General features: G+C 31.0%; 2 protein-coding genes and 1 long non-coding RNA gene across 6 annotated transcripts; all 3 read left to right on the plus strand.

Moving 5' to 3' along the window:
• Positions 1-6,427: 6,427 nt before the first annotated feature.
• Positions 6,428-7,798, plus strand: LOC132925606 (uncharacterized). Its single transcript, XM_060989988.1, has one exon. The coding sequence runs from the start codon at positions 6,428-6,430 to the stop codon at positions 7,796-7,798; it is 1,371 nt and encodes a 456-aa protein (XP_060845971.1).
• Positions 7,799-27,363: 19,565 nt separating this feature from the next.
• LOC132918378 (uncharacterized) lies at positions 27,364-29,318 on the plus strand. Of its 4 annotated transcripts, none has more exons than XR_009660480.1 (3): positions 27,364-27,453; positions 28,443-28,705; positions 28,993-29,318. It is a non-coding gene; the product is annotated as an uncharacterized LOC132918378 (long non-coding RNA). The 4 variants fall into 4 exon arrangements; XR_009660478.1 differs by having other exon boundaries at positions 27,378-27,453; positions 27,587-28,705; XR_009660479.1 differs by lacking the exon at positions 27,364-27,453 and adding an exon at positions 27,460-27,751.
• An 18,166-nt stretch (positions 29,319-47,484) lies between these two features.
• LOC132918258 (nuclear receptor ROR-alpha B-like) lies at positions 47,485-60,674 on the plus strand. Its single transcript, XM_060979396.1, has 3 exons — positions 47,485-47,793; positions 56,214-56,291; positions 58,328-60,674. The coding sequence occupies exons 2-3, from the start codon at positions 56,214-56,216 to the stop codon at positions 58,997-58,999; spliced, it is 750 nt and encodes a 249-aa protein (XP_060835379.1). The 5' UTR covers positions 47,485-47,793; the 3' UTR covers positions 59,000-60,674.
• Positions 60,675-65,765: the final 5,091 nt, after the last annotated feature.

A 65,765-nucleotide genomic window follows, 5' to 3' on the forward strand; every position in this document is an offset into this window, starting at 1 on the left:
ACATCCTGTACACAGCGCGAAAGACCTCAATATTTACAAGTTACATATTATTTTCAACTATATATTTTTAATCCATTTTTCTTCTGAATAAATAATATAATATACATATTATATGGTAATAACTAATAAGTATAGTCCAATACGTGATCTACTAAAAATAGTTTTGTCCAATATAATACAATCTACACTCCATACAATTTAATACCACGATTTATTATAATCTTATGTAATAAATTTACCATAGGTAATAGTCTCAATTCCTGATCAAAAACTACGAATAGGCTTTTGTTATATTAAATCACAATAATAAAAATAAAAACAATTTACAAACAAAAGTCAAGGAAGGTAGTCAATGCTCAAAACTACAAATCATTCAAATACACGGGTTGTTTATGTTAACTATAATCAATAAATGAATATTTGTGATTTAGTCTATTTACATTCATTTATGTTCTTCAATAGTTTTGAAATAGCAATAATACTTTAAGCAAACTATAAAAACCTTATACATATGATAATAGATTTAATATTTACACCATTACAGAATCTCACGAATATTTATATTTTGTAGATCATATAACATTGGACTACTACCGTCGGGTTGTTCATAATGTATTACGTCATGTGAATACTTATAAAATGTATTTACAAATGCACACATATTATAAGCACCTATAGGTACCTTCGTCACCGCTAAATGTGGCTCAGACGATCTGTGGTCATGTCGACGACTGTCGATTGACAAACGATTTCGAAACTATTCCCGTCGAAACAATATAATATTTTATTAGGCATATAGATACACTATATAATTTATGACCCAAATCATCGTCGTCGTCGTCGTCGTACTCGTCGTCGTTACTGTTGTACAAATCGGCACCGGCGCGGCGTGGCGCAGAGGTGTGCATTATATTATTATTATATTGTTGTATTATAATATTTCTCGTTGATCCCGAAACGTCGTCGATTTCTACGATATTATTATTATTATGCGTACGCATGTATAAATATAACACAACTCGGTCGCCGGCGTCACGCCGAGTGAAACCTCCGCCACGGGAGCGCACCGCACCGGTGTACGCCGCCGTCTAGGAGAGCGCATAATATAACGCAATATTATTGTTTTCGCGCGCGCGACCGCGTGTATAGTTTAAGCACCAGTATATACCTGTATTATAAATATATACATATATATACACATATAGATATATATATGAACCAATATACCAACCTACGTACCTCCATCTACCTACCTATATAACTTTTATATACATATAAATATATTATTATTATTATATCGACGGCGCGTTCTTCGATTAGTCTGCGCGCGCCGCGGGAATCTATCGCGCATATCCCCTCGGATGAATGAACGCCGCCTGCACGACAATACAATATAGAGGTGCCTGTACGCGTATATAATAATATAATATAATAATATATAATAACATTGTAATTTGCTTTTATTATTATCGTATATTTCCGTCGGGCCTCGCTGTCGCGCGCGCGATAAACAACAATAATTCACCGTTAAACCGCGAGTTTTTTTTTTCTTTTCGTCTTTCGGTTTCGCGCACCCAACCCGTGCAACGAAAAATAATCAAAACGACGGTCTACCGCTGTTAAGTGTAATTTACGCGCGCCCGCCCGTGTATACAGTTATATATTAACGCGCGCACACAATATTAATATTACATCCCATCGAGATCGACGTCGTCGTCGTTGCCGAGACGATAACATACATTATAATAATGTTATTATTAATGACAGTCTTGCGCGTCGCCGAAACGGTCGTGACGCGTGTATTTAACGGCTCAGCTTCAAAGTTACCTACCTGTGGCAGACGCCTCAGATTACACAATCTTCCGAAACAATATCGTATACTGTCAACAACGTCGTCGGCCTATATTTTTTTTTCTGTTTATTATTTTTCTTCAATATAACTCCTATTCTATTATAATTAACACGGTTATATAATTTAATAGATTATATTATTGTGTTAGACATAAAATTATACAATTTGTATAAATTACAAGTGTACAAACACGAAGTTGGGGTACAGATATGTTACTACTTATCTGTAAGTTGCTGTACAAACATTATTGCAGGAATTAAGAACTAGGTTAATAAAACATTTATGTAATATAATATGTGACAACAATTATCATTAAGTCTTAGTCAGTATGTTTTAGTAGACTAAAAACAATTATGCGGCAAAATATAAAACTAGGTTAAGCTATAATATTATATAAGAGTAGGCGTGGACAAGAGTTGGTTTTCAGCAGTGATCGCCTGATGTGGTCACCGTATAATACCGTACAGCATCAATAAAGTGCTTATATTTTAATTATGTGTGTTTTCGATGTATTAATATACGGAAGTATTGACACATAAATAACAATATATTATAGGCCAGTGTTTTCCAACCTTTTCGTAATAAACGATATCATTATTTTAATGCAAATAAATAAATACAATATCGGCATAAAGTATAAATACCTCAAAAACATAATTTTATTATTTAACTAGCAATTTATATCCTGCCTTCACCCAAGAAAAATCGATAAATATAAAATACAAAGTTATATATATATATATATATATATATATATATATATCAGTCTTAGTATATTTCAGTTCATGGGCATTATCGACGTCGATGTACCTTGACTTTAAGAACCTAACTTAATCAAGATGGGCAACTGCACTTGTAGCGATTAGATATAAGCAACACTTGATATATTTTCGAACGTGATCCAAAGTACTCTCTAAATTTTTTAAATTATATAACTAAGAACAATCTGAAACTTTCGTCAGTATCGGACAGATATATTTTTGAGTTTAAAAGCAATTAAGAACATTGTATTTTTTATACACATCCGAATAACGAACAATAAATTAAATATTATTTAATTTTTTTAAGGAAAAATCTAATTTTCTAAAGTATTACAGTGGCTATAAGATATACTCAAAAATTCGTCCGTTCAACTAAAATACGTTTTAGTTATATGTATACAAGGCCACTCGGTTATAAAATATAAATAATAAGTTTAAGATACGACTCGGCTATTAAGTTTGTAGTAGTACACAGGTGCATTTTTATTATTTTGGGGGGAATGAATGACGTGCAAATTTTGGAATAGGAAATTGTATGCAAGTCATGCAAATTCCTCGCTAATTAATGGCATAGCTTAAATGGATTTTCAATGATGTAAGAGGGAGTCGGGGGTTTTTCAAACGCATGTCGTCCATGAACAGACCTAATACCATGATATTAGACGGCTAGTGATCCCAGGATTCATTTTTTAACATGAGATTGGATATATTTTTCGTAAATCTTTAAACGAAAATACACAGGGAAATTGTAAGTGATAGCAAATTTATATTGAATGAGCTTTGTGGAAATATATAAAAAGCCATGTTTTATTATAAAATTAACGTTAGATAGATCAATCTGTGTAGCTGACCGTGTATTCCAATAAAAAAAATATAAAATAAAAGATAACAATAACAATATACATTAAACTATTAAACCATTGTTTATTTGTTTAATAAAAAAAAATTTTTCCGTAAACTATGTGAGTAATTTCATTAAATTAAAACTTTTTGAAATATTATGTATAAATATTTAATTGGATCAACTTGTATAATTAAAATTATTATCGATTAGAATATGCTGTGGAATTATTGAATGAGATAATACATAAGAACCAAATATACCATGATGGTTTGAGAATCCTGCAATTGAAAACAAAAACCGTATGGAATGATTGTGATTAAATACACCTGAAAACATAAAACAATTAAAAAATACATTAATCGGTTAAGTTTTAATTAAAAATATGCACGTCTTAAACGTAACTACATGCATGTATTATAGTTGTAGTATAATAGTGAATAGTGATATACCTAATAGGTACTTGCATTTGGTCAGATTTGAGTGGTTTTTGTCTTTGGACAACCGAAACACTGAATTAAAAATAATAATCATTTTATTGCTATATGATTTTTTTCAAATCTTCTACTTAAATTTAACTGTAAATAATTATTAATAATTTCACTCTTGACAGGCTATTTCCGATGACTATTATTATTATTACCGCATCGTACACGCAGTACCTATTTCTCGCGAGGTAGTATTCTACAAAACGCTATTATTTATGTAAATGCGAAGACGCGTTCCCACAAATATGTTTAAAGTAAATGATAACTTAATGGTTTATTGGTATATTGATAAGGAAAACACAACTGGAAACGAAAACTCGGACCACTATCATCTCGAAACTTTCAATGTTGTGACATTTAACTTCATTACAGGGTTATTCAACGTCTTCATCACGTTTTATTAAATAAAAACGTTTTAATTTCCTTATACATATATTTGTAATAATGATAGACATCATCTAAATCGTTTTTAAACATTAAACGTATGATTATACGATATTATAATAGCTTATACGTTGATCGAATTTTTGTTAAGATTAAAAAAATATTGTACGTGCAAAACAAATATGAAAACAGGTCAACGTAATAGTCTTTTCTCTTCTGAAAAGTAAATCTTCTTCTACGGTATAGGTACCCATTATTAATATTACATATAGTAGTAGTAATAATTCCGAGAACAACGTTTTAAGAGATAAAAAAGCGAATACCACGTAGTTCATAATATATACATCTATAATATATACGCATGATCCTGAACGCTGTTTTGTAAGTTCGTAATGTATTAAAAAAATATTTCAGTCATCGTTGAGATCAGTGTTTACCTATTAAAATTTGCATAATACTGCGCGCGTGTACAAATACAATATCTAATAGGTATGCGTATATTATTGAATTTTTCTGACCGTCTCACGTGATTTAAAAATGTGATAGAACCGCGCTTGTCCTTCTATATCATTGGGAAATCGCATGTTGTATTGTACACAATATACTTATTGAGTTTAATAATAATGCCTAATTATATTGTTTGACACAGAATTTCAACAAATTATTTATTTCGCAATCTCGACGCCGCCGTATACAAACATATGCGCGTGGTATATGATGGTCTGCGATAGGAGATGGGTGCACGACTGCACGCTGCAATGTGCGCGCACTTATGATGTTAGGTCTGTGTGCAGCCGCATTCATCATAATCTTATAATAACAACGTGTACGCCGATATACACAAAAATTTGCGGATTTTCATGAGGTCATAGCCGAAGACGCCTTTACGTATTTATACTGTACAACTATAAACATATAACAGCCGATAGGTGCTACAGCGTGATGCTGTTAAATACATGTATGCGCGTATAATACACATTAAATTATTTATTTATATAGTTTATGTACAATAATAATGTTATGTATATTACGTCGAAAAACGGTATTCATTTTTTTTTCACGGTCTTGCACGAAAATGTACACTAACGAAGGGAAAACGGACCGCGTGTCGCGCGCAAACTGGTTTATTATATATATATATATTATTTAAAATAATAAAGAATCAACGCCAACACTATATTATATATATACAATAATACGCGTTTGTGTTTGTGTGTAAGTGTGTATCGAAAAAGAGTGGAAAAAATTATACAATTGCGTGTGTGTGTATGTGTGTATGTTTACGTGAGTTCTAATGGGTCCAGTTTTTTTCTTCATTCTTTTTTATTTTCCTCTCGGCCCTCTACTTCCCCACCCCCGCAGTCCTGACAAATATTTTCCAGGAGGGTTTCTAACAGATATTCCCATTAATATCGCCCGGTCGTGACATCTTGAGCATTATAATACGTTCCCGATACACACGTACGTACACACACACGCACTCACACATTTATAACATATGAGCCAAATAAAAACGTGGTAACTTCATTATCGTGTGTATAGTAGGTGAACGCGCCGGCGTGATTTGTAAGCCTTATAGCTGCACACGCAGCGGGACGCAAATTCAAATTTTATTTTACATTTTTTTTTTAACACCGAGGCAAACGTGCTCAGATTGTTTATTGTTATTTTTTGGTAATTTAACTATAGTACGCGAGGCGAAAAGTGAGCCGCGATCGTCGCGCGCCAAGCGGTCATTTTTTCTGGTTTCAGGGGTTCTACGTTTGTGTGCAATGGAAACAGCTGCCGCGCATTTTAAAAACGGCAGGTGGTAATTTATTGTATAATTCATTGTATTTTGGAGACCAATTTATTTTCCTTTAGCAGTAGGCGCCAGTAGCTGCTGTTGCATACCACAATATTTTGTTAACGTTTGGTTAGTCATTCGACATTCGAGATACGAGTTTACACGTGTTTTTATTCGCTTATTATCTACGTTTGTAATCATATTTCCCGCGTTCTTACGTGGTTGGTTTTTAAAGTGCGCGCTTTTAAAGTTTGAATGTTTGTAATATTTTAATTATTTCTTTAATAATTACTCGTATACAAAAATAGTTTTAAAATGGCATATCAAGACACACATTCTCAAACGAAGAAAGTTATTTTTCATGTTTATAATTATTTCAAAACATTGGCTGGTGACAAAGGTAAGCCAGAAATTAGTAATTTTTTTCGTCAAACTCGTGAAATGACTGCTGAAGCGTGTGGCGTAAGTCTTGCTTGTGTTAAACGAGTTTGTGCTGAAGGGAAAAAATTATCTGTGGGTGAAAATCAACTAGCTGCCGAACCTTCTTCATTTAAGTCTCCAAGGAAAACTTATAAACGTGCCAAACCTATGACCAACTTGGACGATTTTGACAATGAAGTTGTCAGAAGAACAGTTCATAGTTTTTATGATAATGGTCAGTATCCAACTAGTGCAAAAATATTGGGAGCGTTGCATGAAAAAATTAATTATTCGGGTTCACAATGGTCCGTGCGACATATTTTGCGTAGTTTGAATTTCAAATACAAAAAATGTAATGATGGGCGTAAATTTCTAATGGAAAGAAATGATATTGTTTGTTCTCGGGTTAAGTTTTTGAGAAAAATGAACGAGTTTAGACGTAATAACGATACAAGGCCAATTGTTTACTTAGACGAAACATGGGTAAACCAAAATCATACGCGAGGACACATATGGCAAAACTCCGACAACACCGAAGGATTAAAAGTACCTATTGGTAAGGGCGGTCGGCTTATTGTGTGTCATGCTGGGTCACCTTCATTTGGTTTTGTCAAAAATTCAAAACTGGTTTTTCGTTGCAAGTCGGGATCGCAGGCTGACTATCATTCTCAAATGAACGCCACCGTTTTTCAAAAATGGTTTATAGATATGTTGGGCAATTTAGAAGAACCTTGTATAATTGTAATGGACAATGCCACATACCATTCTACCTTAACAGAAGAATATCCTAAGGCAAATACTCGAAAGGCAGATGTACAAAAATGGTTACAAGACAAATCTGTAGACTTTTCTCCAGTAGAGACATTAAGCGAACTACGGGAAAAAGTCAAATTGACGATGCCAAAAGAAAAAAAATATAAATTGGACGAAATTGCACTACAAATGGGCCATGAAGTGGTAAGACTTCCTCCTTACCACTGCCAATATAACCCAATCGAATTAATCTGGGCGCAAGTTAAGGGTAAAGTCGCGGAAAAAAATAACACCTTCAAAATGGCAGATATAGAAGTGTTAGTAAATAGTGCTTTAGATGCAGTCACAACAGAAGATTGGGCAAAATGTGGCGATCACTGCGATAAAATTCAAGAAGACGATTTGGTAAAAGAAGGATTAAGAGATGAAATTTTGGAGCCTATTATAATGACAATTAATCCCGACGACAGTTCTACTGACGAAGACGATGATGAAGACGATATGATTAATTAAAAAAAATGTATTATATGTATTACTTGTGTTATTTGTATTTTATTATGTTTTTTTTTATTATAATTTATTAAAAACATCTACATTACGTCGTTTGAAATTACTTTATAGGCGGGAAAACAGTAGGAATAGGCGGAGTAACCCTGACGAAAAACAGCCGCTTGGCGCGCGACGATCGCGGCTCACTTTTCGCCTCGCGTACTATAACAGCCGAGATATTAATATATACTTGCGTGTATATATAAATTTATAATATTCAAACCTGCGTAATATAATATATAATAATAGTGATTTCCAACCAACGGCGACCGTGAGTGATCTCGTTTTTCTCTGGTCACATTGCTTTTACATATTTGGTCGACGTGGGGACCGAGGAGGATACGATATTACATTAAAATAATATATCGTATTATAAAATAGAAGAGCGCACGGGACGCGTGCAGCACTATAACACGTCGTTACTGGCCATCACGACGTATGCGTGCGCTTGTATGCACTGTATATAACTCTCGCGTCGTCGTCGACACACTGCACGTACATAGTATTATTATCATATTATATAGATGATACTATACTCTATACAAACAACATTATTCGTATCCGGACAATATTACGAAAATGCACGCGTTTGTAGCTTACGTCGTTACTATTGTTATTGTAATGGTAATCGGAAAACGGCTACAATAATGTCACAAATCACAACAAACTTAACCGGTACGTCGCGTGTTTCAATATATTAGTATTTAATATTAAAAAATTACGTATAGGTGATGTATCGTAATCATATGTATCATGGATCATCTGCCCGCTATTATATTATACATACGGTTACAGTAGGTGTTGGGTGTACGCGGTAGGTGATAGTCCACATACATAACAAACTACATTCTTTATCTAAACCAAAATGTTCAATTTTTCACTCTGAGTTTGAAAATAAGTAATTTTAAAATTGCACTTAATCCGATCATTTCATAGATCCTATAAATCGTATAAATAATAATTTTAGTTGACAATTGCAATCGCGAATCGAACGTCGATCGATACTTTGAATATTATACGACGTAACTAATTTAGAAATAAACGTGAACACCATGGAGACCCCTGATTATCTACGGTGAACGTACAATTTTGTATTTTATCCATAATTGACAACGATATTGGTATGTGAAATGATAAAAATACGTGTATCATCTTGTTTAGACTCTAGAGCGTATAATATAACAGCCATACTTTCTTTCATCTCTATGTGATCATTATATAGTCAAGTAATTTACAAATCGTTAAAAGTGAACGTGACTATGGTTTAATTTCATTTAATTTGTAAATTATACATTTTATAAATAAAAAAAATGTATAAATGAGACGTTAATAAGTGGCGTTGTACAACAACACCACAAGTAGTTTCAAGGAGTGATGCACTTCGAACATCATCTATTTTAAGTTCGAGTGCAATATTCAACCATTCCACTATTGTAACTCAAAAGAAACACATGCAATTCGACCTCACCCGCACGGTGTTACCTATCGCGGGATTAGTACTTGTTCACGATAGAGAATGGTTTTCCGTCGACATGGCCTCATGTACAGCACGCAGCGCCCGGGCATGTGATGTGTCCGTGTTTTACTAGTATCGGTATAATATACGCGATTTATATACGCTTCGTAATATATTATGTTATACTTACGTGTATTATAGGCGAGTGTTTGTTGACGTCATAATACGTTATTTGCGCTGATTTATTGCGACCGAACCACTAATAATATACGCGCGCACGCTCGAATACCACCACCGCCGCCGCCGTCCATCCCTCGCGCCTTTTCTGCAGCGCACTGACGTCATTTTTAAGTTTTCTAACCGTCGCTGCCGTCGATAGTCGATGTATCGTTGCGTTATATCGATGACTACAATATCACCGATGCGCATCTACGTGCATGCAAATAATAATAATAATAATAGTAATAATAAAACGAGCGAAAACACGAGATCATCGACGCGATAGGTATAATATAGGTTTACAACAATGATATGTACAATACATAACCCATCGCGCGCAATAAATCGTCTACCAGACTGCAGCACAATAATATATGTATACGCGCGTAAAAGAGAAAAACGGGATTTGTGTCGCGACACGTTTGCGTGTGTGTGTTTTTTTTTCCGAAATTTGTAGAAAGCCACTATACTATAATATTATAATAAAGCCCGCAGTGGTATTACTTCAGCGAGTGAAAATCGGTTTATAATATTTGTACATAATATAATATAATGCAATATATAGGTACCTACGCGTTATAATGTTATATTGTATCGTGCTGCCAGTCGTCAGCGGAAATGCATTAACGCAGTCAACACACGTCCGCATATTTGGATTGAATATGAAATCTATGTATGGTAAATTGAAAATCGTACGTACGCACACACACACACGAATATCTACACGATTGAATCGTTATCCCGAACCGGGAACGCAAACGTCCGTGTATACATAATATCATGTATATATATATATATTATATATATACCACCTATTTACAGTGCGACATTGTATATTATTATAATATACAAGGTTTATTGTCATCGTCCGTCCGTACGACGATGGCCGTACGCGTGTGTGACTTTAACGAAATCCAAAATGAACCGCTGGCGTAAGCTAATTTATGGACACTAGATGCAGGTACCTATCTATATATACGTATTGGAAACAACAGTATTTAGTTTTACAGCGATGTTCCACGTTCTGGCGATAATGAAACAACGATTTTTACATAGCATTATTGGGTGTAACATAAAATAATCGACAAAAACTCAACACGGATTGAACTAATCAAGTTTTTTTTGTTCGTACGATATATATATATATATATATATATATTATATTATATTATATTAGTTGTAAATGCGCGCGTTAAGGTTTTATACTTTTAGTGTAACACATCAAACCTGTTATTAAAGGGTTTAAGGAAATAAACATCGTTAAACAACACATATTTTCATTAAAAAGTATTCCGGTAATTACGATAAAAAGAACATTTATACTTGGAACAGATATGCATATTGCAGGCGTGGGAGTGGTTTTACATCTTTAAAACAACATTTAGAGCCAAACAATCGCAATGCGTGTGTTCACGTATATATGTATTCATAAAAGGAATAGAATTTTTATGACTTGGACTCGGCGACACTTGAATAATAAATACGAAAACGCTCGACTAAGTGTTTTTTTTAGTCAACGTACAAATTTGGTCTGAATAACACAATATTCATTGTAAGTAAGTGTCATCGAACATATCTTGTGTGAATACATGATCTAATTAAATTACTATTCGTTTTTGAAATCTAGTCGTACAAGATAATAAAATTAATTTGATAGTTTTTCTGTTACTTTAAAAGTATAGTATAATTTAATTAGATCAAAAATATTTTTCTCGATATAATTTTCCATTACGATATACGACATAGTTAGCTTGTTAGCTATATTCCTTTGACAGATTTAATTATATTTTACGATTGTTTGAAATTTATAATATAATATACCTTAATATCGTATAAGTATATTATAATCTCTAAAAAATCTGAAAATGTTGTAAATAATAGAACAGGATGAAATATTAGATCTATTCCATGATTTCGAATCGCAAATAATATAAACGAAGTAAAATAATATTTAAGAACCATCAAAAGCACACTTTTTCTTACATCAAAATAAAGAGGAATAGTTTCCTCGTGTTTTATATTAAACTCCATTCAATTTCCATAAAAAAATCAACAAGGTGAAAGTAATTCTTCGAAATTATTAAAATTTAAACACCTACTTGTTAATAAAAATTTTAATACACTAAAATTAAAAACGTTTTAACTATAAATACAATTGTAGAAATATGAATTAAACATGTTTTATAATATTGCATAATTGTAGATATTAACATATTCATTGTAAAGCAATTTTTGTAAATGACGAATATTCATTTATATACATTGTTACTCAATATTCTCTTATCTTAGACTTTTGTATCCTTGGAAAATAAATTATAATTGTATTATTGATAACCTCTAAAACGAATTAATTCAAAATTATTAAGGATCTCCGTATTTTAGGTATTAAAAATATATATATTATTTAATTTAATTTTTATCAATAATCGATATCAATATTATTTTTATTTTCAGCTTTTAACATACAATTTAATACTTATATCAGTTACATCTAATTATTCAAAATTGTCCCGATTTTGTTTAACGTAATGACATACTCGTATAGTGTCATGAACTATTGCTTATGATACATATATTCACATTTCGTACGATAGATTAAAGGCATGCCGTTTTATTCACGCAAAATAAAGAATGCTGTAATCATATTTCTAACGACTATATTATAACGGAATGAATTATATACGATTTAAACATCTGTGTTTTATTATATTTATGCATATAGCTAATATGTGTATTTGTGTGTGTGTGAGTATATTATAATATTCTATCCAATACCACATATTATTTTTCTATTATAATTTGTCCGTCTCCGGTCGTTTTCTGGTTTTCATGTGCGATTGTTTCGCACGGACAATATACAGGAATGAAATTGTTTGAAATAAGTTATTCAAAACGATTCATCCAGAAAATTTTAAACGGGGTTGTAAACTACCTAGTAATATATTCATAAATAATGCACAGTATAATATATTACAAACATAACTTTGCGGAGAACCATTCAAAACCCTTTTTTTTAATTTATAGCCGTTTCTTCTATGTATACGCGCTGCACAGATAAACCCGCATAATATGACAAACATTGGTTCCTTATAATAATTTTTAAAACGCGGCTTAACACTTAATATTCTATTAGATAACGTCCGTTCAATATTTATTACATCGAGTTGCAAAGTCAGTCCGAGAAACACACGTGTGACGTGTACGTGCAGATCTGATTTATGTATCATATTATTAACTGCAACGTAGGTATATTATAACGGTGTGTTGGGGAAAATTATAATATTCCTTTAATAAAACCACCATACTTTTTCATAACGATATTTATATACTGAAGTGTATCGGCATTACATATTAAACTAAAAAAGAATCAATGTTATAGTGGTCTCAAAAATAATATCCGTAATGTGAGAAATAACAATTCCGTACCTTACCGAGTAAAAACGTTTATGATAAGTGTGAATATAAGTATAATATAAAACTATAATTTTTATAATATTATATTTTATAACATGTTGTATCATATAATATAGGCGTATATGTAAATTTCCCAAGATCGGTTTCTAAGAAGAAAAAAATATTTCCTATTGCCTCAGGGATTTTTCTACGCATGAATGGTATTCAATTCAAAATTAAATATCACGTTTGTTACTAATTTTATGTTACTATATAAAAAATTTATACAGGACATAGAACGGTTGAATAGAAATACCTTAGGTACAACAATATAAACATTATATTATTTTACTACGGCTGACCTGAAATAATTTAATATTATAGCCATTATGAATTAAATGAAAACAAAAATACAATTCATACACAATATTAAGACAATAATATGTATTAAAAATAATTAATACTATAATAGAAATGACTTGTGTTCAGCTATTTAAAAATTCTATTTTTACACATTGATTTAGAGACTGTAACCCCATTTTACACGTAATTAATGAATGTATAATAGTTTTAATCGAAATCACTATCAATTGGTTGTCATTGTAAAATATCTATTTAACTAAACATTTATTTAAATAGTTTATAATTTAGTAATCATATATTATTATTGTTTTCGAATAAATAAAATAAACTAAATTATGATTTCATGAACATTGGTGATAAATTGTATTTTAAAACATTTAAAACTAAACTTAAGATTATTATATCATCTAACTTCAAAGTAATTTAAGTCATTTGAACTTAAACCGACTTATTGTATACATATATTATATATGTACTATATGGGTAATCAGGTAGATATACTGTTGATTAAGCATTTTAAATAATCTTGTTTTTTTTTTATTTCAACGCGTAGGTAGAGCAGTTCTTAAGCAAAGGGGAGAAGGTCGTGGGCCCACGCTCTGGACTCACGGGTTTATTAATAATTATAACGTTAATGTTAGGGAAAAACTGAAAAAGAGAGCCTCAGAATAATATTTTGCCCCAAGCCTTAAAATCTTAAAAGCGACCAGATATAATACAAAGAAAAATAAAATCACGAGGACGTCCGTCATCATCGAGCCTGTAAAAACTGCCTAGATCAAATTTTCACCATGGATTGTGGAAATTGATCGAAAGCTACAAATCATGACGTTGATGTATTATCATGTAATATGTAACAAAACGATATATAAGTTGGAGTAATGTCCGTGGTTCTGCAATACCCGTGTTGTGGCGTATCTATATAATATATACATATAGGAAAATAGCAATTTAATGTGTACGCTGCTACATAACAATAGCGACACGCCGCGGCAGAGTGTACATGTCCATGAAAAGAAGATTTAACCCTTTTTGTTTGCTATGAGACTGCCTTCGTACTCTTTCAATCGACTATCTATGCGTATAATAATATATGAATATTAGTAATATATATATAATATGACCATATATTTCGGTGGCATATACGAATACACAATTGCTAATGTATGATACACGTCTATATGAACTACAATATACAACTATAACTACGTATATTATACCATAAACAGTAATAATAATAATAATAATCAAAGGAGGAACATGTGGGTATTGCCAACTATGCGCTACCGACATTAAATTCAAACGAAATGCAATGCAATATAATAATATATCATGTACTATGTCGAGCTAAACATCTATCTGGACCTATATGAATTAGGTGTTGGTGCATGTGATTTAAATATTCAATACATATAATACATTATCTATAATAATAATAATAATAATATACATACTATAAATTGAGCGAATTAATTTTTTCATTGTGAGCCAAAACGATTATTACTTGTAAATATTTTAAATATAATTTAAGTTTTGTTATCGAGATAAATATTATTTTAATTTACCAATTTTTTGTTTTTTTTTTTTACGTTTATTTTTGGTTTATCTATATAATATATAATAACTTGGTGTACGACGGCCGACGGATATGTCGTCCGCGATGCACTCCGAAACTATTCAACCGATTTTGATGAAGTTATGATCAATTTAAGTGATTTGCATAGGTGGTGATGGAAATGGTGCTTGGGGGGCTAAGCCCGCCCAAAAAAAAATCGAAAGCCCTCCCCCAAAATTATTGAACTTTTTCCAAAGTCTTAAATAGGTACTTATTTCACAACAATATTTCAAAATATAGCTCCCCCTCCCTCCCAAAAAAAACAAAAACAAATTCAATCAGATCTCCGCCTATGGTGATTTATTGGTCTTCAATATAAAATAGGATAGTTTTTATCCCGATTAATGACCTCAACATTACCTTTTTATTATGTTTGAGGCTGCAAACAAAGTAAATATTTACTTATCGGTTATCATACACTATATATAGGTATTCAGTATATACACACTATATTTTAAAGTATACAATAGGCTATAGGCCGCAGGATAAATCCTGCATTAGAGATACGAATTTGATATTACAATGTAAGTAGAACTTTTTAAAACATATGCCACAATGTTGACTCGTTGGAAAATTAACATAAGATATATATACAATTTACCTATACAATACATATTATTTTCAATGCAATAATGTTATTAAAAAATGGCTAAAATTACTTCAGAATTAGTATAATATTATATAAACTGTGCAAAAAACAAAATAAAAATAAAATATAATTAAAATTTTAGGTGAATAGTAATAATTACTGAAGACCGCCGTCGGTTCGTAATAAAACTAAAAAAAAATTACCCTGCTCCGTATATTTTATATACACATGTGATATGCGATTATATACATCATCATAATATATATATATATATATATATATATATATATATATATATGCGATATATACCTATACAGCATAGGTATAGGATAGTATATAGGTATGTGTGTATATTAAAATAATGCACCACACACGCGTAATACATACACATATAAAATACGTATCAGTGGGAAAATCTTTCGACCTCGCACACACATACGTACACACAACTAATGGCCCCCACGGCCCTATATACAGTCGCGCGCCACAGCTCTCCTATATAGCGCGTGCATTATAACATTCGTTACGTATTATTGATTCAACTATTATGTATACTATATACATCAAATGTAAGTATATATATATCGCTGCTATACACACACACACACAGACACACGTATAGACCGTGTTATTATAACAATCGATCCCCTCGCGATGTTTGTTTTTATACCATGCACGCGCTTCGTTCATCCGCCGCGCACCAGTGCCGTACGGGTTAGTGGAGTTTTTCGTCTTTTCCACCGTCGTCCGCCGCGCGTTAGCCCATATAATAATACATTAATATACCCTTCTCGCCGTAGGTTTCTCGGCGTACTCACATGTATAGAATTTTATATTATACTATATGTGCGTATTATAATACGCGTGTATAAATTCAGCCGCCGCTCTGCACGAACACGCACCGGGTCACGACTGTGAACCATATTTATTTAACACCTCCGCCCACTAGTCGCGATAAATCAACCCGTTCGATGGATTCGGACGTGCGGTCTACACCACCTATGTGTATATATACATATTATGTATTATAATATGTACCCGGTGCATTATAATATTATATATGCACATAATTGTATATCATGTATATACGCGTATTATATATAGCTGTACATAGGTACATAGCCTAGTATACCATAGTTACCTATGATATATATACATGTGCTGGTGTGTACATAATGTATAGTATATATATTATATATATAGTACGTGGCCAGATCGCGGTATATACCTATACTTCACCGTTGTTTACACTGCGTAATGATATTGTGTATATATATGATATTATGTATACGATGACGCGACCCTATTTATTGCGAAACCAAATATAATATACCGTCGCCCTTCGCCATCGTCTCCCCGATCACACGATTCGCTCCCATCATCGTCGTCGACATCGTATCGGCATCGTATCGGCATCGTCTGTAAGACTACTAAAAGCAGCGCTGTAACATCCGTTTCGTGCCCGACCAAAAGTCTCGACGTCCTCGAATGCTTCGGCGATTTCCCGACACATAATCCCAAACATTACGTAATACGAATGATACGTACGCTCGAATTCGCTAGTGTGTTAATCGTACAACACATGTCGTCTTGCTCATATCATAATATAATTATATAGTTCGATACTTCCACATGAAAACTGATTTTTTCACGCATTACAATATAATACTCGTATTATCCATAGCCTCTCGATAGTCGAATCACTTAATTTCAATTGTTTGATTTTATTTATTTTTATGATTACGTCATTATTACAGCTTTCGTATGATTGTATTCGAGCGCAATATATTATATTGCTATAATTGACGTTTATGGCATAAACAAGTTAAAACAATACTCTGTTCCAGATCGAGATATACTTTATGGCTAGCCGAAAGACAATAATGAATAAGTAATCGTATAAGACAACAGAAAAAAAACCCCTATAAATACCGTAACTATTTTGGTTTATATAGGTACCCATATTAAAATATTATATACACATTAAAGACATGAACCTAACCGAGAATATCGAACTGGTTCCGATCTACCAGTAACTGCACTAGAAAATGGTAGACATCGAAATACAATGGATTTCTAGTTTGATAGTTTGAATGAACGCGAGACAGTCTTAATACTACAATGGTATACTCGAAACCGCGAACGTGGACAGTAGAATAATTGCTATCATATAGATATTTACTTTTTACTAATTTTTTATTTAAGTAATTTATTATTATAATTATTAAAATTACTGTGAATAAGGGTATAATTTGTATCGTAAACTTTATATAATTTTAGCACCCCCAAAATTTAAGGTTTAGTTGTGCCTGTGTGGTGAATACACCGAGAGGAGTTGAGATCTAACAAAAAGGCATATGCAGGCAAACGATTATCCTGGAGCCATATTGCAAAATATATTATTATGCTGTAATAAGAAATGTACCTATCTAAAGATTTATAATTCGAAAATACCAGAAATATTTGGGGATATAGATTTATACCAGCTGGCCTAAATGTAGTAATACGCCCATTCGGATCGCCATACCTATCCAGATGGTCTTTTGAAAAAAGGAATTTTATTAATGAACTACGTGCAGATGTTTTTTAAATAATAATAATAATGTCTGGAAAATCCAACATTAAAGTAAATATATGATACTATATGAAAAATTTAAATCCTTTTCATAAAAAGTTTTTTCTACAATTCTTTAAAAAAAGTAGAATTCGTTAAAACGTTTTATGAATAATTATAGTTCAATAATCACTATAGAAAATTGTTAAAAATCAAAAGATTAATGTATCACTTGCTGCCTCCTTACATTTGCCACTGGCCAATGGACTGTTTCTTACTTTTCATACAATATGAATAGTAAGTAAATTTTTTACAATATACAATACAATTTCAGTAATATCTTATTCACCACGTCTTTCTCAGAATCATTTATTTTATTAAAGCATTACATCAACCATTTAATAACACTTTTCACATCGCAAATAATTCAATCATTATTATTTACTCGCTATTATATTGTGTAGACTAAGGACGATTATGTTGTATGCACCACAAGGTAAACAATTTATTTCACTAGGCATGCTCACCCTTCTTTTTTGAGGGTTCAAAACATTTTTTTAAACATAGCACCGTGGGTAGACCTAAGAAGGCGGCTAAACCACAAAATATTTTTATAGTACCCACAAATTTAAATTAGATTATAAGTCACAAAAAATATTTTCCCCAGAGAGGCAACAAATTTACAAAGAACAAGTATTTTGCAATAATATTGTATCAAATTTAACTATTCTCAACATTGAAAACGATCTCAATTATCATCTGTATAGCCCTATATTATTATATTATTATCCAAATTATCTGTAGTTAATAAACAACGTTGTCCATAGTTACTAAAAAATAAATATTCGATTTCAATAACGAAAAATAGTGACAATCGTCTGATATGCAATACTCAGTACAGGGTTGAAATGTAGAGGCTGTAACTATACGTATGTAGTCATATACTCTTATGAGTGGTAGACGTTTATTAATTTTATTACCGATCCCGAGACATAGATCAGTTGGATGTATATCAGCAATAATATTATATTATATATTATAAACCTTAATATCCACCGTAAATAAACTGTTTTATAGACGATATTTATTTTATAAACCGACAGCGATAGACGGCAACGGTTTTCAGTGATATATTTATGATGACTTTTTAAACATGACGATGAATACCTTTAATAAACCACTATAATACGTATTGGTCGAATCAGATAGGTTCATTATTATATATTGTACTATGTCACGTGGTGTTGGTAAACGACGATTTACACAAATAGTATTATTGTATATGCAGCGTTTAAGAGAGGTATATAGTAATAAACACGCAATAATAAAACTGAGTAAAAAAATCCAGAGACGACGGGCAACTATACATATAATTTAAGTATTTAAGGCATGGACTACTATAATATACTATCTAACATAATACACTTTATTTATATATCAGTACCATATACCTTACATATATACAGAGAGTGAAGCAAACTACACCTGCATGCGACGTTATAATCAAACTTGCATATTTTAATGGGCGATACTCGTTTCCGATTTCCTGCAATGTAATATTAACCCTTTCTGCCCAAAAAAAGATCAAAATTCGTTTTGGTTTAGTTTTCAATTATTTTAGACAATGGTGTATTATGTGTTAAATAACACTACATGCCGTTACTAACAATTTAATTAAAAAATATAAGTTAAATGTATTGATAAGTTATAATTTCAGTAGCGTAGCTATTTAGCAGGAATAGCTCCAACTATCCCTCACTAATATTTCGAGAAAATTTAAAATTAATTGTAGTGTTTTGTGACTGTATTACGTAAAATGTAACCACGACCGTATATGCCATGTATTAAATTAATAATATTTGTATGATGGTTATTGAAAAAGACTATATATAGTAATAATATACCCATCAGTATCAGCATACTAAACTAATGAGAAACCTTAGTAACTAAGATACTTTTTCAATGTACATTTTGAGCTTTTCTTCAAAAGCAAAAATCTTACTGGCCACGTGAGGGATAAGTTTATTTTCTCCTTGCATTTTCAGCTCAGTATGGTGAGTTGTGTAATGATGATTAATATTATAACGTTTTGGAATATTTATGGTTTTACGACAAATTAAATATAAAGCATCGTGTTACTTACCAGAAATACAGAAAAATTCAATGTCCCAACTGTCTTGAAATATTCTGTGTTCATCTTCGATTTTTCGTTTTGCCATGATAGAAAATTAAAATTAACAGCTTATTCACAGAAACTAGAACACACGATACTAGAAGCACAAAATTTTATATTATAACGACAATACGGGATAATTATCGTTTATTGTACATTTGTATTTACGGATAAACTGTTCATACAAGACTACACGGTGGAAATGAATAAACTCATAATCGTAGCCCGTAGGTGCCTACTTATCTGTCCAACTGGTAATTCAATACAAGTTTAAAATAGAAAGATAAAATAAATAAAAACGATAAGATAATAAGTGACGTTCATTTTATTCACTGTTTATAGAATTTTGGATTTTAACAATTTAATTTTAGTGCAAGCTGCACTAAAGTTACTAAAGGGCCGCGTAGTGGAAACCGAGGCCTTAGTTTAACTTCACCTTTAAAATAAACTACTGCCGTTGTTCCGAAAAAAGCAACTGTTCTGCTATCACTTAGATAATTTATATTATTTATATATTTAACTATAAAAAGTGTTATAAAGGATGTATCATCATATTCAAAATATTTTGACTTTTTGAGCTATTTATAGAACATTGATATTTTCAATAATCTTTTTATAAATTTCAATAAAAAAAAATGATGAAAGGGTAAAAATACTATGAAATTTAATACAAATTTCCTAATATTTGGTTCAATTCCCAACTAAAAAATATCAAACATTTATAATCAAAATATTTTTTTAAAAGTTTACTTTTGACAAAATTCGTGTAAATTTCGAAAAATACAAGCTATTTTATAGTTAAGAATACATAAAAAAAAATGTTCTATTTATACCTATGATTTTAAGATTGAAGTCAATTTTACCAGAAAGCTAAATTAATTTTTTATGAGCATTTGAAGTTTTAGTATTTAAGTATTTAAGTGATTGTAATTTATTGACACGGCTAGGGGTGCCCCATATTTTGGTAGTGCATACGTTATTTCATGTTAGGTTAGGTTAAGTGCAGTTTTATTTTATTCTATTTTACTTCATACACACAAAATCTATATAATATGTTAAAATAGAATTTGTTTTTTTTTTATATTCCTGTTCCTGAAAAATTCATAAATAAGTGCACTATGCACTTAATACTTTTTATATGTATAATCGTCAGTATATTTATACGATTAACATTTTTTCCATAAACCCTATTTTGATCAGGCACCTGGACTTTCCACATAGGCAAATGATGATATGTATATTACCGGCGATCCGAGAGACTTAATATTATTGTACGATATTTTACATTCGTTACCGACCACAGCGTAATTTTGTATTGTTATTTTATGCATATTATTACAATTTATAAATATCTGAAATAGAAACGCTACAGTCGATCGTTCCAGGTAAAACGCGCGAGAGACGATTTCAATATTGTAATACACCACAGCGTATATATATACGGTACGCGCACTTAAACACATCTAATAATATTTTGTGTATATACTTTTTTTTTAATACACAAAGATCGTGACCCGGGGGGTGTGGCCGAAGCTACGAAATCTATAACATTTCGATCGTTTGAATAATTTATAATAATCCGTGCGCGTATATAAGATATCTGGTCCACCTTTCACTCAGAGCGATGGTAGTACCCGCGGTGTATAATAGGTATTATATATATATATACCAATCGATACACCTGTGGTGTATATATATATACATATACATATATTGTATTATAATATACAAAGTATACCTACCCATCGCGCTCGATTCGGGGACGTTCCCGCGTGTGTGTTGGCCTCTCGAGGGGGTCATTTATATATACGCGAATGGCCAGCGAGCGCGCGCGCGATTGTACACGCGATATAACATATACGCTCACCGTGCGGTGCAAGCATGCACATCATATTTTACATAAATGTGCATGATATCATGAACCACGAATTATAAAATAAAATAATTTACGAAAACTGAAGTATTTTCCTATTGTATGTGTACAGAGTGATTCAACGCAAGCGTCCTCATACCAATGTTTCCATTTAATAATGAATTAATTCGAATTCTGATTTTTGGAACTTTTAAATAATATATACTTACGACCAAAATCTCAAATTATTGAGATTTTTTTGTACTACTTAACGATTGTCTTATGGCGATACCAACTATTTTGTTTTTTTTTAATAACACAATTCCTTTTTTACCATAAATTATTTAGTGGATTATTTGTATTTGAAAATGTTGATGTACCTACCTAATTCAGTTTTTGAGCAATTTCTCAGTTATTAAAAGGTTAACACTGGAGATAACAGTAATTACTAATTACATATATATATAGTTACAAATATATAAAATAATTGGAATATTAGATCTATATATAGGTACGTAATATTTATTATACTAGACTTAATTTTACAAATTGATATTAACTATTAAAATATTGTAAAAACACCATACAACACGATATCTCCTAAACTAATCCTTAGTACACAAAGTTAAATAACTAAAAGCTATTAATTTGAATAATGATTTTGTTATTCAATTCCTATCTTATAGTTAAATGAAAAAAGGAGTTTTCATTAGAAAAACAGAAGTTTTTATCTCCATAAAACCCGCCTTAAATAGTACAAAAAATTCTCTAGAGTTTTAAAAAATGGTCTTTAAATATATTTCAAAATTCCAAAAATCAGATTTTGCATTATTACAGGTAAAAGGGGGAATGAACATGTTTGCCGATTCACTCTGTATATACCTCTAGGCTCATGGTACATATGGGTATAACAATAACGTTAAACCTGCACACAGTGCGATCCGTATGCGAGTATGTGGATATATACATACATATATGTGTATAAAGTATATATTTATTACGTTATATACAAATACCTATGTAATATATCGATCATTAGTTCCGGGCAGACTTTCAATATTAAAATATTCAAAATCGATTCATTCGCCTTAGTGTACTATACGGGCCTATTGCCTATATTATTATATAATATCACAACGCGATGACGCGCGAGACCACCTCGCCATACTGATCTTCGTAATAATATCGAATTATGAGTATTGCTTATAATATATACCTACGCCTACCTCAAAACTCGTATAAGTTATATGTTATAATATGTATGCGTTATATTCTTCACTATCGGTAATCATAGAACAGTTTGTACGCTTATAATACATAATATTCAGTGGAACCTCTATTTAACTCTATTTGATGGTTCTTTAAAAAAAAAAATTAATTAATTAGTATTTTTGTTAAAAAGAAACATTATTTTTTGTCATTTAAAAAGCTCATTTCTACTGTATTAAATGTATTCAAATAACAATAATAATATATTATATAATACCTAATAAATTAATTTAAGTAAAGAAATACGAAAATGATAGCATATACTTAAATTACAACATTTTTTTAATCAAATTTAACGAGGTATGATTAGGCACACCATCGTAGTATCATACATATACTGTTGTATGTTAGATGAACAATAATTGATGTGTTTACTTTATAAATAACTATAGTTTAAAATGTATTATATATTATATTTATTATTATTATTATTATTATTATATAAATAAATTGATTTGTTAAATAAATAGAAACATTTTGAATGAAAATTTTATGGTCTCGTAAAAAAAAAATCCTTATTTAGATAACTTCGTTAAATAGTTCTGTATAAATTGTGTACCGTGATGTGTGTAATAGTAACTAGTATAGGTACTGCAGTTATTATATAGATAGGCGATAATACGTCTGTCTATTCGAAAGTCTGTGACATCGACTCTAAAATAGTAAATAAAGTCACGTACTTATACAGTGTGTTAGAACAGTAACTCTCAACATTTATATACGTAATATGCCAATAGCACTTACAAGTTCAAAAAAACTTTAAAAAAATCCATGTTTGCAAAAAAAATAAAGTCCCTTTAAAAGATGGTTATGAAAGTTGAGAATAAGAAAACGGGAAGACACAAAACTCGAGATGAAAATCTGTAGAAAATCCACGCACCATGATGGTGTCATTATACGTATATTAATAGTTGCATTCAAAAATCAAATAATAAATTAATATGCTTAATGGGAACTTTGAATACGTGTTAAGTTTGTATAATAATAAAAATATATAACATGATATTGGTACAACTTCAATGAACAGACACCTTATGTATAACCACTGTGCGACGATAGCTCGTAAATTATTACGTAATCTACTATACACGTGTATAATATATAATACATGCTTATTTACTTTATAATTATTAATTGCGTAATGGAATCGTCAAACGATACATCTTTGAAGTAACGAATAACCGCAGTTAGTCATATTATAATCACTAACGCGAATAGGGAGGCTTTTTGGCCTCTGCATCCTCGGGCAATTAACGGGTGATATACGTTTAAGGTATATATAATATATATGTATAAGTAATCCTACTTAATATGTTTCTCCTGATTTTTAACCGCAGGGCTTTATAATAATCATTGTAAAAATTAAAGGAACTTAAGTTTCTACTCCACTCTCAGAATTCTTACTTATTTTCGCCACTACATCATATAATATATATATATATTATATTAAACCTAGGCGTGAAATTAGATGTAGGGATGATTTGATAGAGACTATGGAAACGATAAAAATCTCTCTTATCTCTTGAAGTATTGACAAAACAGCTGACCGCTAGATACTACGATACTATAGTATTCAAAATATTGTTATAGACATATAATCATAACGTTGCAGTAGGTAATATAATGAAAATAATGATATGCATATAGGCAGTACAGTATGGAAAAGACGAAAAGAAACGCCACGCACTATATATTATAATATGCGTTTATGAGTACATATATAACTATACCTACCGCCGCCGCTGCTGTTCGAAGAAGAAAGGAAAAAAGCTAATCGAAATGCTATACATACATAATATTGTAATGTGTATAATGTGTATATATATATGTATTTTATTAAGACCAAAAGTCACGAACCAATTTTCTAAACGATTTCATCGAACGGTTTCTCTACGATATATATTATTTTATATATTGTGTGTGTGTGTGTGTGTACATATAAACGACATGTGAAGATGGACAAAAAAAAAAAACTCAGTTACATATAATGTACACACACAAGCGCATAAATACATTGCAGTTGTATACTGGTGCGGTGTGATGCCTTTTACGGTCTATGGGATAGTTACAAAAAACAACGACGACGACGACGACGACGACAACGGCAGTGGCAATATATACTTACTTACACAGAACACTGTATATACACACGTTGTATATATTTGTACCAGCGTAGAGAATTCGTGTAGACACGGAACTGGAGCAAGGATCGTCGGTTGCGGCTTGTTTTCACGAGGAGCCGCGTGCGTCGATATATATATATATATAGGTATACAAATACGATTTGTGCAAAAGGCAGACGATACGCGCAGTTGCACGACATATGTCCTTCACGAGTAACGGCGGGGGCAAATAATACACGGAGCCAATTTCGTGACCGTTTCTCGTGTAGCACGCCGCAAATTATATATATATATACATATACTGTGCTCTCCGTGTTCGCTAGTCCGCTCCCAGCGCGTATATTGCAGAGCGCGCGCGCGCGGGCACACACATATATATATATATAGTTAAGTTTTTATGTATATTATTTATATATACACACTCGTACTTACAATCTGTACATACATACATACATATATATATATATATATATTTATACGCGCGTTACGATCCGATGTATATATGATTATTTTTTTACAATTATTATTGTCGTCGTCGACGTTGTTCCTTTTGCTTTTTTACATTATTATCCATATAAAATGTGCAGCAGACGGGCCTCTGTACAGTATTATGTAGGTATCGCGCCGCTCCTCCCTCGCTGGTCCGTCGGAGGAATTCCGATATAACGACATGTATCCAGCTAATTTCCAAACGATCCTATACAAAATATATATGTATAATATTCCGCACACTGAATAATATAATACACATATATGTGTATGTGTGTGTATGTGTGTGTGTGTGTAGGACCCGAGAGGATATACTGTTTATAACGAGAACGCGGCGGTCGACCCGCGCTAACTGCTGCAACGATGACTGTGTACAAATATTGTGAGATTTTTTTTTAACGGCACACACGACATATACAAACGCCTATTGATTTGTCGCCAACGATTGTTATAAAATATATTTTGTGGATCGGGTTGGAAAAACTGTAAATTGGGCCCCTGTCAGCGGCGCGGTGTCGATCGACGCGATGATGATTTATAACGACGTGCGCCGTCGCGTCGAGTGAGAACCGCGTAAACGCTGCACGCGATCAGCTCTCCATTATACATTATTATATTATACATCATACTTATTAGACGTCCGATTGTTTTCGGACGAAAAACCAATCGTCATCGCTGTACCACAATATAACAACATATATATTTGATCACACAACACTTTATTCATTTATATTATTTAGTATTACGCGTGTAATATGTGCCCCATGCCTCCACAGAGCAGTGGGAATTTATAAATATATATATAATATACCTACATAGATATACGAATGCTTGCGGGTAAATCGCAACGGTGGCAACGGCTATATTGTATAATAGCGTATATATATACTGTGCCGTCTTGGCGCGGTTGGATAAAATAATACCAACGGGCGCAATAATAAAATATGTAATAATTCACGTTGTAGATATACAACGCATATACCTAAGTACTATACTTGCGTAAATGTGAATAATGTACACCGTGTACACATCATAAGAAGCAAAAAAAAACCATATCGAACAAAACGAATCTCTCGGCGACGTGTTTGTTCGGCGGTTTCCATTGAGGTTTGACCTCGTTCCCCTCACCCCCATCGCCCGCCCCCCGCCGAGCGAAAGCGACAGCATTTTTGCACCGCTACCGTACGGGGTGGTAAGGTTAAAGGTTTAGGTAGTTGAAAATTAAAATATATATATATATGTTATATACATATGTATCGGACGACAAAAGACTACGCCTTTGTGCCCGGCAATAAAATGACAATAAATCGCTCGTGGTAAAGACGAACGTCTCATTGCAGCTTGGCAAAATGGCTGCTGCGCGCGCAGCTTCTCTTATCACACCATTATCACTGTTATTTTCAAATATGATAATCTGATTATGCGCGCGCGCGTGATATACTCAATACTGATAGCAAAAATAACAAATTTATTAATTAAAAGTTAAGTGTGATTTAGGTAATTTATTTTGTCATGATTTAATAAGTAAGTGTTTCAAGATTTAGTAATATTGTTTAGTACTTTTAAGAATACGAATGATCGAATACATTATGAACATTTATAGTCTCATTATTTTCATCTTTAAGTCCAGAAATAATTGCATTTACTTCATTTACAGAAGGCTTTGCTATTGCTGTTTTGCTGGATTTCTTTTTTGTTGAATAAAGTCGAAGCTGTGGATCTATTTTTCTTTGAACATTGACTTCTTCAACTGTTTTTAAGTGTGCTTGTCCTCCTTCGCTCATTATTGCTATAATTTCTGCCAACTTTTTTTCAATTTTTTGTAAGTTTTCATTACTATATTCATTTGTTGAACTCAGACCTAAAATAATTTCTGTTTGGCTTATGATTGTTTGATTTTTGTGAGCTTTATGATGACTAGAAGTTGCAACCATATCCATTACCTTTTTTTGCTCTGTCGTATTTGAGTAGTACGAAACAGTGTGTTCAGTATTGTCGTCTAAACTTATAAACTCACGAGCACAAGCATGTATGTGTTTACAAATATTCGCTTTAATAACATTATCAATGCAAGTGCAATGAAAGGTGTGAATGCAAATATCACACTTTATGCATTTCAAACATGATGAATATGAACATGTTTCATCAGTTTTTATAATATAGTGCTGCTGCGAGGGATTGGATAAGGATTTGATAATATATACTTTTTTATTTTCCACAATTTGTATTTGTTCCAGTTTAATTAATTTACTTGAATTATGACTTTGACGTACTCTTTGGACTTTTTCAGTAGGGACATTTTTCGATAACTTAATCAAACGTTTGTATAGGCTATCTCTGGAATATTTCATAAGAGCATTAATTGTTTTGTCCAAACGTTTTACTCTTTTTCCTTCCAAATATATGTGTTTTAATACTTTATGAAACGATTCCAAGTACATGTTGGTATTAATTCCAAGTCTTAGTCGATAGCAATATGCCCAACATTCATCCAACATAAATTTTGTCTCCAGTTTTTATCGACGTGCCAAGTACACAGAAGTCTATGTTCAACTGATCCCATTATGGTAACCCAAGCATTATAAAATGCAGGAGCATCATCTGTCATAAAAACTTTACAGTCAATAACTCCTACATTAAATTTGATTTTTTCAAAAAATAATTGAAAAATTAGCTCATCGGATCGATTTGATAAACAAAATGCAACTGGGCAACCAGATCCAAATTCATCTACAGTGACAACAGTATACAATTGAATGTCATATGCATTAGTTCCGTGAGTACCATCCACACAAATTTTATCATGGCCAAATTTTTGTAACAAAGGCTCGTTACATTCATTATAAGGACAAATTATTCTTGTTTCTCTATTTGCATCACCATTTTTATGATATTTTTTTATATGAGTATCTAAAGTTTTCTGAACTTTAAATGTTTTCTCGCAAACTTTACAAACATAATTATTTACACCTAAAGAATCACTACCATGTATATTTCTTAAATGTGCATATAAATTTTTTTTTTGTGTAAACTTTGTATCACAAATTGAACATTTAATTTCAGATGCACTAGATGACATGATGCTCAGCTGTTAAGATACAAACAAAAATAAAATACTAGCTAAATGAAAATCACAATAAGTATAAACACCTATGTCAGCCTGAGATTAATAACTTATTTTTAGAAGATTTATGACTTGGAAATTTCTTGTTATTATGTATTATTTTAAATGTTCAAATATTTTATATAGCAATCAATGATATTGTATTTGGAGTTGAATAAAATAAATGTCATATATCTAAATATGTATACACAAGTAACTAGGAACATTTCCTATTTCTAATATTTATAAAAATGAAAATAATAAAATACATTGTATTTATTTAAATTTTTTCATTTGTCAGTTTTGTTTTTATTTTACAATCCAAGATTACTTATAAGTATGGTAACCAGACGTACTCTTTTTCGTAGGACAGTACTCTTATTTGACGTGTGTCCTAGTGTCCTTAACAATAGTGTTAAGTACATGATATTGTACTCTTTATTTTTTGTGTTTATGTGTTTTTTATAATTTGATTATTGTTATGGTTCGACCTAAAGCATTCTTATTGGTTGGTAGCATGATTTAAGATAAACTAAATTATATATATTTAAATTGTACACTTGGTATTTTTACCTTTAAAAAATAATTTATACTTAAGTTTAAGTTTACTTTAAATTCTTTAATATGAAAGTATTTTCATCATATTATAAAGACACTAAATGAGTTGACATAATAATTTCAAATAAATGGTTTTTATAATTCATAATAATAATAAAATAAATAGAGTAATCAATCAGATGAAAAAAAAAATTTTCTATTATTATTGTGATTTCATATAAAAGTTAATAATTTAATAAATACATTTAATAATTCAAATTCACGCGCGCATAATCAGATTATCATATTTGAAAATAACAGTGATAATGGTGTGATAAGAGAAGCTGCGTGCGCAGCAGCCATTTTGCCAAGCTGCAATGAGACGTTCGTGTGGTAAAGGGCGAAGGTGTCGTCGAATTGATATGGTAAGTGGTCGTTGCCTATATTTTTATAGGGTCTGCATTTTTTCTCATGTCTTAAAAACACATATTATATATATATACGCAACCGTATGCGTATTTTTCAACCCCTACAAAAGAGAGAACAATTATAATATTATTGAGACGTCGCGGCGCATGCATATAATAATGTTATATTATAAACTCGCAAGTACATTGTTACGCGCGCCACTTAAAATTTATGGAACACGCATGTGGTAATGAATAGACTTCGGTGTGACAGTGTATGCGTGTGTGTACGCGCGGTGTGAAGTGCCTTAAAATAAACTGGATCTATTGTGTATAACACATACACTACAGGTACACATATATAACATTTTTTTAAGTATAATATTATGTGTGTGCGGTCTTTTCTATGTTCGTTGGTTAAAATAAATGAAAAAAAATGCAGTGTATATGGTACGTATAAACAAAAAAAAAAAAAAAATCAAAACAAACCGTAACAACGGCCGCTAGCGTTTAAAAAATACTCCCATCGTTAAAGTCTCCCGTATATATATATATAAGTTAACCTAACTCATTATAATATTATATTATGCGGGTCGGTGACGACGACAACAACGACGCGCGGTGGACACATAATATTATGTATACGTCATGTTTGGCGATCCAATAGGCGGTATTGTGTGCATGAAAGGTGTGGACTTGTGGAGTATCGTACTTTAGTATCTCGACAAGTATATGACAATTACCTATTATCATAAACGGTTATCGGTTGCGTTTATTGACATTTTTAACCAATAGCTAGGCACCATTAAAAAATATCACCGTTCATCGTGTATATCGTACATTATTAGAAAGTTTAGAAAACCATATGTTTAATTTGGAAAACAAATTTTCATACAATCCATACGATAGCTGTTGAAGCAAAAAATATAATCAATCAGAAGTTACTGTTATTAAATAGTTATACATACCTAGTAGGAATATATAAATATAATACGTCGAATACGTTTATTATATACTTCTACCTATAGGGTTTTAGGTTTATTGTTACACATATATATAAAATGTTCAAAACTATGTCTAAATTTCTCATAATGACTACTTTCTTTGTACAAAAAATAAATATTACTGATTTTAATATTTTATCTATATACTTCATGTTTTACCTATAACCGATACGATCCTGTAATTTAAAGTATTTAAACGCATATTAAAATATATGTGTATGACACTAGTTGTTGACATAGTTATTATCGACATTTCAAAACATTACTCAATTTTTTATTCAATATAAATTATTAATAAACATTATAAGTTGGTATTATGTAATACGAATCAAAAACCATTATAAATTATCGATTACCCATTTAATACATTATATTAATTAAAACATCACATCATAATAATTATAGGAACCACATCATCATCATCATCACGTATTTTAAAAGGTACACGTTCTCTTTTTGCTATTAATTCATGTTAAGTATCAAAATTCATAATAATTAATAATATAATAATAATAATATTATATCGACTATCAAATAATAATATACATCATACTATGATGGGGTATAAAACTATAAAGTATAGTTAATACGCGTTTAACATTTGGATTAGAATATAGATATGGCAGTGACTAAAATTCAAATTAATCATAGACACACTTGATACGTTTAAAATTACAAAACTTAATTAATTAAAATTAAATTATTATGGCATTGGATATTGCAATAAATGTTGGTAAATAATACAAAATATAATTTATGATATCAAGGTAATTCAATACTACCAAGTCGAACTAGAATAGAAACAAAAAACTGCTGAAATATTGTAAAATTTAACCGCAATCAATATACCAATAGTAAGTGTTATTTTTATTTACAATAATTATATTACTATGAATAATGTCGGTTACTTAAGTGGTGTATAAGACATAAGTATTTAAAAAAATGCAATTAAATGTATCGGCATCGATACCTTCTTATATGTATTATGCGGGTTCGTATTATATATTTATAGTAAAATAACCATATGCTATAACATAACCTAACCTATCGTATTAATAGAGTATTAGTGGACTAAAAATCGAACCTATTACAAAATATAATAATATTATAATAGTTCTCTTCGTATAAAAAAATATTAAGGCGACGTTCATCAACCTCACAATATCGAAACCAGTAATGAACGAAGGTATATAAATTATAGAACGGTGCGGTATATCCGTACAAAAAGTCTTCAATAATATACACGGCCAACAAATTCGTTCCAACAAATTATGATTAACTTTTGAAGGGATACATTATATGCGTATAACCATTAATCACTGATCACGAATACGACAACGCCGACATTACGGGCAATACCGAAAGCCGCGGTAAGGTTATTCGGCCAATTTAACATAACGCGTAATGTATAATATAATATATCGTCAATGTTTTGAGACCAAAATAATACGTTTTGACGTTTACATGAGCTCGCCCGCTTGTAATATATATAATGTACCTATATATAGTATTTAAATGTGACGTCCGTATCAAATGGACGTTGCGAGCCAATCACTTTTGCCCTAATTAAAAACCTCTGCCGTCTTGTCCCGCGCGTATATGTGCAGATGACGATAATATGATAATACCTAACACGAGTAAGAATATTATACTATGCAAGCAAACGGCGGCTCGGCTGCAGAAAAAAAAAATACTATAAAAAAAATCACAGTATATAGGTACACGTAAAAATCATAAACGGCAGTTGAATATTCGACTATACAACATAAACCCAGATCGGGGAAGCTTCTCGAGAATATAATGTTATTGTAATTTTTCTGTTTACAATATTATGATAATTATATATATATGTATACACACATAAAACGACAATGATCGATCGTCAACTGCAGCAGTGGCGGTCAGCAACTGTAAATAATATAATGATGAAACGCGCTCGCGTACTCAAATATTATATTAGGTATATATTATATATATATAAATATAGGTACAAGTTTTTTTTTTCGTGTTCGTTTCAAAATCTTACCGACAAATTTTCCCCTCACTGGCGTACTTCCCACCCCCACCACCACGAAACATCTTACGCGTGATGTACCTATACGCATAAATACGTAATATACACCGTGGTCGAATATAATATATAATAATATTAACCTTAGCCGACAATAATAATTTAACATATTATTGTGATTCGGCACGGTCGGACGATCCGCGTGGCCCAAAAAGTTTAGCCTCAGCACGATGACGGGTGCGTGTGTATACAGAGTGTGACAGAGTATAAGAACCCACGAACATTTGGTAGTAGATCGGGTGTTTAGCATACACTACCAACACCGACCCGCCTGTAACCACTCTATACAATATAGAATAGTGTTCCAATCGACATTTTTTTTAAATCGTCATCGGCACAACCTAACCGCGTTTTAATAGTTCATCGAATGGAATCGATTAAAAGTTGTCGCGTACGGTATTAAAACAATATATTACATTGTTATAGTGTCGTTGCGTCAGTCGCTTTTGCAGCGCAGCAAACACACTCTGTATAACACGCGGTTGTACGTGTATAATATATAGGTACACGGCAGCGCGCTCCAGGTATATAATAATATTATATCGGCCGTATACCGCGGTATACATAGGTACACACGGCGTGTGCACTAGAGCAATTTGTACGGGATAATACCGTGTGTCGTGTATGTAAATCCGTCCGTGATTTATTCGGTGCCGTTAAATTAAGCATTAATGACGTATGTGCGCGTATAATATGTGTAATATAGCCGGATCGCGCTCCAATGTTTTTAATAGCGGTCATTAGTCATATTATATTATATTATACACAATGTTAATATGCGTTCTGGTAGCCACGTGATGTTTATTATTATTATTTTTTTTTTTTCCTTTTTGACTCATTTTCATATTTCGCCCGTTATTACAAATTAGAATAATATTATATTATTATTGCGGCGCACAGTGAAACCCACGCTAGAAACCAGTCCTCCCGGTGTAATAATACGCGTACTCAACGACGAAAACGAAATATTAAAAAAAAAAACCACCGATTGCGCAATAAAATACATCCGGCATACGGACACCGCGGGCCAATTGTACTCGACTGCGGCCGAGTTGTGCGCGAAAATCCCGTAAGCGTGCAGCTCGATGTTAGCAACAACGATGTTATTATTGATCGGCCGGTTAGTCGTGGGTCGGCGGCAATTGACGGAAAACTGGATTCTATTATAAATACTATTATTCTGAAATGTAATGTCTGTGTTATGAAATGAGAAGTGGATGATACATATGTCGCCAAAAAGTACAACAAAAACAGCCACAGTTAAAGTCACTTGTCGATCGTTGGACTGCGTTTTATACTTATACTTACAAATAATTAATTAACTTTTTCAAATTTTGATTAGAAAAAATAGTAATTTGACTGGAAAATTGAATGGCTAGATATCATTTAAAAAAGTAAAACTTGAACAATTCAACGACAAAAATATTTTCTGAAACACTTTTTGAGACAATGAAAGTTAGATCAGATTAGGTGAGTTTCGCTGAAATTAATTGTTAATAACACTTTAAACTTTAAACAGTTTAAACATTACAATTGTGTTTCACAATTTTTCGGTGGCCATACATAGATCGTCATATTATACACGTATAATTTTTCTACCGCTCAAAACCTAAATCCATTTCTCCCGTAACCGACATGAGACTCGCGTGTATATTATTCATTTATAAAGAGACTATACGGTGTTACAGTACGTGCGTTAAGTTCCGTTTCGATATGCGTGACAGTAATTATATTTTACGCGCATATTAAGGTTATATGAATGGGAAGTCAATTAAAATTCGATCCATTGAACGCATATAATATGTGATAACGGAATGTCACAGAATGACCGTTCGTAGTTTACTCGCGCACATCTACATACAGAGACGATATAGGTAGGAATGGTATATTTTATATAAACGTTGACCGGATAATAATATAATAATAATTCCCAGCGTGGTGCTTTCAATTAGCCTGTATGGCATGATATTTTTTTAACTCCAATGGTTTTTTTCCAATTCTCATATCACAGTTTTAATACACAATTACACAACAAATGACTGGCATCCAATTTTTATTTGATCTACTCCCTCAAACCACAAGCGTTGTATTTCTTTCAAGACACGAGAAATTCTCAATTCAAATTGGCTAAAAATCTAAATGTCTGATTTTTTTTAATCATTGAATTGTACATCATTCTTATATTTAAAAAAACATGTCCACATTTAATTCTTTCGGAAATTATTAAAAATTAATAGTAATTTATCCTTACGTGTATTTTACAATATTCTAATTAAATTTTTGTATAATAGGTATTCAAATTTGGTTTATACACGAATAGCAAATTGCTTGCAAATTATTCACAGGCGATCTTTATACATTTTAGCGCACTAATCGAAAAAAATTAAATAACACGTTTTTTTTTCCAATCGATAATCGTACTATACGTGAATACGTTACAAAACTTATGTGCTTAACCTTAACACTTTATGTGTATAAAAAAATAATGATTAATTAAAAAATAATAATTAAATTACGATATTCCCCTACATAATAACTATATACGTTAATTATTAAAATATTAGATTCATTATAAAAAAGATACGGAATTATTGATTTTACGCCCTCCGTTTTATTTTTAATCCGGTTTAATTTGAACTAGTTGGTAAATCATTTTTAGTGATGGTTTATACATATAGTAACACAAATCATAATGTAATATAGTACCTAATCCTGCTATATGAGTGCACATAATATATGTTGTTTATTCAACAAGTTTTTAGAATCGGAAAACTTCAACCACCTACTTCACGACACATACTATAACCATTAAACATCATAAGCATATAAAGAAATAGGTAGATACAGTAGAGTTCATTAATTTTTACGTTTATATACAATAACTATTGATATGTAATCGTGTAAAATTATCCGTGGTTGTATTGTGATTGTTATTAATTTATCGAACATTAGGTAAGAAAAAATATATTTATTTATGATTTAATAGGTCACACTCATCTAATGATATTCGTTAAAAGTAATGCAACATTAAAAATAAATGTAATATATACACACTTACATATACAATTTACTTTTATACAAATTATTATATAAATTTAATGATTATTATTTTCAATAAGAATGATTTATTAATTATTTGTCTATTGCCTAAAATAAATAATAATAATAATGCAGTATACATGAAAGCGTATGGAATTATTATTGGTAACAAAAATTTAGCTAAAGGCAAAGTAAACTAAATACGGTAACTTATTTTTCACAAACATTTAGTTATTACATTTCTGTACGCCAGTTTTTATTTCAATAATGAGCAAAATTATTTAAACCAGAGTAACCAATGTATGATTACATTTAACGATAAATTAACTGTTCTCGATCAACTTTTACTTGCCAAGCATTCGATATAACATTTATTTTTTTTAGCGGTTTCCATTTTTAACGAACTCTTCGAATACTGGTTAGTAAAAGTATGTTATAACTTAAAACATAAAAAACAAATAATTTTGAAACACCTTTGACCCTTCGGTTACATGTAGGGGTCACGTTTAATACATTACCCTACTAATTTGTTTTCTTATTGGCTATTCTCGAACATCAAAAATGAATAAAGATATTTTTCTTGATTATTCGTATATAAGTTACGTACGTACCTGCAATAAAAATCAATTTACACGATTTTCTAATATTAATTTAATTTAATTATCTCCTATTAAATTTCAAATTAAATTCAAATATATAATTATAGGTAATTATGAAGTCAAATGACATTATTTTATAAAAAATATCCCATCGTTCTTCCATTGAATCTAGAGCCAATTTAAATTAATAATGGTGAATTTTATTTTTACCCAAACCGAATTCAACATTTTTATTTAAACATTATTTTAATAATCATAATCTTTCATTTCGTGTTTCATTTGTTTCCATTGACATAATTTTATAATAATATGTTTTATAATATGAATTACCTATCTATTACCAATATATAATTGGTTATTATTGATAACGAATACACGCATCGCATCGCTATTTTAAACCATTGCATTTTTGTAAACTAATATTTACGCAGTTTTTGCTTCCATTATTTCATACTAGAATCCATAATCTAAAACATTTTCATATTTATAGTGATATTTTTGTATAGATTATCAATAAAAATGCCTTATAAAAAATATCAAGCATATAATTTAACTGAGTTTTAAATTGTAATAATTTTCTATTTTTTTCACTTCAAAATACCACATTCGACATAATTAGTTAATTTCTTTTTTTTTTTTGAAATTGGATATTCTCCAGAAAAATGATTACCTATTTGTATGGGTTTCTCTACTGTAGTTATTATTAACTTAATATATTCAATTCTATATATTTATATAAATATTTTATAACTATTTTTTTATTATAGGCAGTTATTTTACATTTTAATAAAGAACAACTTTGTTGACTTATTTTGGGTTATGTACCTATATACAAAACTATATAATTTAATATGTCTATGTTTTGATATCATAATATTATTATTTTGAACCAAAAAGTATTAATGTCACATATGAACTGTTTTTTATGAGGTATGTTGTTGTATACGTATATAACAAATACAAAAGAATTACGATTTATCTTTTTAAACATATTAAATTTATTTCATTTATTAAGACTGTACATTATTACATTAATATGCAAATTGTTTTTTCGTTAGAGGATTTTGGAATGCGAAAAATTGCCTTCTTTAAGAAAAACAAAGTTTTGTCACATAAGTTATGGTATACATTATATATTTTTTATAACCTGTTAACAGCGGGTATGCTCCCAAGACAGGTCTAACAATAAAATAATAAGATATTTAGAGATGGGTACTTTTTAGTTATGATAAAATTATATTTATGAATACCATAAAAAATTATAACATGGGAGTCCTCCAATTTAGTGTAGCCACATACTACCAATATCAATAACTGGAATAATATAATCGTTTAATCATTATGTATGGTTATTGTTTATAATTAAACTCCGTCTCGGCCACAATGAGAAATCTAATTTTTATGTTAGTAATTATCTATTGGATTAATTGATGAATGTTTCATTATTTATTTATGAGTAAAATTTAATAAATAATGTGGACTCGAAAATGTGCTGTTGTATAGTAGTTCTCTATTCATTCCGTTCACCGCACATACACACACTAACTGCACCTCACAGACTTTGCTCACTCACACGCATAGGCTTATAATTTTTCCAATCAAATTGATTTCTACGAACCTCGCGCGACTAACAATTTAATTTAATAATATTATTATGTACGAACGCGTGACCGCGGCCCGAGACATTAAACGATTGCACACTCAAATTATAATAATATAATACAAACAAATAAGTCTCGCTATATATTAGATTGTACAGGTAATATATTATTATTATCAATGTGAAATAAAAAAATAATAATAATAATGATAATAATAAGTACACATTTCGTCATCGCTGTTTTAATAATAATTATAATAATAGCAATAATAATAAACGTTCTGATGCTACGTGTTTGGGCGGACTCGATATATATATATATATATTATATATTTCGAGCACGCAGAACGTGGAAGAGGTGTGTCCGAGTCGTAAAACAAAACGCAAATCGAGATGATATCAATGCGAGTTTTGTTTGTTTTCCCCGGGTATATGTTTCCATTCATATCAGATAATGACAAATATAATATAAACGTATATACATATATTTATTAATATTAATTACTGGCTGAACGGTCTCGTACACCTTCGGAAACTCCCACCGGGCCATGGGCTATGTTATATACGGCGCGCGGCGAGTATATACAATAATAATAATAAGTAATAACTAATAAAGTACCAATAATCTTTCGACCGGATATCCAATATCGTGTCCGAAAATTTTATAGACAAATTACATCGACCATTATTAAAAACATTATATAGACGTTTATTAAAAAAAAAAAAAAAAAATCGTATTATTATTATGTGCGCTTGAAATAAACTGGGTGGTCATTTCTGATTTCGTGTTAAATCTTCTCACAGCGTTCTTGTCTGAAAATTAATAAAGGTGGGTACTATCATTTTTCTACTCATTACAAACGGACAACAGTCATCGAGTTTAATTTAAATAACATTATCAAAAGTTCCTCCGTAGTCCAATTATGTTACCAATTAAAACGTATTTTATGCATGTATGTGTACATAATACATAATGACATGTAGTGCAGCGTGTAATTGAATAATAATAATAATAATAATAATAATAAAAATAAAATAATTAACACAGACATCCGACTAGATGGCATACGCATACATTGAATAGATACACAAAATATATAAACTAATAAGTCGTGGATATTTTAAATAAAGTTACATGTCATATAATATCATAATAATATTATGCACCTACCTATAATTTATATAATAATAGATGCGGGTCGTGTGGTACAATATAAAATATTTATAACAACCTACATTTTGTGAGCATTTTAGAAACAATTTTTTTATTATTATTCGTAGTGCGCAGCGATGCAGATAAATACACGATCAGTGATATAACTATTAAACTATTGTAAGATAATATTGTTATTATATACATTTATACCGTATAGGTATAAAAATTTCCGTACAGATTATTCAACGTGTTGTTGTAACACATGAAGCCTAAAGGCGATTCGTTTATTTATTTGAATTGTACTCGTATCTCACACACAAAATATATTTTTAGACAACAATTTGTTATTTTGTAATTTATTCTTTCAAACATTTAAGACTCTTGTAGGTATTATCATTCATCACGTACCAATATAGATAGGTATGCACACAAAATAATAGTATAGTAATAATACACGAATTGATATCATCTTTAAGGGTAACAAAATTAAACATGAAGAAAAGACTGATAATATATATTATAATATTCACTAATTCCAAAAAATAAATAAATTAAATAAACATATATTGCCAAATAACACCTTTTGATACTGAATCGATAAGTAACTATATATACTTAAAAAAAACTTAAACTTCTATATGACTATATCAGTAATATAATTCAATATATAGGATAAACTGGTTTAGTTTTTTTCTATAAAATTAAGTACTTATTTATCAGATTGCACTAATGTTAATATATTATGTAGGTATATCAAATTTACAAAAAGATAAATAAAACGTTAAACCTTGCTTGTATAGTTATTAAAATCTAACTCATTCAATATGAATTATACGTATAAATCGTTTTAAAGTAATTTACAAACTGTTAACTGAGAAAAATCATACCCAATTATGCATAACAGAAAAATATCGCTTTAGTGTAATATTCCCACGGTTAACTGAATGAATTATATAGCCACATACATATATATAGATACATACATACAATATGCTTAACCGCGAAAATTGAAATAAACGAAGTAATAGTAACCTTATTAATATATATATTTATAATTTATAAACAATAATTGATATGTCGATAAAATGGTGATTAATTATTTCACAATTACTGCAAACGAATAATGTGTAAAAGTACCTACCTACAAATTATAACGATAATATACTTGAATAAAATAATAAATCTAAATACACAAATATATATTACATATATAAATATTATCTATCTATGAACATTTTTTTTTTATTATATTATAATTTAATGGATATTATTGTATATACAATACAGAATGTTGTTTATTCATGTTTACTCTGATGAAATAATTTACTATCGTTGTGTATTATACGCAGTCAAGATTTCCTACTATGCCGTATTAAATATTTAAAATTTGCCTATTCGTTATGGGAACTTATATAATCTTCATTAAAAAGAAAACAATTTTACTATATCGATATGTGTATGTTTAATATCATCGAACTAATAGTTAATAGTTGTATAGTTTAAAATTTAATATTAATAATAATAATTGATAGCTTCAATTTGTGGAACACGAAAACTCACAGTAGGGTAATTTGCAAATAGATAAGAAATGTATACACATGTACCTAACTATCTCCTCATTAATTTGTTTGTGAACCGTTTTTATGTCCGTTTCATTCGAAATTCGTAAAACGTTTTGAAGTATATGTTTACTTATATAAAAAGAAAATGAGATGTTCTGATAAAAAAAAATTATTCTATTAAAAGAAACTTTTACTGAAGAAAAAATGACGAGAAAAAATAGGTTTCAGTTCGTTCAAACGTTTATAAAACAAAAAAATTACTACATATGGTATTCTTCAAATTGACTCTTAACTACCTCATCGATACTTGTGCGTTGCAGTATTATCATAAAGTAAAATTAGTACACAGCCAATAAACGTGTATTAAACATTTAAACGATAACATAATTATACGATTATTATTCATTTTATGATTATTATTCAGCTGTGATCACATTTCAAGGATTTACAATAATTCTTATTTATAATAGTTCAAGACAAAAGTATAAAATTTTTACAGTAAAAATACAACGAGCAAGATTTAAAATATTACTGCATTGCGTGTTTACTCATCATAGTAACACTAGGAGATCTAAAAAAAAAACAATTTCTATTATAATGTGAACATGTCGTGTACCTACTCTAAAATTATAATTTCGTTACTTCTCTTGTTAGTATCTTCAAGTATAAATACAGGTCATTTTTTTTTTGTTTATGCTCGCATAACCTTCGCTATAATATACGTCGTATACGGGTAATGAAATATTAATTTGTCAACAAAAAATATAAGTAATAAATAAAAAAAAAAAACATTTTGAATTACCGAAAACTAAAATACTGATTTATATCACATTATAAGTTAAATAATTATTCTTATTCGCAGTCTATAGCTGTTTGCAAATGTTTATGAAAAAAAGAATATTTTTTTTGTATTGTAAAGTTAACTTGTACCTCCTATTTTGTAATAGTAATTTATGTTGGTATTTTATTTTATTGAGAAAAAAATATTAGTTAACATATTTATAAACAAATAACATGACGAAATATAGTAAGATCATAATATTGTGCCAAGTCTTATTAGATGTAAATAACATTAAATTTTAAGTTGTATTTTTTATTTGTATGGTTTTATATACTATACACGTATATCTGATCAAAAGAATATACGTTGACCATAATAATCTATATTAAAGTGTAAATCGATTGAAGTTTATATTGTCAATGCTTACATTTTATCGGATCAAATACTGTTATAATAAGTTAAGTCATACCCACAGTAACATTGTTGATAAAAGAAAATAAATTGTTTAATTTTTAACATTCCCCGTAGTTGCTTCAATAATTGATGCAATACTAAAGATATTTTTTTTTTCAGTAATAACTATCACTCTGAAACTAAAATCTCAGTATAATATATTATATTTCTATCAAAATAAAAATGCACGTGCTCTACGTTATACCTTATACAATACTATAACATTTCACAATTAGCAGTTTAATTATACCGTTTCACGTTTGAATAATGTTTTATTTTAACAACACAGCATCTGACATCAAAACCTAAGCTAACAATCCGAAGCCGACTGAAGTGGGGCACATCCACGTATCGTGTTAATTGGTATGTAGGCGTATACACTTATTATATAGATAAATGAAATTTAATATGTAAAGGCTCTTATATATTATTACTCGCGGTCACAGGATTCATTACCACGCATACAATATAAAAGTATTAAATCGTATAGACCGTATAGTCATAATAAAATCAGACGAAATTAGAAATATAATATAAACTCAGATATAATCCATCACTGTTAACTCAAGTTGAACAAACTGTTTAAACGATTACCGCCAAATCCTTTGAAGTCTGCTATAACTGGTTTATGTTTGACTCGACGTTGTTATACATACATATTATGTATATGAAAATGCGGTAAGATTTAAAACTAACTCGTTTAAAATTTAGACATTTTATACTTTGTCATTTATGTTTCTAAAAACTATGTACATACTATAGTGGTAATAGAGTTTAATCATATAGAAACAGTCTTTATACCTCACAAGATCCCTTAAACTCCGGCTTGATTTTTACACGATGCGTACGTCGATTTAAGTAAACAAATAATCGTGTGCAATAACATTATAGTTTAACTTTTGACATTTTTAACACTTCAACTTAACTAATATAATAATAATACAAAAACAAAAAAACAATATTAGGCAAACACAATAAACCTTAAATCTACCGGAAATAAACATAATTATGATGTACCTAACTCCCAACTGGTCAATTAATATTTATTTTGTTTACGCAAATGAAAAATTTCCAAAAAATATTAAAGTAATTATTGCGAAAACAATATTTCCTAATTTAATATTTTGAACTAACACTAAAAGCTCGAAAAATCTATTGATGCGTGCGTATATATGCACAAAACATTAATAAATAAATGATTTGAAAAAATGTTAAAAAAAATTCAAAACAAAAGTATCACCTTTGATTTGTCTGTTATAGAAAACAAATTATTATGCACTTGGAATGCATCGTCCTAGAGCACCCAAAAAATAATGCACTTTGCATCGAAATCTGGGCGCGATGTGTTATAAACTTATAACGAATGGATTTCATTTTAATCGCGTTTCGCACGGGAATGGTTGGCACGATCGTGAAAAAATGACATTCCACCGGTAAAATCCGCTAGTTCATCGTAACGATTTTTACGTCGTCGCCACCAACCGTTTGTCTTATGCACGTTATGTATAATAATATACACGTGCATAATAATATGCAAGTCGGCCGTCGAGTCGCGCGCGTTGTGGTCTTCGTCGACAATTGACGATCAGTTTGTACGATAACGTCGGCTCCTCGGCTAAGAAGGTATGATCCGGAGTCCGAACGACGACAGCGACGTTTGTTCGTATGACACATAATATTATATTATTGTTGTTGTTGCCTACGCGCGTACACGATAATATTATGTACACTACCGTGTCGTGTGTACCTACAGGGTAAACGGCCAGTAGACATACAGTTTGTGTGTGTATACTTATATATTTAAGTATAACGAAATAAAACGATGATATTTTTTTCAAATTTAGTCGGCCACCTCCCATTTTTTATTTTTGTCTTTTAGAGTAAATCGTAGTATAATATAGTAAGAGAACTGACGAAAAACGGATATTATTGAAATTTTCTGCGTTCGTAATTCGTATATTATATTATGTTACCATATAGTCGTCTTCGATTATCGAATTCTAAACGTTTCCACTGCAAGCCTGCAGTAACACTACCATTTGTCCACTTGTTCACCGTTGACGAAACGCATACGAATAGTGTCAATCATATAATATTTCGGTATTACAGCTGCAGGTATTACAACCTTACCAGACACTAGACAGTAGACACGGACGCCATAAAATTAGGAGGCATAGTAGTTATAGGCATCACTAAAACGCACATTTTTTGGGGAGGGAGGGAGGTATTGGAGGAAGGCCTAAACCTAATCTCACTAGGGTTTTTACGATTTCCGTATATTCCCCAAAGATTTTCGCGGCCGCGGTGTTGAATAAATACCGAGCACCCTGTATATCATCTGCACGCATGAACATATCTCGGAGCACCGGCGGCGGATGAGTGAAATACGCAGTTGTGACGTATTGAATTTGTACTGTTTTCACAATGCAGGGTAACAACTCTGGCGCGCGCGCATGTGTGTGTGTGTTATTCGCGCACGCAATCCAAATATCTCTCGTGCCGCTTCCCGTTTCCAAGATGATATCTCCGTGTCATGTTTATTGGCCACGTCGCGGGACCTCCGCCGCACATAAACCCTTTTCCGTAAAGGTATATAATATGTTGCTTGTATATAGCTTCCTTCCTTCCTCCGCAGTCGCTTCCTCGCCGTCATCCTTTGGTCGTCCGTTTTTTTTCTCTCCTCTCACTCTCTCTCGGCGTCGCGATCTTGCAACGTATATTGTATATATATACCCGTATACATATATTATTATTATTTATACTCGCAATACGTATTATTTATTTATTACTTTTTTTGTTGCTGTTTGTTTGTTTCGCATCGCGACTATATCTCGCCGCCAACACGAGTACAATACGAATACGCACACACATAATATATAGAATATATAGCGACCGCGTGGGCCGAACCGGAATATCCGCGATCGACCGCGCCGGAGGTATCGTGTTTTATTTAAAAGGGTCGTCCGGCTGACGTTTTTCACCGAAGATATTGTGTACGCGTTGCAGGTGTAGTAGTAATAGTAGTAGTTGTAGTAGTTGTAGACAGTAGTATAGTGGTAGCTGTAGTAGTTGTACAAATATAGACGACGATTACACAATACGATCGTTCGCATATTTTATTAACATTTTTTTTCCCCTCAACACAGGTTTATTACAAACGTACATTATCCAACGTAAAGAAGTACTTAGATATTTTATCCAATGCTCATATAGTTCATTCCGTATCGCGTAAAATACCATTTTACATTACGACTTTTCTCTCGTATTGTATGGGCCATATGTATACCTACGTATTATAGGTATATCGCTCGTGTAGTCCGTTATCTGTTCGGTACAAACATCCATTTTTAAGTGTACCTTTTCCAGGGATGGCTACTATATTATGACGCTTGCGTATAGGTTATTTAGGCTATTTTGGAACAACTGTGTACAAAAATCATCATATTGAATTTCATCGAAAAATAAAAACATAAATACATTGAATCAGGGGCGAATTTAGGTATGTAGTGGCCCTTGGACGGAATTCATTATGGAGGCCCATATAATACATAAACAAGGAAATACATCATAATATTTTTCCTGTATCCTAATTTAAATATCATAAAATTGTGGGGGCCCTGGGCTACAGCCCACTTAGCCCTCCCCTTAATCTGGCCCTGCATTGAATATTTCAATAATAGGTTCATTAAAATGTTATGAAATATGCACAAAAAAAGTTTAATGCAACTAAAAGTAAATTAATATACATATTTTTTATAAGTGATGTATCCACACAATTTACATTCCGTGGAATTTCGTCACGATTTTGGAGTCTTTTTCACCAACCATAACTGTATGGACGCGTCTGCAAATAATGGTTAAAGACAATAAACGTTTTAGTACATCAGTATCAGTTGTATATTATCATGACTGATTTAAAATTTAAAATGTTTAAATACAGATTGTAGGTTGATACTGTATACAATTACATGTAAGTTTATGTTTAAACACAAGTTGCCTATATTTTGATTAAATGATTTTCGATTTGGCAATACAATAATATTGTATTAAGCAATAGACAATAGTTCAAATGGATTAGCAAATAGTGTAATCGGTTCACAGTTATTAATTTTACCACATAATTCATTTACTTAAATTAAACAAATTACATTTTTCGTTCCACCTATGCATGCAACGAAAACTATCAAGGTTATCAAATAATTTCTCTTTCTGTTAATTAAACAAAGGCGTACTATTTTTTAAATAATATGTTTTCCTACTGAATACTGAATGCTAACTATCGATTATTATTGCATCATATTATTTCGTTGCTGGAATATTTAAATATTTACATTTTTTTTTTTTTTTTTTTTTTAGAATAATTCTAATTGAAAAATACTCCATATTATTATAAGATAAATATAATTATTCAAAATAATAAAAATTCCCAATTATTTTATCATAATAATAAAAATAAAAATATATCGAGATGCGTACTATGTGTATAGAATTTATATGGTCAAATATTACATAATTATATGATATTTTTTTTACAATTTACGCAAGACTTGACTCTGTGTGAATTTGAAGTCAAAATTTACATAAACCATATACAACATGTCATTCAATACACCGACTCTGTACAGTAATATAATACATATAATGTAATACACCTTATCGTGTACAAACTATATAATCGTTCGACAATCAACGATATATATATATAGTATTATAGTGTACTATTATAGCTATAACGCAGCTGCGACAATCAGCTATTCTTTCAAAATATCGTTCGTTAGGAAAACAGAATTTGACAAACCTATAAATTTGCTTACATTCGCCAACACCATAAATGGATGATAAAATAATATATCGATTTTTCATTTGTCTTATTTCTTATAACACCGCAGCACGATACCGCGCGCGCGCGCGTGATTTTATTACGAATCGTTCGTATTCGGTTCGTTGATAATAAAAATAATATATAATATATGATTTAACATCAACTTCGTTAGTTATGCAGGAGATTTCATTTATCTTGCTCTGTTTTCTGTGCATATGCATGTACGGCTGTATATATATATATACGTTAATAGACTATACACTATCGATCGTCGTAAATCGTTATCAGACATTTTTTATACGGATGCCCTTGACGGTCGCTACTGGCGCAACGGCTCACTACCGCTATATTATTATTTTTATTAGAATATTATAACGTCATCGGTGACTTGAACAGTCAGTAATGACAGACGCGAATATTACTCGCTCCCACTTGGACGTCCGGCCAAACGCGCTCCGCTGCCGCCGCCGCCGCATATATATCGGCTCCGCAGCGCTTTCCGTTTCGTTTCCTCTCCGCGTCACTATAATACGCCTACTACTACAACGAAATATTAAAATAGATACGTTTTAGAATAACTACCACTGGTCGTTGTTCTTGTTATCGGTGAAACGTATTCGGGCTACCGCCCCTGGTTGATATGTAGAACAACCACACCGCTGTTCGTAGAGAAATCACTTGCACGGCGCCAAAATTAAAATTGAAAAAAAAAGAAAATACCGACAACGAGGTAAGTAATCGCTAGAAATCTACTGTTTTCAAAATATTTATGCACTGTTCAATCGTTATTTTACTTAAATTCGTGATTAATTTTAATAATATGCATCGCTCATCTGTTGCATTGAAATTTCCACCATCAGATTATTTTATCTGGCAAACATATGATTTAAACATGTTTAATAGTGCAGATGACTGATAATGATAATATTATATTATTATCGTATAATTTTAATCGTTATCCACGAGCGAAAAATTTCGTCCTATATCATTGCAACCGTATTGTATACTCGACAATACACGCTAAATACAACAATACATCAGCATTCTTATTACGTTCTGTGAGCATCATATTATTTAGAAATGAATTATTTAGTTAACGCTTGAAAGTGATTAATATGTACGACATAAAACACTTTTTGACATTCAATACATAATCCAAATTAAAACTTGTTCGATAATATTCGATTTTCGTGCTGATTAATGTTCTAAAAAACAATGGTTAAAACACTGCCAACATTCTCGATTTTAGAGTACTTGATGAGTTGAATACACATTATGATTCTTGAACATTATATATTATACAAATATTACTATGATACACGTGTTTCTAGCCGGGTGCAATGCGCCAATGCTATTATGATTCTTAAACTATATAATTCATATCTATTCAAATAGGTATTTCAATCCGTTTGAAAAATTTAAAATTTAAATCACATTTTATAACGATAATAAAATAATAATAGTAAAAACTAAAAAATGCTATTGTTATTAAGTAGATACCTATAGTTGAAATTAAATTTGAAAGATTCTAGTATTCTACAAGTCCTTGTAGAATAAGTCCTATAAGTCCTTTGTTTAATCGAAAACAATTGTTCAAAGTTACCTACATGAATAAGTTTAATCTATTATCTAATACCTAGGTAATAAACAATAATAGACAATAACATTCCTAAACTTAAATTAAAATTTATCATGATTTATTTAATTCCAAAACTTAACATTATTTTAACATCATCATATTTTTAGTTGTTACATTAATTGTAAAGCTTCAAGTATACTTAATAATAGTAAGTAAATAATATGCAGTAGGTACCTATTTTTAATTATTCTAATATAATTTTTAAACTATTTAAAAATATAATTATTTGGTTTTGTTATTTTTTCCCCCTGATACAAAATATAGATAAGGTAACCTAACATGTACGGTAAATTGTAATAATATACAATTCTATTAGCGCCATGCTCGATGCAAATTACAATGAATAATTCATAGTTACTTATTTATCTTTTATAATTTATTAGTTGTATTAAATATTTATGATATAAGACTGTAATACAATTCCGTAAATACTGTAAAACCTACCTTGTTTATATATCATTAATAATTTGTTTAAAAAAAACATAATATTATCTTTGTCAGTAACACTTTGTTGATTTATTTTCCAAGTTTTAGAGAAATATCTAAGCAGAAAGTTCAAAATTCTCAACGATAAAGTTTGAAAACCAATCACGGAAAACTTTTTGTGGTCCAAGAGGGAGCGCTATAATTTCATTATTGTTTTAAGCATACATAGATGACTAATATCAAACGATTAACTATGATATTTTTCATACAGATCGGGATGTATTATATCATAGAAGTATGTAGAAAAGACTCATAAATTATAATGCTCGCAATAACTCTGATAATTGATTTACCCTACTCGATTATAAAATTGTACAATAATTTTACTCTCAATTCGAAAATATATAATTTAGTGTATACCTATTTGTTCTTTTAATACATGGATAAGTACGGCGAATGCATAATATTGTATTATATAGTTCAATAGGGCTCGTGCAGTTTTCCAAGGTCTCTCGTAATAATATTAATAATTAGGAAACTGTTTTTATAATGTTTTGCAAACGCAATAAGTGCTGTCGGCGAACATCCGTAACGAAAAAAAAAAAAAGGAAATCAACTACTGCGTTACGGCGTTGGCCAATCGTGCGAAAAAAAAATAAAATAAAAACATGTGACACAATCTTTGACCGCGAGCGTGTACTTGTCATTCAACGACGTCGTCCCTCCGACGGTTGCGCGGGCCATCGTCGGACTACAAACCTTTTGTCGGCCACCGCCGCCGCTCTTTTTATCGTCCGATCGGCGTTACACACATATATTACGCGTACATCCCTTCTGCGCGTCATAGACACACGTGGGCGTACTATTACATATATATATATATATTATATTATGCTAGTGTGGTATAAATTATTTAGTATTCGTCGAAATCATCTCGGGACACCTTGAATGATGATCCTATTTTGGTCGTTAGCCAAACGTTATAATATTATTTTATAGTGTATATAATATATATATATACATACCTGTATACGTATAAATATATATACGTGTGTGTGTTTGTGTTATTGTTATTTTTCGCAATCTAAAAACGAGGAAGAAGCCTCGGGGGGCTCTCTGACGTGGAGGGGGTCCGCGGGAGTTGGACATGAGTTATTGTTCGTCTTGTAACGACAAGGCCGCAATCATCACGAGTCCTATTTACCAAATGCGTTAATTGTAACACGGCCGATACAGCGCGCGCGCCGCTGCAGTGGCGCTGGTGTGTGTGTGTGTGTGTGTGTGTGTGTGTAATAGCTGATGTGTATACGGTACGAGAAGCGCACACGGGCGTCAAATTACAGTGATTACAGAGACGACGGCGAACGAGAGAGAGTGAGAACACGCGCATCGCCCCGCGCGCGACCTTGGCAACCAAAATGATTTGTCAGCGAGATGATCTAGCTGGAAGTGTATGCCTAACCGGCACACGAAATCTCATTAACGGTGAACTATATATATGATGTGTGTTAGGCGGGTGTATTAGGTGCCTGTAATCTATATAATATTATTATAATATTATCGTAATATAATATTTTACGCGCGTCCTATTAGCGCCGAGACGTGTACGTTTAATGAAAATTCGCCCGCGGATAAGGTACGCGAAACGACAAACAACGATGTGATATTATAATAATAATGTAATACAGTAAACTACATGATCTCTCGGACGTCGATATGTTTACCAATGTTATACGTTTATTATATACAGCCCCACAGGGTCACTTATTGTACGTACCTATTAAGCGTGTACGCGTAATCATTGGTGCAGTACTCTCGGTAACTCGAACCTCGAAATTCTCGATATCTCGAATGAATAAAATTTCTTTTCGAATTGCCATATTACACATCTTAATGTTCAAATGATCTTTTCAACTCGAATATTATAATTGGACAAGTTTTCAACAACTCGAATTATCTTATCAACGCGATTATTATTTATTTTTCAATTACGACTTGATTTATTCACATTTGATTTATAAATCTTCACCACTTACAGACTACAGTAGAATTCGTACGATATCGAAGAAGTCGAAGACCCATAAATACATCCTGAGTGAATAAGAAGCAAAACTTGATTTAGAAACATTACGAAAAATGTATTTAAAGCGGTGAAGGTATGGAAGATTTATTTAAACTACTCGGTTATTTAGAGCATATACATATAACATGTAATAACAAATATATATAAGCATAACATATAACGAATGTATTGAATAAACAAAAACAATTAGCTAACCTTAAAATAATTCTTCAAGTCAAATAACATTTAAACTATTTAAATATACAATATATAATACAATTTATTTATTACATAAATAACAATAATTAAGTATATATTTTTCTATGATTTTTAATAAATCAACATTTTTCCTTCCCCCTCGAATTTCCGCATTACCGTTAGTCGGCTGTGTTAGATTTCTTATTTCTATCCACATCCAAGTACGGTGCATACGATGCACAGTGTACCTATATTATTATAGCGCGTATTAAATCGCCGCCGCATACTCTTTTATTATATTTTTACCACGCACGGGTCCAGCCGTTTAACCATCGATCGTCGTCTACGTCTCGTTGTTGTCGTATAAAAAAACGACGTTTGGCGGCGAACGTGCGCCCGACCGGTCACGACGATAAACATTTCTTCGGAAGAAAAATATTGAATTTAAATATAATATAGTTAAGGCGCACGCCTATACATTATTATATTATGCATTATATAACAATATGTGCATATTGTAAGTATAAATACACAAGTGTAATTTGGCATTCACGTCCGGAATTGCGTTCAATGAAATCTATATGGACATACGTATATAGGTGTATTATAATACCTACTAGTAAATAAACTGACGTTGGAGAAGAATCGCGTTGCGCAGCTAAAGTACCTAATAATAATCGTCCACATGAATTGCAAACATAATTATAAGCCGGTTCAAAGCGTGATGTCCGTTGTAAGTTACGGGTACCTAATGCCTGTACACATACGTAGATATACATACATGTACACACGCGTGAAAGTCGACATACAAAACTTAAATCGAATTCGAAACTTAGCCTGTATCACAAACAGTTTAAATTATTGGATTATAATTGATTTCTGTTTTCGTATAATGAGGATATTAAAGAACAAAACGATATTGTGCTCCGAACTGTTGTTATTACAGATTATTATGTTCATTCGCTTCGCTGTAAAATAATTGGACGGTATCCATTATATACTGTTTATCGGCCTATCACACTATTAGCAAAATAGATTAATAACACTGTGGAATAGACGCCGTCGACTATCGGAAGACGAAATAATACATGACCTAGAAACGGAACATATTACCTATGTTTAGTGTCGAAAATATAATGACCTGTGTTCGATTATAGGTGGTTTACTCTATTATTACGGTGTTATGCTGAAATTAATATTCTTCGGAGTACAAAACTGCTTTGGAAATATTATATTTACAGCATTATAAAATGATTGAAAAAAATAAACCGTTTAACTATAAATCAAGAAGATTTTATTGAAATGTCCCTACCCCTCCCTCAATAACCATCAAAGTTGTATAATTTATTTATTGCAAACATATAATAATAACGTACTCGTCGAGTACTGCACGACCGCGATTGAAATATATTTTATCGATTTTCAACGGAAATGTACTATTTCTCATCATATTGATTAGCGCTATATTATATTGTATCGGATTTGTTTTAAGCGTCCGCGGTGTCTCATATTATTTAGTAATCTGTAATACTGCAATACTATTACATCTATTGACAAAATAATTTTACAACAATTTGTAAACTACACCATATTTACCAACAAAGTTTTATCGAATTTTTTCGTCTATTATTTTATATCATATATAAAATATTTTCATACGCACTTTCAAAATCATTTTCTTTTTTACCTCGATATTACGCAATACCTACACTTTATCACCTTTATCTAATAAGCTTAATATTTATTTTAATGATTGTATAGCCAAAAAAATATTATAAAAAATAGTATAGCATATAATTTATTTAGAATTATGCATTAAATATTTATTATTTACAATCGATCGAAAACTTAATTTCAATTTTAATTTTAGTATCAACAATTTTTTTTGGATTCGGTTATACAATAATTCTGTGTTTTCGAGAAATTGAATTGCCTCACTCTCTATTACTTCATCACACGTTATATTACCCTTCAACCTTATTAAACGTGTTGGAATAAACTTATGTCATCTCGTTTTCGTCAACTATAATCGAGACATTCTATGATAAAATATATGTAGAATCGTACTTTAAAGTACAATAATAATGAATTAATAATTTGTTCACTTCGATTTTACATGATATAATTAGGTACTATTATATGTCTACAGAATTTCTATCAATGTTGTTGAACAGAGATGAGCTTATATCACTTTTTTACTTTACAGGATATTCATATACGTATATAAATTATGAGGATTGTTACCAATAATCGATATCCGATAATACAACATATTATAAGCGTTGTCAGTATACTATAATTGTGAGCGTTTGTGCTATATTCTGGAGGATTTTTATTGTTTTTTGTGATATCAGATCAAATATTCGTTTTGATATAAAACCAATACCGCGGTATAGATGATATCGAATTTAGGTATTGATTCAGCCCTAATATTAAACAATATTTTTCTCGTTGACATCCAACACCTCCCGTCGGGAAAATGATCGAAACGCATTGGCGTCGATATGCTTACGCGTGGGTATTTAAAAAAAAAAACAATAATCATCGCGTAGCAGGACGGGTTTTTGTTGGGACTATTCATAAATTCGTCTCCAAACGTCGAGGCTCAGGAAAAGCGTGAAGCGTATACCACGTCATACACACTGACATTATCTACGATGATAAGGTCGCTGCTGCGCGTGATACGATATCGTACCTATACGTAATATTATTATGCCGTACATATTATGTATAATATACAGAACACCGACTGAATCTATTAGCGCGTTTTTCGTTCTCAGCGCGCGCGTGCACATTGGAAACGTATATATTACAATATTATATTATTATATACATCATATTATAATAATATATAGGCCGCGGAGGAGGAATCGTATTAGGTCGTCACGACGGGTGATTTATTCGTCCGTTCTCGTATTTCGTACACATACACACACACATATAGGTAACTCTGGTGGTGTTTGCGTATAGCTGCATATTTTTTCTTCCTCTTCTTCGCGCATAGTATACATATATAACAGCTATACTAGTTAGTATAATATATATAATATATATATATTTCCTACGCGTGAGACGCGATGACGAAAACTATATACATATATATATATATATTTATATAATGTATACTCGGCCGCCCTAAAATTAGATCGGATCACGATCCTATCGATCATGTCTCTGGCAGTATATATATTACATATATATCCTCGGCCGCACGCGCGTTAATAATCATATTTAGCCATGGCGAAAAGCGGAGGAAAAAGAATAATATTAAATTGTACATCTATATGGACACGGTGATGATAATCATACTAATAAAACCCGTCGCGGACGCCCTCTCCCCCGAAAAAAAAAAGAATAAAGACCGAGTGAAGCAGAGTGAGAGAGAAAAAACGAAACGAAACCTGTCCATCATCATCATCTAGATCATATTTATTATATATGTGTATATATATATATATATATATATATATATATATATATATATATATATATATATATATATATATGTAAGGTAACATAAATAGGACGATGCGTGGTGCACGTCGGCGCGGCGGCGTCGGCGAGGAGGAGCCGCTATGGACGTCGAACGGTCGGACACGAACGCCCGAGTCTGTGGTCGAAAGGCCAAAATCAATTTGGACTATTATTTAAAACGTCACCTATAGAACTGCATTGGTAAGTGTCGGTGCCACGAGCGCGAGTGGATAAGAATGCCCGAAAAAAAAAACTCTAAAAACAAAACTAATCATTATAATATACTGCTGCAGCAACGAGATCGAGATCGTGACTCTGACGGAGCACAACTCGTTACGATTTTTAACGCTAACCTCGTGATGTCCGTACTGTGTTATAGCGGTCGTCTGAACGCTGCCTCCGCCATAGTAACAGGCTCGAGCGCACCGACGACGGGCGAAAAGTACGTCGTCCTCCATATTATTGCTATGCGTATATATCTCTTATATCCGCAGTACATAAGGAACACGTCGAAAAATTGGGTACTGGTCATGAGTATTACCAATGGACGATGCGATAATAATAGCAATATATTATAATAAAAATGCGACCACCATTACTGTTTTTGTGTAACATATTATGTTATAAATGTCTATATATACTTTGACACGTCAATGACGCGGAATCGTATTGAAACAGTTAGATATTATATGCAATGTGCTGCTAATGATACTGCTGTGGTAGCGGCAGACGTCATACATGTATAAGAAATACTGAAAAATAATGTTCATATATATTACCAAACATCACAGTAGTTATCAACATTATAAATTATAATATACTTAATACTTATATGCATAAGAGCTACCTACATAAATATACAGTACGCGATTTAAGGTATAATAGGTACAATCATTTTTTCATAACGATTTTTTATTGAGAGTAGGTTCAAGCTGCAATTTATACGCAAATCTATTTATAACGTGTGTTAACACTTTAACAATTCAGCAATAATCTTATAAAATTCCAAGTTATTACATATGATTTTTTGAAACTTAAACTCGCTCCCAATCAGTCAATTTTCAAATCACAATTAAAAGTTGTTTTAAACAAAATAATGAAATTCAAACTTAAAAGGGGTTCGGAATTTAAAAAATAAATATTTGGTTACAGGTGCGAAGCAAAAAAAAAATTAAACATTTAAATTTTTCAAAAACAAGTGTAATATTTTGTCCTTTATGCATTAAAAACTTTGTGAAATATTTAGTGTTATCTTTATCAACATATTGTATAATAATGAATAACAACCAATCCTAAAAACATAATTTATACTCGTAAACAGTCAATAATAATGTATTATCGTTATATTTAGATGAACCAACAGTGTAAGGTATGCGAGGAACCGGCTGCTGGCTTTCATTTTGGAGCTTTTACATGCGAAGGGTGTAAAGTAAGATACAATAACTTACTTAAATATTTATTAAAAACTTGTAGAAATTAATTGTATATTTTAATTTACGAAAAGTTTTGTTTGTTTCAAATAAATTAACATTTAAATAAAATCACGAGAAATTCATTCGTTTTAACTCATTCAAATGTTATACATTCTATTATAGTAATTTATAAAACACGATAAATAACTCAATTGTTCAACTATATAATATGGAGTGACCTTCTAAGCTCTAAGATATTATATATAGTTACTGAAATTGCATATTATCTTCACTGCAGTTACAGCGAAGTCCATTGTTTTGATTTCTATTTGCATCCAAAGTAAATTTACAAATATTATTTATTTCTTCCATTGTGTTACTTCGCCGTTGCTACCTATATATTATAATAATCATTATACCGTTGTAATTATTCAAACAACTATTTGAAAGAAATTGTTAACATTTTGAATTTCCACCATCACGTGTATATAAATATTCATTTAATTTCTGTTAGTGGTTGGTATTTTCTTTCCAATTTAATAAAATCATTTATAAAATATTTTGTCCACATTTTAGAACTCAATAATATTTTGTCGTTTGATTTACACTCGCACATAGAACGTAGATATATAGTATTATTAATTGAGTTTTTTTTATGGTAAATTTAATAACATTGTCTTGTTGCATTAAGTATCATTAACCACACTCGTACATCGTTAATCACTGTTTTATTTGATATAATATAAATAATCTCTCATAAATAACGACAGTGCAGGTGTCGTAGAATATTTGTATAACCAAAATAGATATTTCGAAACGTACCTACACATAGGTACACAGATACTCGTGCTTGGTAAATACATACATTAACATAATATGTTCGAAAAACGTCCATCATATTTTCATATAAATATATATGTATAACGATTCTTGTATATACATATGTATTTCATATAAAATCGTAACAATTTAATTATGATGTTATATGGTAACGACTAAATGGTCTGAACTGTATATAGTAAATAGTAATAATCACCTATTATATACAATAAGCAAGGTTTTTCACTATTCTATTCTTTAGTTATGCGTTTACTCTTTAATTAAAATGAGAACCACCCGTTTTTATAGTAAATTGTCAAGTCAAAGGTTTTATTAAACATTCTGATATATCTAAATCAGCATTTAAACGAGAAATGTCTGTGTTAAATTACCTACGAACTAAGGATAACAATCTATAATAATAATCTTAAAAGATAATTATATGAAGTTAAGTTAAATATAATACATAAAATAATATTTAGTACAGTACCCACTTGTTATACTGTTATTACTGAGTTTTGACAAATGACAAACTACAAAACGCTAAAAAATCAATAATAACCAGTAATTGATTAGGTAATAATGAGTAATGGCTGTTATTTTCAAATCATCATATTTACTCTCTTAAAAGTCTGCTTAGATATACTTACAAATGTTCATACAAAATACTATCTACTTAATAATTTACAATAAAAAAGTGGTTTTGAAAATAAAAAAGTTTATATCACTACAGTGCACTCCTTAAATACTATAAAAAAAAATTTAGTATTACTAAATATGGTTTTTTTTATTACCTACCCACAACTACTTAAATATTCCAATAATCAGTATTTTTAAAAAAATTTTATTAAAATATAAAAATCAGGTGATCATTAACCATTTTGACCTATACCCGAATCCTAATGGCTAAATACATCATTTTTAAGGAGCGAATATTCGCGTTTTACAGTTTTTGTACAGCATTGCACAAAACAAAGCGTTTCAGATATATAGAGTGATTAACTATAGGTAAGTATAAGTAGGTACTTAACACCATATTTTTCCTTCAATAATGGATTTATTCAAATATTGATTTTTGAATTTTTTAAGTTCATTAATATTAATGGATGTATTTTTAATTATTTAATAAATTGTATGTACCATTAATTTACGTACAAATAGATACTGTTTACATGAAACGATTATCATAACAAACTTCAAAATCGACTAGTGATCAAAACCCGAATTTTTTCAGTCGTTTTTCGGCCGAGCACACACCAACCCCGCGGCGGTAGTGTCAGCAAAATGCAAGTCGGGTGGCGGCCGGTGCGTGATCGACAAGAAGAACCGGACGTCGTGCAAGGCATGTCGGCTGAAAAAATGTCTGGCCGTGGGCATGTCGAAGAGCGGTTCGAGATACGGTCGCCGGTCCAACTGGTTCAAAGTCCACTGCCTACTCCGTGAACAGAGACTTCTACCCGGCGACCACGACAACAACCGCTTCAATAAGGGTGATGTCAACACTCCACCGCCGCCACCACCGTTACCACGGTCACAACGCCCGCGTATCGCTCTGCTTTCGTTACCGGTACCGCTACAGCAATGGGCACCACCGTTGCTCCAGTTTTTGAGTTTCGCGCCGAACGGTCGGGCTCCGTTACCGCGGTCTGAGCAGTCGGCCTTCCGCGAGACCGCCGCCTTCGGATCCGTAGACGAAGACGACCGGCCCGTGGACCTCACTGTTCGTCAGTCGGCTGACAACAACGATGACGATAACAACAACGAGATAATATCATGGAAGACCGCCAAATTACGGTTGCTGCAGCAGAGCGAAACGTCCGAAACGCCTCTCGACCTATGCGTCGTGAACGCCGACCACCGGAACTCGGAGACGGGTGAAGTCCGACGACACAAAGACGTGTTATAGCCGACAAATGGACAATGATAACGGTGCGACCGCGACTTGAGAAGAACTAACTATCGATCCTCAAATGTACCCTAAACAATATAAACAAACGGCATTTTTCCACCGACATACCTCGCCGTTCAATCGTTATCACCACTAGATTAAAAATCTGGGGCACAATAATTTCATCCTGTACATCCATCCAACGAATCAAGAAGTAAAACCAGACTGCGACTAAATGCGACAAACGCATTATTTTATACTGCTCGAAATTTTCCTGCGCTTCATAGAGATGACATAATCCATCCATAGCCTACGATGAAGCACTCTGGAAACAAAAAATCACCCTCTTCGTATGTGATGAACTTTTCGAAACCGCGATATTGATACCAAAATATATAATAATATGACGTTAAAATATGTACATTCAACGTAATGTAATAAGTTAAGTTTTATAAATTAAGTCGAAATAGTTTTATTGTAAATGAAGGCTTAAGGCGCTTAAGCCTAATATAGTTTAATCTATAACTTAGAAGCCTTGTTGTTGACGCCTGTATTTCAAAAAAAAGTTTGTTTGCGAGAAACGATTATTGTCATTTTAGAATAAGAATACCAGTAATTGTTCCTAATACCGCAGTTATCATCATTACGTCATATTAAATATGTTTCACAATAATTACAATAAGTGAACATACGGATATTTTCGACGTCTTTATCACCAAAGTACGAAACGACCTCTAAACTAAATATTTAAATTATTCTAAAACGATTTACGGCATCCAAATTTAGGGCTCTGCAAAAGAATCAAACCTGAACAAAACACAATTAACTCAAATCGAAATCTTTCGTTTAATAACAAAAGCCCTATTTATTTTATATCTCATATCAAATCTACACTCAGACCGACAAGAAAATAAACATTGTTCTATCAATCCTATACACCTTAACAGAACTCACTCTTCGATCACCAAAACATCTTAACAAAAAATCTAACCAAACTAATACCTAATAATCCCCCTCCCCCCCCCCAAAAAAAAAAAAAACACTGAAAAATCTGTATAAAAGACCACAAAATCTGGATTGAGTTCCAGATAAACTTAAGTTAATTCTAATATCACTTAAACTTTATTGTACAAAAACTATATAAATTTCTTAAAATAAAAACTCTATATTATAACTCTATTAAGTACATTTAACGTTTACTTGCACATCGCATATCAACAGTAAGTTTTTTTTGTAATAATTTTCTAAAATGACTTTCTGTCTCTACACTAACGTAAAATTAAAGTAATTTAAAACGAAAATACTCACTATTAAAATATTATAAGCACCCTGTGTGTATTTGTTCGTATATACTATATAGATACCTCAAGCAGGAATATATTGTTGGTTTACGCTGGTCATGGACTGTATTGTATGTATATTGTATATATACATACGGTTATAAGTGGCAATATCCTCTGCCCACCCACGTCCACTTAATACTTGCCGACACGGTGCACGATTTATTGGTTTATTTTAATTTTAACCTTTTTTATAAACTCTTGTAATTGATGACGTTTACAACGATGACCTCTGCGTTAGTACAGTCACGTGTTATTTTTAGTACAAATATATATACATAGGTATAGATCGAGGTATCTGCTACTATATAGATGGATTTATAAATTACATTTTCTGAACTACAGCACATCATTGTTTAAGATTCACGTAATGATAATGTGCATATAAATGCATGTTGCAAAAACTAAAATTTTAACTTATTACTATTAAATCATTACTATTATAATATTTTATAAGGTATCGTGTTTATAATTCATTAATCGTTGTATTTGAAAATGTATAGCTATGCTTGGTGCGGTAAACAATATTAATGATTACGAATATTGAACGTAATAAAATTTGTTCGTGAAATAATTATCGGTTATTACTTATTATTATTAATGTCGAATGCAAGACTCGGACGGCAGAAGGCCGCGCCTACGAAGCTCGTCGAGGTTATATACGCGTGTAGATAGATACATTGTACATACGTGCTTTTTCGGACGATGAATTTATGAAACAAATGCGCAATTGTAAACATACGTCCGAAATAAGCGTGTGCGATTCAATATAAAGACATTGACCTAAGGGGACGGATCGGATTGACCTATCGAATTAGTGACTTTTTATCGTTTGTAATTCGTTTGTATACCCATCAACGACGGCGGCGGCACATTAATCAAAATTTGAATAGACACGCGGCAAAGCGGAGATTTTGATAAACATATTGTGTACACATGCTCAAACATGCACACACACACCACATTCGGGAATACGCGTGTAGGGATGCACGTATTAAATCTGATATTATTCACAGTCACAGCGCTTAAAAAATTAAATCAAATCTTCAACGGCACTTTACGGTACAAATCATTCGCAAACGATCGTCGGTTTTTATCAATACACATTTTATAAAATGCCACTAGAAATAGACACACATTCGTTCACGTTCACACACGCTTTTATTGGCAATACAAAACTTTGTACGTTTAGAATTAATCATGTCCTTTGACCTAAAAAAAAAATTATGAAATTTTAATGTACTATCGTTTGAATGTGACATTTTTTAGTAAAACGAAGTAAATTCATAAGAACTTATAATACTGTACATCTCTGTTGGTTGGATGTATGAAACGTAATAACACTTTATTAAATAACAAAACAAGGTGTCAACTTGGAACTATTAGTCGTTATATTGTACATTTTATATTTACAAATACGTTTCACATTTTGAACAAAATCGTATAACTTTGATTTGTACAAATATAAATTCTCATACCATTATATGAATATTGAATAATTTAAAAAAACGATTAAATCAAACATAATACGTATTATTATATAATATCCCTCATAAACAAACGGTTAAACGATTTATACCATTTCGCAAAAAAATAAAAATAGGAATTCCACTCCGAAGCCGAATGATTAATCAGCTCTTTGAAATATATATTTTTTAAACTGTCCATACCATCGTATTCCAGTATACAACAGTGAAATAACATACATATTATAATATAGGTAATCGGTATTTTGTATACCACAGTGAGATTAGACCGACAAAAACACTCAAAATTTGATGGAATAATTAATTGGCCAATATTTCTCGCACCACCGCCTGTATAATGTATGTAATATTTTGTTCAGTGAATATTCGGAACGAGCATAATATAGCATAGTGCTTGGCCTTTACAATTTACCACGTGATTATTTATTACAGCCAATAGCCTGGGGACGAGGAGCAGTTTATTATGTGCGTTTATTTAGGTACGTGAACGTGATATTATTTCAAACAAGAATATTGAAAAAAATGTACTCAATTACGCACATACACGCTGGACATGTATTAATACCTGAATTCTGGACATAACGACATTGTTGTGATAAGTACAATATGTGCGTGCATTCGCACATCCACCGTATTCGAAAAAAACATGTCTTAACTATTTCAATAACTACTTATAGATCGACTGTCGTTGAAAACCAAAAATAATATTTTTATACAGGTAAAATAACATGGGTAGGTAGATATTCATATTATTTTTTCTAAAACTATTTACACTATGACATAAAATCTTAAATATTGATCAGGGTGATTCTTTTAAAGGTAAACATATCCGGTAGTTACTCAGCTAAAATCTACTACACCAATCTAAATTTATAATACTTATAACTATATAGGTTTTTCTGAATATTTTAATAATTTGTAAAATTGCATTTGGAGTATAAATCTAGATTTATTAGATTTATCTTACATTATTTAAATTTTTAGTGAATTTACTGTAACTATTATAAAAAAAAAAAAAAAAGGGAAAAAAGTAATAATTAAATTGCTTATATTTTATTATGCTTTAACAAAATTATTTAAATAATGTGTGCCTTCCAAAACCGCTAAATATTTTTAAGAAAATGAGTAAAGAAATACTTTGTATATCAATAATATAATTATTATCATTAGTCTTATAAAATAAAAATATATAATGTAATTAAATGTCTATATACAAAACATATTTTAAAATTCTGGGAAAATTTGAGTACTATAATATATTTATTGGTAAAATGATTTTCAATCTATACATATTGTTATTGCATAACAAAACAATTATAGAACAGATGATGCGTGATATCGAGTTGGAAAAAGAAAATAATCACTTCATTTAATTACACAATGTAAACCGTTTCATAAATTTGTTGAACAAATATATTACTTAAATATATTATATAGTATTATGTATTATAATAATTATAATCATTACGGCAAATCATGTATTATGATCAGTGATCACAATATTTTTTAAACCACGGTCATTATAATTCGGTTTTAATAAACTTTACTTTTATGTGCCAATTAAAATATTTTATCGTTAAGTCCGTTGTTGTAAAAAAAAAAACTTAATAACAAAATAATATGTACCTACGTTTGAAAATTAACACTGCATTTTAAACAATGTGAGTCCGTGGTTAATTGATGAACGAGAATAGAATGCAAACGCCCCCGACATGTGTAATTAATTCACACCTCCAACACTATAATGCATGTGCACTAAAATGTACAATGTACTAATAACTTATAATCAATAGCATTACAGTCGGTTGGTAGGTACAGCATACTAGATAACTGCAGTTAAGGACAGTGCTTATTTTTAAGAGCGGTTTCCAAATCTAGATATCTTTATATATTAAAATCGATAGTGGACATCAAGTTGAGTAAATTGTACATTGTACATCTACTTACAAATATAATTTCTATAGTTAATATTTTAAAACAAAATAAATAAGAAATATATTTCAAAAAGTGTTCATCAGTTTCTATTAATACTCAATACTTATTATTTATTAGTTATTGAACAATATATAACAAGGTAGGTAGTACCTGTCTGAAATATGTATTAAACTTATTCTGTATTTTTTTTATTAATAGATGACATTTTAGGAAATAGAAAGTAGATAAAAGTGTTAACTGTAGATTTGTAAACAGGTAACCTTAACATTTCATTTATGATAAATTTGTATCACACAAAACAAACATATTTGCATACTCCTAAAAACTAATTTATTTGGGTGAGTATACTAAACATACATCATATTTTAATTTTAAACACAATTTAATGAATAATTATTTAAAAGACAGAATATTTTATACTTTTAAATTAATCATTAATTTGATAAATTATTATTATTATTATTGTTATTTAGTACCTATTTATTCATTTGTAATAAAAAAAAATAGAATAGCTTATTAAACAATGAACCCCGATAGTGAATTTAATTTAAAATTTGTTTTGAATATCTTTTATAGTAAAATGAATAGATCACAAAATAGTTTACTTATGATGATGTCTTATCGTGGAAAATTATAATTTTTCAGGAATAGCTATGCCACTAATTAGCTCTAAACCTCTGAAATTAGTTTAAAAAATCTGATTATTATTGTTACTCAGCAAAAATATTCATAAAAAAAATTAGCCTGGTTATCAAGATCAGGTTAGATAATAGTTTGTTAATAGTGATCCAACCATCTGAATATTTATAATTTTTATCCTTTGTTTATTAGTATACCAACGTATTATTTTATCGTCCCGAATTGAAATTTAAAATTGTAATTAGGATAATAAAAATATATGTTAAAAATAAAAATAAATAACTAATAATTATACTTAATAACTCATAAATCATAATAATATTATACGACCTACACAAACAATATTATTTTTTTTTCCTCTGTGCCGTGTGGCTATATTCGTCGATTTTACCTATAAAATTAAGTTTTGTATTAAATTAGCTTACGAATCTGATTAGTGTACCTATATTGCAGACGACTTGTGTTCTAAAGTGCATGCATTTCTTGCATAGTTCTGGTAATATACCCAATAGTAGTAGGTGTTATTATGTGTATACTGTATAGTGCAACTTTCAAACATTTTATATCGACTCTTGACAACGTCTGATTTTCGCAACGTTATAATATTGCAATTATTAATCAACTCGTTGAATTTCGATATTTTGGCCTCGGGTTCGGTCGTCGATAAATCATTCGGAGAAAAATCGTACACCGTCGTTATATAGGTGACTTTCCGCATACCTATTGATATTTAATATTAATACATTTTTATGCAAACGGGCACACTACGTCAAACCATTGCAGACCATGTGTATAATATAATATATAGGTGGATACATCATCGTATATGTATAATATTATATTATAATATAGTGCGACCGGACGACAAGCAGTGCACTGCACACATTTCGCAATATTAAAATATAATACAAGTATGAACTATATCTTCGGACCGCGTCTGATAAATTATAATCGTATATCATATTATAATGCAACGCTGCAAGAAAATGCCACGGTTATACTTGTCCGGTATACGATGTAGGTACATATGAGAAATCATTTCCGGTATGAAAAGTTGCACTGGCACCGCATGATCCATGCGTGAACAGGCGTTCGGAAATAATATGTTCATTATCTCCATTCTCCGCGCAATAAACAATAAAATATGTAACGCGTCCAATATGTCGGCAATAATAATAAAAAAAAAGGCGACGCGAAATCACACATGCAACACAATAATATAATATTGTATTTCGTCGGACATTATACATAATACGCTTTGTGGAAAATCACCGACTCGAATTTGAGTGTGACATATTATCAATGCTATGCATTAACTACATACAAATACGTATCATTTTACCTTATATAAATAAAAATAATTTAAATTATCTATTTATCTAT

Source organism: Rhopalosiphum padi, chromosome 1 (assembly GCF_020882245.1).
Source record: "Rhopalosiphum padi isolate XX-2018 chromosome 1, ASM2088224v1, whole genome shotgun sequence".
In the NCBI taxonomy this organism is placed as follows: Eukaryota; Metazoa; Arthropoda; class Insecta; order Hemiptera; family Aphididae; genus Rhopalosiphum; species Rhopalosiphum padi.

Excerpts from the sequence above, each read along its gene's own strand:
- LOC132925606 (XM_060989988.1), top strand. The coding sequence starts at position 6,428 with ATGGCATATCAAGACACACATTCTCAAACGAAGAAAGTTATTTTTCAT.
- LOC132918258 (XM_060979396.1), top strand. The coding sequence starts at position 56,214 with ATGAACCAACAGTGTAAGGTATGCGAGGAACCGGCTGCTGGCTTTCAT. Across the intron at positions 56,292-58,327 it reads TTACATGCGAAGGGTGTAAA|TCGTTTTTCGGCCGAGCACA; the intron begins GTAAGATACAAT and ends GAATTTTTTCAG.